General features: G+C 32.2%; 4 protein-coding genes across 5 annotated transcripts in view; 1 reads left to right on the top strand and 3 right to left on the bottom strand.

Annotated features, from left to right (window-relative positions):
* Positions 1 to 993: 993 nt before the first annotated feature.
* Positions 994 to 13,234, top strand: LOC128182571 (carbohydrate sulfotransferase 13-like). The gene is made up of 3 exons (XM_052851287.1): positions 994 to 1,458; positions 11,407 to 11,474; positions 11,884 to 13,234. Exons 1-3 carry the CDS (start codon positions 1,317 to 1,319, stop codon positions 13,015 to 13,017), a joined length of 1,344 nt encoding a protein of 447 aa, XP_052707247.1. The 5' UTR covers positions 994 to 1,316; the 3' UTR covers positions 13,018 to 13,234.
* A 2,245-nt stretch (positions 13,235 to 15,479) lies between these two features.
* LOC128181650 (cyclic AMP receptor-like protein A) lies at positions 15,480 to 23,354 on the bottom strand. 2 transcript variants are annotated; one of them, XM_052850123.1, is made up of 14 exons: positions 23,171 to 23,354; positions 22,651 to 22,703; positions 21,950 to 22,004; positions 21,638 to 21,694; positions 21,488 to 21,548; positions 21,179 to 21,266; positions 20,915 to 21,004; positions 20,290 to 20,325; positions 20,029 to 20,107; positions 19,761 to 19,891; positions 19,310 to 19,386; positions 18,869 to 18,939; positions 17,802 to 17,983; positions 15,480 to 16,864 (listed from the first exon to the last, which is right to left on the bottom strand). In XM_052850123.1, exons 1-13 carry the CDS (start codon positions 23,225 to 23,227, stop codon positions 17,828 to 17,830), a joined length of 1,011 nt encoding a protein of 336 aa, XP_052706083.1. In that variant the 5' UTR covers positions 23,228 to 23,354; the 3' UTR covers positions 15,480 to 16,864; positions 17,802 to 17,827. The 2 variants fall into 2 exon arrangements, with proteins under 2 accessions (XP_052706083.1, XP_052706084.1); XM_052850124.1 differs by lacking the exon at positions 17,802 to 17,983 and having other exon boundaries at positions 23,171 to 23,352.
* Positions 23,355 to 32,305: 8,951 nt separating this feature from the next.
* Positions 32,306 to 53,478, bottom strand: LOC128179346 (uncharacterized). The gene is made up of 10 exons (XM_052846748.1): positions 53,350 to 53,478; positions 39,135 to 39,183; positions 38,955 to 39,046; positions 37,309 to 37,488; positions 35,111 to 35,242; positions 34,428 to 34,559; positions 33,718 to 33,759; positions 33,364 to 33,484; positions 33,157 to 33,256; positions 32,306 to 32,831 (listed from the first exon to the last, which is right to left on the bottom strand). Exons 1-10 carry the CDS (start codon positions 53,423 to 53,425, stop codon positions 32,610 to 32,612), a joined length of 1,146 nt encoding a protein of 381 aa, XP_052702708.1. The 5' UTR covers positions 53,426 to 53,478; the 3' UTR covers positions 32,306 to 32,609.
* Positions 53,479 to 60,284: 6,806 nt separating this feature from the next.
* LOC128179344 (uncharacterized) overlaps positions 60,285 to 61,660 on the bottom strand; it is a 20,295-nt gene continuing 18,919 nt past the window's right edge. The window contains exons 8-10 of the mRNA XM_052846745.1: positions 61,604 to 61,660; positions 61,419 to 61,518; positions 60,285 to 60,458 (exon numbers count right to left, since the gene is read on the bottom strand). The exon at positions 61,604 to 61,660 is cut by the window's right edge and continues 64 nt beyond it. Of these exons, the coding sequence (XP_052702705.1) occupies positions 60,285 to 60,458; positions 61,419 to 61,518; positions 61,604 to 61,660 (331 nt within the window). The remainder of the gene's footprint in view (positions 60,459 to 61,418; positions 61,519 to 61,603) is intronic.

Genomic DNA, 61,660 nt, shown 5'->3' with positions numbered 1-61,660 from the left:
TTTCTTTCCCAGATTAGGGGTGTATTCTGATTATTCTGAATGTTAACATTAAAGGTCCGGCCGGACCAATTTACCTGGTACAGGCCGGACCTTAAATTATGCGACACGATCAGCTCCGAAGACCCAGCACTGTACAAAATGGAGCAGCAAAGGCGACAACACAAGGGCTCTCTGATTTGTTTGCCCATCCCAGCATCATCAACCATTGACTGCAGACTTGTGCTCTTTCCAAGAGCGTTGACACTAATAATCTAGAAAGAGCAATTGACATAGTATTTTATTCCCAAGAATGATGGGTCGTTTATAAACATACCTTTCTATGGAATACAAGCAAGATCACGATACTTTCAATAGGAGCAATTGCATTTACTAGTATTTAATTTTTGCTGCACATGGTATAAGCTAGGATAAAGGGTTAAACAGGCTTGCAAACTTGTTTATGTTTCGCGTACACACATCTATGCATGTCTATAATGATGACGAGACAACAATTTCATTGTTTCACATCTAATGAAACTTCCAATGCTTTTAAACCAATCTGCCCGCTCTTAATGTATTCTTAGCAGCTATACGCCACCATTTAACTCACATCTATGGTAGTTTTATTAAAAAAAAGAAACCCATATCGGTTCAGACGGTTGCTTTTTCCAAGGAAACGGTAAAACTGTCTTGAGGACAAACTCTCAGATCATAAAAATATCGCGAGGGATTGTCAAATGGTCGCAAACTATTAATACACCACTCTCCTACCACCAAGTATTTCAACCGACCGTAATGGTGCCATTACAAGACGCGTGCTTAATGCATGATTAGGTAACATCAATCGAAGATGAAATATGATCTATTCACAGCGTCTTACGTTATAAGAGTTACATGTTTCAAATGATCGCCTAGAGGACAATTAAGAGCAAATTGGAAAGTGCACACCTTTCTTCTCTAGCTCAACAAGTCACGGTGACTAATGGGCTACTGTCAAGAGGGGGCCATCAACACTGGTCAGTCGTCAATGTAAATGTCACACAGCCAGGGAGAGACGGACAGATATTCCTGTGGGCTCTACTGTGTTGTTGTTTTATTTTTATTTTCGTTAGAAAATATTTCAGCGTTCACTTGGAATAGATGATCGCCATCGCCTTATTTCCTTGTTTGATTGTTTAACTGGTAATCTTTTTCATATAAACGATTAAGGATATTTTGCGAGAGAGAAAAAAAAGAAGAGAAAACAACCCAAAAATGTGTTTGCAATTGGATAGAAGATTGTTCGATTTTTTTGTGAAGAATGAGAGGAAATCTATGCGCGAGTACTCGAGAAAGGAATGAGAAGATATATTAATCTGGTGACTGGATTAAGGATAATAACAATGAAGATAATTTACCTTAAAAGACGTCTTTCTCGGCGGCAGTTATTGTACGGGATAATCATATTGGCCTTGGTACCTTTTCTTGTTACCTATATGGGTGAGTCTTTTAAAATACTTCTTTTTAATTTAGGCATTATATTTTACATGTAAAACTTGTTTTAAATATAAAATTGTCTTTAAAAAAAACAAAACATTATAGCATAACCGGTTTCTGTCTTTCGAATTTGAAGCAAAATTGGTGTTAAGTCTAAGACAAAAAAATTAGATGGTGATTATTTGACATGTGAAGATGAAAATGGAAATTTTCTCTCAGTAAAAAACCCTCTCAGTCCACGTTTTGCCCTTCTTTTCACTCTTGTTATTGTCTCACTGGTCAGGTAAACGGTATTTACATGTAAGAGCCAAATGATTTATGACCATATCATAGTAGTTCCTATTTAAGTGACCAACCAAGGACGAAGACTTCAAGTGGCCTACAACATGTATAAGAGATCGGAATTAAACATTAAACAGCTTCATTTTCATTTGATGTGACAGTTGATAAAGAATTGTCGAAAAAAAAAAATGGGATCGGTAAAACTTTGTTTAATGAATTAATGACGTCTTGTGTGTTGCAAGGTCTCGGGGGGATGTGTAAATCTAGTAATATGTTTAATAACTTGTAGCCCGGAAGACAAAGGTTTTGATCCGTTATTAATTTTATTGTTTTTTGTTGTGAAGCTTCATTGTTGACTGAACATGTCCATCACTTAATTAGACGTTGTTTATTTGGACTTAAGAAAGGAACACAAATGAAATTTATGCTTGTTTCTCCGTTTTGAACATTTCCGGTATATGTTCAAATCTATAGGGTTTTTTTGTTATTTTTGGTGAGAGGAAATATTACGTATAATCATGTTTATAAATATTATTAAAAAAAAATTACAAACATATTTTTCGTTAATAATATAATAAAAAACAATTACTTTATTAACGAAAAATATAATTATATCATCGGAACAAGATTACACGTTCTATTTTTTCTCTTACAAAAATTTTTAACAACCGATTGATACTAGAAGTGAATATGAAAGCATTAAGGAAGGCGCATTTTTGCGGTAAAGCATTATATAACATGCTAGAATCTGGTTTTTCTGCTCTTTTCTTTGAAAGTATGGCCATTAATTACACAATCTTATTAAAACCCTGTTCAGATGTAAAGACAATTTTTCAGTTTTGACAGAAATGTCATCCATATCTCAGACCCCCGTTGCATTGTACATAAAACAATAAACACCTGTCATGTTCAAACAGGTAAAATGTGCAGCTCTTAAAAACCTTTTAAGTCATCATTGTTAATCAAGCCTTCCGCTACCAATGCATGTACAGGGGTTCATCCAAAAGGAGTGTCACACTATAATGCACACTGACGCTGTATTGTATAAAATGACATATCAAAAGCTTTCTTATCAAGATTCTAACTTGAAATAAAATTTTGATAAAATTCCGTTGAAGGCCTAACAAGATATTGATGTTTAATTAAATACATGTAATGAAATATGTATACGTGACATGAATTCACGTCATTTTTAAAGTTTGCATTTATGAATAAATTACATGCTTTAAAATTTGAAAAAGCACCAAACAACGCAATATTTTGAAACAGAATAATAATATCATAGACTTTTTTCTAACTGTATTAAATATTTAGGGAACGTTACCGTCCATTCCGTATATCTCCGCAATGCCCCTTGTCTCTAGATCAAGGAATAAAAAGACTGGACATGCGAATAGTGATACGAGGCATTTTTTGTTTCGATGGATAAAAATCACTAGAAAATGCACTGGAAATGATTTAACAGTTTTTGCATTAAGCCAAAAAACATTTTTTATTATAATAATAACGTTGTTGAAATTGTGAGTGAATTCAAATATTTGGCTACTGTATTTTCCAGAAGTGGATCTTTTTGTAAAGCAAAAAAAAACCCACTTAGTTGAGCAATCTATCTATGTATATGTATTATAAGAAAAAGAAGACTTTTTAATCTACCCATGGAACAACAGTTTGATTTGTTTGATAAAGCAGTAGTGCCGGTGTAACGAAGAATATTGACCCGGGTTGAAAATTGACCCGGGGGTCATTTTTCAACGTTGAATATTGACCCGGGGGGTCATTTTTCAACGTTGAAAACTGAGACCAAATTCGTGAAATTTATACCCGGGGTCATTTTTCAACGGTATGAGAAAGATTTTTCTAAATTCTGATGACCTCGACCCGTTGAAAATTGATCCTGTTGAGAATTGACCCAAACCTCAGAGTTTTGATCTGAACTGGAACTTACTCTACACGGTTTAAACGTACAATCATACACATATTTGAAAGTTTCAGTTTTAAAATGTACATACTGTCCGATACATATGCGGACGTGGCTAATTTCTTTATGCTGTTATGTCCAATTAATCATTTAGTTTTTAGATTGAAAATATGATATCCATTTATTATTACAATACTATGTATAAAAGCTAAGAAGATGACCGTTTGCTTCGGAATGGAGCAGGCGAGTAGGGCTAGAATACTTTTTGACATAGATGACATGGTTTTATTCCCTCACGTGACAGAATTTAAAGTTTAAACTTGTCACGATCTCTGATAAATATATCTAACAAACATATTGCCCGTAATCGTCACTTTTAAGGCAATTCAACAGAGCTCTATTCGACAGGCACCTGACGTTGTATATTTTTCTAATAATGAAAATATATAACCTCTATACTGCTTTATTGGGTAAAGGGTATATATATTTTTATCAAGACAAAAGGATGTAATGTCAGATACCTATGCTTAATTTGAAGAAGTCAGAATATTTCACTGACAAAATAATAAATGATTGGTTGTCATATTTTTATCCTTTTTCATATATACTGGGTTTTTTTTATACGTATATATACAGCATATACATTTTTACACATGTTTTCAATTTTTTACGACTTAAAAATAATTTTTCATAAACTTGACTGATTAACTTTATTGAAGCACCATCCAATTTTCTGCATATACAGTCATGGTTCTTCTTAAAAATGCAATTTATTTCTATTATTTTGAGTTTTCAATTCTATTATTTACCTGTAAATTAGAAACACAGGCAACTGACGTAATATATTTTCTCAAAATTAAAAACATATACCCTCTACAGCAAAAATGTTATCAATTTGAAAAAAAGTAGGTTTGCATCTAAATATACAGTCGGAGGATTGTTGATCTAATTATATTAATGGTATATACATGAAAATGTATGCGAAAAGTATACAACTGATAGATATGTTGGGGGGCTAGACTAATCCTCAGAAATATTGCGAAAAAAAACTATTTCCCAAAATCAGGGAAATCCTAATCCGGGGGGGGGGGGGGGGGGAGTATACCTATCCAAATTTTTTTTACCTACCAATATTTTATTTCCCCCACTGAAATCATGAAATTCCTAATCCGTGGGGGGGGGGGGGGGGGGGTAGTAGGGAGTAGGCCTCATCAATTTTTCAAGGTTAATTTAGGAACAACTATATTTGCGGCGATAAAAAGTGTGTGGGGGGGGGGGGTCTAAACCCTCTATGATGCTACAAATTGAAGCAACCAGGACAGTGACGGGGATCAGAGTTAATTCTTCTAAAATAATTTTATATAGTGAGCTTAATTTGGAAACCTTGCAATCTCGAAGGGATAACCATAAACTAATTGTATTCTACAAGAATATAAATGGTTTAGCACCACAAGATATGTAAGATTGAATTCAATCATATTTTCTTACTGAACATGCATATAATCATAGATCGAATTAGCTTTTTTACTATTTACCACTATATACTTATTACAATAGCTTTGCTCCGTCTACATGTAAATTATGGAATAATCTTCATGCAGAAAAGAAAATTTCATCAACTTTATCTTTCTTTTAAGTCAAAACTTAAAAAACAAAATATACTTAGAGCTTACAAACCTTTCAGTTAAGACAATATGAAATATTATTTTACGTCAATTACGGAATGAAGCTAGTAAAACTTACTTATTTAAGGATTTTTTTTCTGATGTGAGTCAATGTTTATACTGTGGGTCTGAATCTGAAGGAAATGTGATTTTTACCATGGATATTCAGATAATTATTTAATATTCAAGTACCTCATGTCTTATATACACATAATATACACATTTAACACGTTTAAATTAAATTAATAATGTAGGTGGCTGTGATAGGAAGGTCAATCATCTACTCCAACGCTGCTGTATGATCTTCTACTACTTACAATGTATTTCTATTCAAAAAATGCAATTTACCAATTTATTGACGAAAACAATTACTGTAAATTTTTGTGATCAAAGCAATTTAGAAACTTTAAAGCAAAATTCTATTGTCATCCTGTACAAAAATTAGGTTGCTAACTTGCTACAGATTCCATGAAGCAGAATTGTTAATGCCTAGAAAAATGAGCGATTTGGTGATATTTAGTTACATCAAAAGTTATTCTAACGGAACAAACAAAACACCAAAAGCCGGCTTTCAAGATATAGTTACTACAGCATTGTTCATGAAAGAGTACAATCATGTTAGCATATCATCATTTTGTAAACTGTTATTGGCTGGATGGGTGTGAATACAAAATTCAGATAGTCACAGTTTTAACAAACTGAGTGTGTGCAAACAGAAAAATCTCAATATGACATACTGTAATTTTATTTATTTACACCCACTCAGAAAATTTACAATGAACAATATCAAAGTTTCAATTTACTGGGTGAACGTAAAACCAAAATTAAAGCTGCTTGGTCCGATTTTATATCAAATTTTATGCACGCTTTTAAACGATGGCTATGCTTAGTAAATGTATAATCATAGACATTGCAGTAGTTTTACCCATCAATTATGCCAAATTTCAATGAAGAGAAATACGTACAAAATTTGCTAACAAAACAAACGACATTAAAAGGTACCGCGTTATTTCGCCTTATGTTGAATTTCACCCCTGACGACGAGACGGTTAATGTTGTATTACGACATTGACATCGCTTTAAATAAAGGTCGAAATGATCAGACAGATTACAAATAAACATGTGTACGTTTTGTTCGCTAATATTTCCAAAGTCTGCTTTCTTTACAATCGATGCATAGCATGCGGGTTGAATAACCCCAATCATTCGGGGGACGAAACCAAGCGGTTTCCTTTTCTAAACATTCCCGTGATGCATTTTGGTTTGTTTTTTCGTTTGCCCAAAGAGGAATTATTTTTATTTACTTTGAATATTTCTAACTTTGAAAGGAGACTGATTCTGCTGGTGTAAATAGGAGAAAGTCCATAACTTTCTAAGATAAATGATTTGTATGGAAAAAATTTTGATACTGTAATTACAAAAAAATCGGACCAAGCAGCTTTAAATAATATGACGTATTGTACACTTCTCCAGCAAATTAAAAAAGAGTTTTACTGAATTGAATATTTTAACTTGTAACCATGTATACTAATATTATTAAAAACATACATTTCTTTAAAAATATATAGATATCACACAGCAATTATACACGAAAAGTTTATTATGAATAAAATAGTTATAACATGTACATATTTAAAGGGATACTATGTAAATTCAAAAAAAATTATTTAAGTCTCATTTTAATCCCCCCCCCCCTGTTGAAACATGTGAACATGTAAATCTAAAGAATAAATATATAAAAACTGATAATTTTTAATGAAATAAACTCAAGTTATAATATTGATTCGCTAATTTGTGCTTCTTTGCTGTTGAATTTTGAACCGGATTCATGATCAAAATTCCACGATGTGGGTCAATTTTCAACGGAGTAGGGTCTTTATTCAACACCTTTGGTCTCAATATTCAACGTGAAAAAATGACCCCCGGGTCAATTTTCAACCCGGGTCAAAATTCTTCGTTACACCGGTTTTGCTCTATGCTTGTGAAATTTGGGGTTACGAGAATATAGATATTATTGAAAAAATCCATTTGAATTTTTTAAAATATGATGTTTAAAAAGTAGTACGCCATCGTATATGGTCTATGGTGAATCAGGTCGTTATCCTTTATACGTCACTGTATATTCTCGAATGATTTCAAATTGGACAAAAATGATCCAAGGTCAAGACAATAAGATTGTGTTTACTGTTTACAAATATTTAGCAAACCAATATATTTACTATAATGCCTGTGTAAATCCATGGACTGATTTTATACGACATATTTTAGACTCATGTGGTTTCTCTAATATCTGGACAGAACAATGTACTGCAATATTTAGTGATAAGTGGATTTCTGCCGCCATCAAACAAAGATTACAGGACCAATTTATTCAGAAATGGGCAAAAGATATAGATAATTCATCTAAAAGGTCAAATATATAAAATTTATAAACAAAAGTTTGGTTTTGAAAAATACTTAAGCATTCTAACACCAGAATGACTAAAAAAAAAATGGAAACCACTTATTAAATTCAGAACAGCAAATCATCGTTTACCGATTGAAACCGGTAGATGGTATGGAATTCCTGTAAATGACAGAAGCTACACACTCTGTAATAGTGGTAAATTAGCGGACGAATATCATTTTAATCTTGAGTGCAAAGTTTTCTTACCTTTACGTAAGCAATTTCTACGTACTAGGTATTTTCAAAAACCAAGTACATTAAAATTTAGTGAATTGCTGATGACAACGAACATCAAAACATTGAAAAAATTAAGCTCTTTTATATTGAATATCCAGGACCAAGTCTGCTGTCCAGCCTAAACTATATTAGCATTTATTATTATTATTACTCTCTGCGTACTGAACACCAATGAAACATTGTATTCAATTTATTTATGATGATCTATTTTTTCTTCCACTTTTTGTATTATTACTATTTTTTTCTCTTACTTACTTATGCTTACTAACACATGTAATACTATGTTGTATTATAATTTATATATCATCTATTAGACCTTTGACATCACAATTTAATGCAAATATGTTATTGTACCTCATGTACCATTGTATGATAATGGTTTGAGAGAATAAATTGAATTGAAATTAAAGAGACCTCGACAAACTGATCGCACAATAAATAATATCCAATGTACCCCTACGACCAATTGCTATTTGGGGTTGGGGTGTTTTTCAGGATGCTATTTTTTTTTTTTGGGGGGGGGGGGGGGTGTCCGCCGTGGTGCAGTATGTGCTGTACACCTTGTGTTAACATTTGAACCAGGGGATATCATAAATAGTGAAATTCATGCATTTTGAATAAAGCTGGCCTATAAAAAATTATGAAAATTATGATCACATGATAGGAGTGCTGATGTAAAGACAAGATGTCCAGTCTCTCCTTTTACCAATGGCTCTCAAGCGGGCAAACTAATTAGAAGTACGTGAGTTTGATAAACAAACAATATTGAAATTCGTGCCCCTGTCCCTTTGATATCATTATCCCCTTTTATAAACAGTACCAAATTTTCCGTTGTACAAAGTATAGCCAAAACATGATTTGACAAAACGAAGTATAAAATTGACAATAATATGATGTGATGTCCAACAGATGCTCTTATTACACTCTTATGATAATGGAAAAACAATGTTCAATTAACTCAGCTTTTCTGTTACAGATTGGATTTGTTGTTGTTCATCATTTGTAAATTAAATAAATATTTATTTGTTCCTATAATTCTATTGAATATCGTGTATTCCAGACATTACAGTTTACTGTCTTTAGTACAGTTAAAAAGTGCATTATAAATTTTGATTTCTAACTAAATATGATCACATAATTCAAATAAAGTTTTCCATTCAAATTGTCATGTTTAGCACAAAATTGGCAGTTAACAAAAAACACATTATACTGTAAACGTACTACATTTGGCTGTGTATTTTAGCGCTTTTGGCGGAACGATACTTCCGCTAAAGCAAGTACATCGCTAAATGCCATGCATAAATGTATAAGAATAGTCACATTCAGGAAAATGCTAATTCAAATCCTCGCCAACTTGTTCAAAAACTAATTTCCGCCAAATATCGTACACCCCAAATATAATACGTTTACAGTATACCGTATATCCCAGGTTTTTCGCGTGTCACAATTTTTTTTAAAAATCCAAGTACAGTGGTAATTGGCAGAATAGCGCTAAAGTAATTAAACTGGATACCCCCCCCCCCCCCCCAAGCTCTTTAAAAAAGACGGACAAATATATAAATCCTCTCCTATACAAACTTTCAAAAGATAGTGACTTTCTACTAATCCTGTTTTAGGATTAAAACAGACAGCGTTGTTTTCTTTTACATTACAGTAAAACACTGTTAAAAAATCTTTGGCGCTTCTGCATATTCAAATGAAGTCATGTGTTCCGAATAGGCCAGTGTGCTTGTAGAAAAGAAATCTAAGCCTGTATTTCATTTCGTATAGGTCTTAAAACCAGCACTACTATAAAATAATACTGAGAATTACCTATTTACGAGAAGAAAAATACCGTTTGTACGTAAAGTGCCTGTAGTAATAAGGTGCATAAGGTACAAAGGGTCATAAATCCAATGTCGTTCACAGGAATTCTTTATTTACACACAATTTTATCTAACATGGGAATATCATCGTTTATTCGCCTACAAAACAAGAAAGGATCTGTAAATATGTTTTATATCTTGAAGACACCATCTGGGTCCGCGCTCTTTAAACCTAATATTGATTCACGCTTCGTCCGTTAATGGGCGAGAAATCATGTTGACGTGGGAGAATGTAATAAGTTACGCTCCAATTGTCAATCGGGCAACAATAAACAAATGTACATGGTCAATATCAACAAAAGAAATGATCTTGGAGTGGGTTTTAATGAATATAAGGAGAATCTTATATCGTATAATATTCATAAAATAGTACTTCGTCTAGTATACTTTATATACATGTACGTACTGTATATAGTCCCAGCTCGGTGTGTATTCGTATTAAGTAAATAAATGCAGTTGGAGAGTAAAATTATACATGTAACTACATAATGAAGAATACTATTTGTTTGTTTTTTTCAACAATGAAAGTTTTAGAAAATCTACTGTTTTAAAGAAATGGTTTACCTATAATACTACTATTACATGTTTAATTTGATGTACATTGTAGTAGAACTTGCTTCTGTGGAAGTCCAAATTAAGGACACCTATTTTCAGTTCTTTAAAGCGGAATACTAGTATTTATTTTTATCAGAAAGCAATATATATATATATATATATATATATATATATATATATATATATATATATATATATATATATATATATATATATATATATATATATATATATATATATATTGTTTTTCCGGACCGAGATTTCCTTACGTGCACAGAGTAAATGTTAATTAGATGGTAACAACAAGAGCTTCTATCCAATACAGTAATGAATCGATAAATACACGTACATGTATGAATCCATTTTTATATCAATCACATTCGTGTCTGTCTATACTCCTTAACAATCAGCTGTTGGTCATTGAAATCAGCCAGCTGGCCCAGAAACTGGTCGTTTTTAACCACTAGTCGTTATTTTGGACTTCAGTGGCCTCAATAAATGCCCTGGGATAATTGTGGTTCTTTTCACCTTTTAGTGATATATAAAACAGGTCCTCTAAGTTGACGTCGAATGAACGACTTAATGTAGACACTTACTTAACAAAAATCGGCGCTTGGCGGAAGGGGCGGGGCTGTGTCACATGCATGTCATAAGTACATATTGGCGGCAACGTCTGTTTTATGTCCTACTTTTGAAACCAAGAACAAACTTTTTATTAATACATTTGATCATTGTGTTTAATAAGCCAATATTCCCTACACGCAAGAAAAAAATGTACAAAACTACAGCAATTTTTCTAAACACAGTATTAGGGTAGAAGTAAATCATCATAGTAAAAGTATCTACAATAGCAACCCAATCATCACTATCCGCTCCCTAAAAAACAACAAAAAGTTTAAAACAAATCAAAGTACTGAAAGTACTTTTTAATGGAAAAAGACATTTTTTGTACAGTACTACAATGTTTGTCTTCTTTTGTTCTAGGACAATTGACGGTCGACTCCGGGAAGGAGCAAGGCAGAGAGAAGAGTGTTCTGAGTAGACACATCTTTGTAAGTATATATCTACATCAAAGATCATCGTCATAAACCACGGTCCGGAGACCACATCGCTCTCTGCTAGATAGGAGAGGACCCTTCACGTTCATATTGTCCATTCTCTAAACAACACTATATGGTCTATAAACCAAGATAATTTAACTGATGATTTTTAATAATGGTATTTTGAAGTGGTGTATAAAGGTTAGTCATTCACACAATGTTACAGATGGTTCAACATTCAGCTAGTGTATACATTATGATATCATTCATTTACATCAATAATTAATCTTCCTTAAATTGTTCTCAAAACAAAGCAATCATCTTGAAACTAGCTTAAAACTGGTATCGCTTGTGTTAAAACTGTATGAAACACAACGTTCTTTAATCTCATTAAGACATCTTTTTCTTTTATTTTTTTCAGATGCTGAATGACCCGGTTCAAAAAAGATTCGATGAACGAAACAAACACTTGAAATATGAATGCTCACGACTGAAAAACTACTACGTCGCTCAAAATTCAGAGGCAGCAGTAAAGGAACACTTGGTCCTCAACAGAAAAAATAAAATTGTTTACTGTGCGATCGAAAAGATCGGATGTACTTTCTGGAAACGAATTTTTCAAATTTTGAGCGGGTGGCGGAATGTTACGAATCCGTTTAGCATTCGAGGAATTCAGGCTTATGAAGGATTCTCGACAGCAAAACGACTTCCGTTTGACAAAATCTATCAGTTACTGCGCATGTCCACCAAGTTCATGTTTGTACGAGAACCATTCGAACGATTGCTGTCAGGGTATGTGGATAAAATCTACTCACCCAACACAGCGTACTGGAACTTCATTGGGAAATACATTGTGAAGAGCTTTAGGGAAAACCCCACCAATGTAAGTCTCGAATGTGGACACGATGTGACATTTCCCGAATTTGTTGAGTACTTTGTATATTCTCAGAATTCTAATGAACGTCGCGATGCTCACTTTGTACCCAGTTTTGAACACTGCAGACCGTGTGAAATAGACTATGATTACATAGGAAAATTAGAAACATTTCAAGAGGACACTTTCCACATCTTGAAAAAACTGGACTTGGAGGACATGATAAAGTTCAGCGATTTTCAAAATGAAACCGAAACCGATGCCCTTGTTGATACGGTTGACTACGTCTTTTCAATGAAGCGTGCTATTGTCAACTGTATGCCTTTCACCAAAGGTTTATATAGAGCCTGGCGAAAACTTCAAATACGTGGAATTTTAAGTAAACATGTCAAATTTCCATATCCCACGGACAGGGATGTGGATGTGACGCCTGGTCAGTTTAAGGATGCTTTATTTGCCGCGCATGCGCAGTCGGGTGATAAGGAATCCCGAAAGAAAAACCGTGAAGAAGCCATGTTAGAAGCCTACAGCACAGTTAGCCCAATACTGATGGAGAGATTGAGAGACGCCCTCCTGATTGACTCTTCTCTGTTTGGATACGAAAAAATTCCCAAAAAGTTGTTGGAGCTGAAGTATACAGTTCCTGACAATGGAGGATTTCGTTACTTCGATATTAGTTGATTTGATACACAAGTGCATTACATTACCGGATTGTCGTTGGAAAATAGCCTTTTCTAAACACAGAAAAACGTCATTACCTATTTCATATATCACTGCATGGTAGCCTAGCAATCATTGAATCAAAGATGTCAAAGGAAATGTTGATTTGATCCATACCTTTCACCATCTTAACTCTTAGATGATGTTATTTTCAAGAATAAAAGTTCTATGTACCCAGGATTTATTATTGCTCGTTGTAGATTTCTTTAATTTCACTTGTCTCGCATTTACATCTTCATGAAGTTCGCATTTCTCTCCATTTATTTCTTTCTTTACGTGTAGTCACCCACATAAGAATTTCAAATTCATTAAATTACGTCACGAAACACGATTTACATAATTGCAAATGTTGAATCTTTATTATTTAGATTTAATTTAGATAATTGGTATATTAAACAAATCTTCATATTCAAGATCAATATGTGATCGATCAAAAGTATGTGTTTTTTTTAAGTTGTGAATAAAACACAATTATCTCCCCGGTTGTTTTTTGTTATAACTGTACAGCGTCAACGTCTGAATTAAATGTCCAAACAAAATTTCATTTTGTAGAGGCCCATATGAGTTTCTCGGTCACTTCCCAAATTGTATTTTGTACATCAAAGGTCAACTTTCAACAATTTATCTTTGATATAAATAAAGCGTATACAACTCCCTTTCTTCCAATTGCTAAAAATGTATCGGTTCTAACCCCATTTTTCCCTTTCAAAATGCGAGGCCAAGATTAAAAGTCTTGCATAGCTTCATCTTAGATAGAATGTTGTTAGTTCAAAGCATATAATTATAACGTCATAAGAAGTTCATAATGCAGCAGATTTACTGCTACTGATACACCGATACTTTTACTAATGGCAATATCAAACTATTTGTTAAAATCTGCCAATGTTTATGCTTATGACACAGGATTCACAACTACCGGCTGTTGATTGGTAGCTTAGATACAGTGCAGGAAGTGGGCTATGTGGACACATTTCTGTCGATAAGTAATCCACTCAGTAAATGACAAATATTCTACAAAAAAGGTAAAAAATTATTTTTCACATTTTTGTTTACCTATAACTTAACAAAATATGGTGTTTCAAATATTATCGAGGAGCAAGTTTGTAGCAAAACAAGATACGGGCGTAAGGCATCTGCATTTATCAATTTCAGTTGAAATTCTTCAAAGCAACTAACTTTCATCGAAAACTTGTGCAATAAACGGTTAATGTAAACATTGCATTTATAATAAGATAATAAAAGTTAAAACGTATACAGTGTACCGGTATATCATTTCAAAAATATAATATGTGGTTTTAAAAACTAAAAATTGTACAATTCTTATTTATAAATGCATTTTAAGAATTCTTGTAAAGGTAAAATATGTGAAACCCCCTACAGGTTTCGAACTCGTGACTTGCAGATCAGTAGCGGACGCTTTAAATCAACCGTGTATACTGGGCTAGGCTGTTGGGCATCACGATAGTGAAAGAAAAGGTGTATCAAAATACAGTTAGTTTTATTGTTTATTTCGAAAGATATTACGTCACACCATGAAGTGTCCATACTTCCTTAAACTATATCTAAAAGATACGCGAATCCTAAAGGTAAGACACGCGCATGTATAATTTCCAAATTCCCATTAAATGAAATTAATTTAGCCTGTTAAAGTTATCAATGAAGCATTTGAAGTAAAGTTCCTTCTAGATGAGTTTTCCCACGTAATCGCTGCGTTATAATAGCTTATAATACTAAGGAGGCTTGATGGTCATCAAATCATCCATCAGATCCTCCCTGAAATTTTAGAAATGGTAAATTCTGCCAGAAACTGTCATTCAGTATAGAAAGAATAAAAATATTTCAGCTTTATGATTTGAATGTTTTCCTTTATCTTTACATAGAGTTCTTCTTTTCAAGGAGATTAATAAATGGCCATGACCATTGCGCCTTCTTAAAGTGTTACCCGAAATACCTTCTCGTGAAAACTCTTTACCAAGTTGCTAATTGAAACATTAAATTTTGCTTGGAGTATATTGTTGGAGCCTTTTCAATAGTAATCATTGGGACACTTTAACACAATAAGTGTTACCCTAAACATGCACCACTGGCTTCAGGATCTTGAAACAATCGTATACTCAGTCAGAAATTTCCAGGTCTCCATGGTCTTATTTGAAAACTTGATGTAAAGTGTCCCATGGTACATTTAACAATACAAGATTAAGTTTTCTAAGAAACACTTGCTCACATAACCACTGGGAATTTTTTTTTCAATAAAAGATGCTTTTACATGTATTTTTATATGAATATTCTTTTTAATAACCCTAGAACACTATAGAAACTGTTATGCATTTAAAATTTTAAACATGTTGGTAAATGACTGGTCAAAAGCAACAATCACTTTATAATTGAAGCTCTCTCTCCCACCGAAAGATAAAAGCAAGAAAACAATTTCATAAAATTTTAATTTTTTAATAAATATAACAACAGCTGACGTAGAAATATAGAAATGCACATACATTGTATACTTAAAACATGAAGTTATAAATATGTTTACGTTACATTCTAGAGTTAATTCTCAAACCAGTATTCCCTGTTTGTATATTTTATGCATATGAATTTGTTCTTTTCTATACCAGTAAATCATGATCAATAAATGCAGACACATCATCTACACATTTACACAAAAGCTACCAAATCCTTCGCGTTAAACACAAAGTAAATAAATATATTAACAACATTCAACTGTTTGACACATATAACCATGTACATGCATATAATATTTTATTAAGAACAGCATCAACAGTCTATTGCACGCATCCTAATTTTATTTATATCTCTTGAGGAAAAATTTCCATTATTCTGATTTAAACATATGAAAAAATTATGTATTGTATAGTAATCATATTTTTGTCTTTGGAAGGAAAAAATATTTTATATTTGAGCCTTGTTTTGACTTTCAAATTTGTTCTTTTCAATTTTATATAGACAAATTTTTATGTATAAGGATCCTTGATACATATTACCACAGAACATGTAATTGCATTGTACTTTTGTGTACATTTTCTTGATAGAATAACATGTAGAAACTTATACGTGATCATAATGTATCACAAAAACGTTAATTTGTTCATGATGCGAGATGTTTGACAAAAGTAATTTAAAATAAAAAAAAAAAATAATTTGATTTTGATATGAAAATTAACACAGTAGGAGTTTGAGGGCAAACAGCACCTCTTTTTGAAAATGTTTTACAGTACATTATTCCTTTCAAAGGAAATATAACTCTCACTCTAAAAATAATTACTATTCCTTTTAAATATTGTAAAACTTTTTCAAAAGGGGTATTTTGTTATTTGAATTTTGTCTTTGCAAGGCATATACATATAACTGTGAATTTCAATTACCGGGTACAACTATATGTAATTTCAGATTTCTTTATAAGGAAGAAAATTTTCAAATAAATTTTCAAAGGGATGAATGCTGAACCACCTATAATTGAACTTTGAAAATTTGAACAATGATATCTTAAATACCATAGATATGTTGGAGGGTTGGAACTCCAAACTACTGTTTGGCTTGGTGAACATGAACTAAACTGCCTTACATGTATATCTTCTGATTCACATTTTCCTACTCAAGAATCTTGCACCACACATGAATTTATTCAACTCCTGATGATTGAATGCTGTCATCATTATATTTGACCTCAAATCCCAGCATTCCCAGTTGACCAGTCCTACTCTTGTTGACTCTCCTCTTCGTCTGTCCGTGACTGTGGATGAAACTCTTGAATTGATGCTGTTTTTGTCATTCTGGCCATAAATGCCACCTGGAAATATATACAATTTTTCAGCATTTTTTAAAGCAATTATTCTTTTTGTTTTTGTTTTAGAATCATGCATGTACATGTACTGGTAATTGAATATTAAGAGAATTTTATTTGCATGATTTTGGATATATCTATGAACATTCATTCATCACAATATTGATTACATGTCATTCACTTGAAAATGATAAAAAAAAAACACACACAAGCACAGTTTCACAACATTTAAAGGAAAACATACAACTAAACCAGAAACAAAAGCAGAATAACTTTATCAATCAAAAGAGCAATTACCGGTATAAATTTAGACAAAAAATGGAATACCATATATCCAAATGTTTTCAAGTCAGGTATTGTATGCTATACACATGTATTTAAAACTTAAAATGACCACACAAAAACCCTGGATATACTGTATCACTCTATCTAAGGGATCTTTAAATTTTTTTTACAAATGTGCATAGTAGTTAATGAATAAAATGAGCACATTTTCTGTGTAAAATACTAGATTTTTACTTTTTTCAACCAGATATGTTTTGTATTATTTCTTTAATTGGAATATCAAATCTTCAATTCAATGAACTTTTTTTTATTTAACCATATTAAATATTTTGATTGTAAAAAAGTACTGTTACAAATAAACGTAAATGTTAATGTACCAGGTTTTATCTTTTTCTACATCACAGACATTGTCTTGTATGTTGTAACCCAAAACTACAATATCAAACGTGTAGCTGAATGATCAGATAAATAAGATGTGCTTTAATATATGGACTTTGTGGCTTAAATTCAAAATCTGCACATTTGTAAACTACTAACAATAAGAATAAACGAACAAAACTGTTTACGGTAATTTTTACAAACAACTCACACAGGTAAATAACAAAAAAAAGACAAAAAAAACTCTGCATAGACACTTATGCCACGCCTGAACGGATACCTTGTTAATACATGTACTACAGTAACTCAGTGACTCCTGGACTGAGGCATGCTGGGAAACCTGCTAGATGTGGAATCTTCCATGAGGGGGGAGGAAGGACACTCCTCAGGGCAAGTAAAATATGAGGCTACTGGGTACTCCCGCACTTTTCCAGGGTTTACGCTGTGACTCAAAAACGCCATCTGTTGTCAAAAAAGAGCAGGTTTCAGCAGCAGATGACATTTTTGATACACTTGTGGTAAATGATGATTTTTGTCTTAGTTTTTTTTTCTTTTCCATATCTTCTTTGTCATACAATTTGTTTGGACATTTCCTTTCTTCCTTACATGCAGTTGTATATGTGACAAAACTTCCAACCCATTCCTAATACTCCAGTTACCGGTATACATGTACCTTATGGATTATGATTATTTTTATCATGCATCTGAGCAGATACAGATTATTGTTCAATCCGCCTGAAACAGTGACATGTTTGCCTTCATACAGCAAGACTTCATACATGCTAGGTTTGTACATGTGTATGTAACACCATTGACAAAGCATTAACAAAGCATTCCAACAAATGCACACACATGTATACCAGCTAGGTTACAATGTTTATGACAATAGTTACAATTTTAACACCCTCTTAACTTTGAATATTTACCTTAACACAAAATATTCAACATTTTAAGTGACTGCTGATCTGCACATATGGAGCACACAATATTCAGAATATCATTTCAATAAATCAGTCAGATTTTGGTGCAGTGAATCAAAAAAAATAAATTCAATATTTGTTGAGATTTTTATTGACAATTATATGTTGCATTTTTTCTTCAGAACATTTTTAATTGATTAATGTAAAATCTAATTTGGGTACATCTTCATTACATGAACTTTTGTTTATTTATTTGTCTTCTACTATTCCTTTTTAGTATTATAGTGATTGCCCCCCCCCCCCTTTTTTAATATTCATTTAAATTTTGAAAAATATTGCATTTAAATTTTGGTCAGTCAGTATGCAGAAAAGCAGTGATTGTGAGTGTATATTTCTGAGAAGTAAGATGAGACAACTGTACATGTACCTTGATCTGTGTAGGTGTCAGCTTCCTCAGGGTCTCTCTATCCATCCCAAACACTATTGCATTCATGGCACCTTAAAAACCAAACACATGTTTCACAGGTGTTTTACACTACCTTGTATATCAATCATGTAGAAACATAGATTTATATGAATTATGTAGTTCCAGTAAAAACTGAAACTTGATAAACATTTAACTAAATGTTAATAGTAACAATTAGGCAAGCGATTAAATTTAGCTGATTAAAGGTTGAATGGTTTAAAAGTTAATTGATATAAAAGATCATAGCAAAGAAAATACTAGTCAAAAGAACTGCACATGAACTCTCTGGGTATACATAAATGATGTAATTTTATGTAAAAGATTTGTTAATTATTTGAATTTTGTTTCTTGGAAATGAACATTATTCTGCAGCAGAGAGAATGGGGGGGGGGATTAAATTACCATGCAGAGGAGCAGTAAGGGCAGCCAAAATAACGAGAGCAAAGACTGGGTCGTCCGGTGCTGCCGCATTCTGAATTCTGTAATACATTATATATATATGTACATCACATTGAACAGGGAAACAGCAGTATTAAGAGGTGTATCAATATCATATACATGTAAGCTTTGATCTAAGAGGGAAAAAGGTTTCTTCAAACATTTGAAAAAGTTGTTTAAAGCATATCAAATACAGTCATTAATTCTCTAATAATAAAGTAAATAACTGAATGACAATAAATTTAAAGCATGTTCATGAATTGAAACTCTGTTAAACAAGTTAGTCTTTGATACATCAAAATTGTTCTTTAAAAAGAAGATTTTAATATAGACAGGTAGTTATAATTTTAAAGAACCCAATGGATAAAATATTGAAATGCTAGGAAAAAAGAGTAAAAAGGTAACGAGTGCAAACCTATTTATAAGAGGAAATATAGAGGCAGCCAAATAAATAAATGGGTAAGCTCTTAGAGATTTGATGTCCTCTTTCAACATGGCTGCCTGTCTCTCAGAGTCTGGATCATATGTTCCATGCCAAGTTGATAGCTATATAGTCGTGAAAAAAAAATTGGTGGTAACATTTAAAATAATTAAAGAGATCAAAAATCAAATCAAATGAAAATACATTTACAAATTGGTTTCTTACAAAGTTTATTTGAATATGAAGGAAAATTGACAATTACCCTTCTGTTCAAAGTGACAATAATATAGACATATGTTACGACCAACACAGCGATTGCAATAAACAAGGGGCCATACCAACTGAAAAGTCAAAAGTATTGGATTTTAATGATATAACATCAAATCATGCTAGAGGATTGTGTTTATTTATAATAGTTATCCTTTTAACAACTTTGGTAGAATATTTCGACAAAAATAAATAAATGTCAATCACGTAAAGAATCATACATATATTTCAAGAAATTAATGGACATTGTACTCACATTCCAAATCTCCACCCAAGATCATTTACAATCCAGCTGTAACCATAAAAAGAATGCTACAAAATCACTGCTTCAAAGGCAAGGCAAAAATAATACATGCTCATGTCGTGACTTTTTCTACAATTTTTCAGCAGTGTACAAAAATGATAGTACAAGTACTATCTTTCACTGTTGGTTGGAACAAACATGCAATTTTTAACAAAATCTTCTTTTGTTCTTTTTAGAGGGGGGTCTGGCATATCTTTAATTTTAAGAATAGTATCATATGGATACTATTTTATCAATATTGTATCTATATTCATGAAGAAAAATATTGTATACTGTAGAAGCAGAAATAATTGTAGAGATTTAATTTCGTTATTTTCAACAAAATTAAATCTGTGACAAATTCTTAACCCAAGTATTAATGAATACAAAGAGATTACGATATGACGAAATTAATTATTAAATGCCAAGGAAATCTTATCTCGTTTAAAAACCATGAAAATATATGCTCCTACAGTATGTCTTATTATATGATATACAAGTCGTTCATTATTTATGGAAAATATATACATACATGTATTAATCAACAGAAATCAATCAACCATTACACAGTATATATTTCTACAGTGTATTCACTTACCACCACGCTCCAGCTGGTCCATAGTGGTTCCCAGCAAATGGCAGGAAAGATATGATGGCTGGAACCACCCACCCTAACACATGTAGAGGTCTACAACAGAGTTCACAAAATAAATACACTGAAATTCTCTCTCTCTCTCTCTGTCTCTCTATTCAACACAACACATCCAAAGTTTCACATTTTAAGCAGCATGCAAATAAATTCACATAATTTTTTTTTTACATATCTAAACTAAAATACACATGAATATATGTGGAAACTTACATTTCAAATCTCTCTATATTCTTTGTCTTGACAACATTCATGAACAAATTGAAGGTGATAATACACACCCACATTAACACACACCAGTCTGAAACACAGTAAATACATATATAAATATAATATAATGTTTCATGAATCAAAAGTCAATTATTAAATTTTTTATTTGTCAAATTAATTTTTGTTTTATGAAGTTAAGGTCTTTTAGTACGAAAAAAAGCAATATATTTCCTTAGACAATTTAATGATTTACAACACACAAAATTCTCATTGACATATGAATTGATTGTATGTCTGATAAACCATACACACCAAAGAAGCTTAGCCACCATGCTTGAAAGTCACATGTCGGTCCATCAGGACGGATGTCACCCTTAAAGAGAGAAACAGGAAGGATCAGACTAAAGGAGAATTGATAATTTTTACGCGAACTGCAATTTCCTTAGCTTAAGTGGCACTTACCATTAAATATGCAATGCTGTCAAAGAAAGCAGCTATGCTAAGATACAATATCAGCCTCTACAAAATTAAAACCAGGCATGTCTGAAGATTACAGGAATGATCTATACAAATTATGATACTGTAGTTACCTCATAAATGAAAAATAAGTCATTGCAAATTTTTTCAACATCATTTATTTCAAGCAACTGATCTCTGAGTTAACAAATCAAATTCTTAATGAAGGAATTTATTTGTAAATCAATTGTCATTTACTGTAATAAATTGTTATTTCATGTTTCAATGTAACAAGCTTGATATATATAGACACTTTACCTGTGAAAATGCAACATGTTTTTTGAACAGCCATATCACAACAATCATGAATAAACTGAAACAAAAAATGTCAATGAAACATAAACTTCTCTGTAAAATACATTCACATTATATAAAATAATCACTCAGTATTAAATTATTTGAATTTGGAATTATTTGATTCTTGGAATTTGGGGCTTTTAAAAAAATTGCCCTTAGTTAGACTATCCATAGGGAAAATTCATTTTAGTTGACTATGTTAGTTAAAACTAACACATCAAACAATAAAAATTCATGTTACTTGTCTAAGTTAGTCTAACTAAGGGCAATTTTCTTAAAAGCCCTAAATTCCAAGAATCAAAATAATTCTAAATTCAAATAATACTCTGTATTATATATGTTAAACTGATAAGTGACAGACATTTCGTTGCCTCTTCTTGGGTTTGAACCCAGGTCCTTTGGCTTTTACAAAATTCAGCACTCCAACAAAAGGGCTGCACAGTTTAAATTATTGCATATATGCACTGTTACATGTAACTATTCATTTTGATTCATTTTCATCACTTTCATTATTTTGAATCTATTTCACTCATAATTCCTCACTCATTAAAATTGAGTTTTAAAACAAATAAAACAGTATACAATAAGCAATTGCACTTCTGTCAATCAGATAATATATATTTATTATAAAAAATATATAAACAACATAACAAATAGCTTACCATCCAATTAAAGATATTGAAGAGACTCCTCTTCTTACGTGTATAAGAGCATCCTGTAGACATAGTAAAGGGCAAGAATGTCAAATTATAAAATATAAATTTAAGATCCAATTTTTTATGTTTTTTTTTTAAATTTATTTTTAAAGTTTTCTAGTAGCATCTCTTATTCGTTGTAGAGTATTGAACATCCCCATGAAGACATTTTTATTTCCTGTTTACTTCATTCTTAACATAAACATGACTCATTATAATTACCAGGTTAAGACGTAAGACACATACCATTGCTACATTTATAATGTTTATTGAGCACTATAATTCGCAACTTAATCGTCTTATTTAATCAACAAATTATCAGTTCAGCACGATGAAGTATATTAATTCTATACTCAAACATCACAAAAAAAAAAAATGAAATCTGACTTGACAGAAAATGAACGTCGGCAATTGGGACAAGTATAAACAAGAAACGTTTCAAATTCTATTTTTATTATTTAAAAAAGAAAATTTAAATCGAACTCACACAGTGTCCCGGGTTGTCTGGAAACAGGGGACACTCCGCTGATTCATTGTAAACCATTGTCACGACAGAAGGCTGAGCTCTAACCGATTTGTTGACATTTAGCAATACAACTGGCGGATTCGATAGTTTACCTCCAATACACAAGAGCTCCGATTGTCTCGGCACAGTTCGGCTGTGTCCGTGAACCTCCGATTTGCTGAAGTGAAACTACTGATAGGAGTTGAATTGTATAGAACCTCTGGGAAAGTCTATTTAAGCGGTCATTGAAGCCAGATTTTGCTCTTATGTTAAAAAAACCCCCGTAAAATAAATGTCGAAAGGTACTAGAGTGATTAGATAAAAGATCTCTTTGAATGAATTTTGTCGCACAGACATATTGACCTTCAGAATTAGATAACCCCATTCCCTTCCGAGAAAAAAACGTTTAATGGTTAGAAACGATTCTATCCCATGCATACTGCGTAAATATTTTTAAAAGGGTTTAAATAAGTTTTTAAGTGCCGATTTTCCAAGCTTGTTAACTTAGAATGTTACAGGCTGTGAATATTTTATTTATTTTAGGTAACATTAATATTGTGAATTATATTTATAGTTTACTTACACATTATATACAAGTATCTGTTCGGTCAACAGCCAAAGTCATTACGTACGTCAAAAGTTATAATTAATCCGAGAGGGTTTTTTATTATCAAACCGGGGGGGGGGGGTGTATACATGTATACACGTTTATACACCCTATGCTGTTTGATTACATGTAGGAAGATGATACGTATTATACCCGGTATAGAAGATAGTTGTGGCAAGAGAAAGAACAAACTTTCTTATGTTGCCAAAGGTCAAAGTCACCATTGACCAGTGTTGACTATAGAGGCTATCCCATCTTCTACGCAATTATCAGAGGTTCGATCCTCTGATTTTGGGTAGCCATTTTGGGTCACCTCTAGTCTGGAAATTCTGTGTCATATATGAATTCTACTTATAAATTCCTTTTTTACAATGCCAAATAAACTATATTGAATAAAATAGTGAAGGAAAAATTCCATATTTAGAGAGTGTAGTAAGGGACTAAATTTTGTGGCGGAAGGTTTTTAAGAAGAAAATGAACATTTTTCATAACTCAGTTGTTTTAGAGTACCGTAATTTTAGCTTTATAATTTTCCGTGCAGACCAAATTTTCAGATAGTTTATGCATTGGGATGTCTTCGTGTTGTTTCAAAAACATATTTCAACAATATTTCAATATTTCTATCGACATATATTGGCATGTTTAAGTGATATTTCATAAAAGTAAAGAAAAAATCAACTCCAATTTCCCCCTTAAATTAGCTTATTTCATGCCATATCTCAAAATTTACATTATAGACACATACTTTTGGTTTTAGTTTCTGAATATTTAAGTTTCTTTTTACAAGTCTGTCATAATTTGAGAAAAAGTTTGAGACTTTTAAATTATTTAATTGCATGTTGAATCGTTTATGAATAAAAATGGTATTTTTTCAGTGCAAAAAGGTCAAAATATCAATAAGGTGAAGAAATTGCAAACTTTTTCATTATGATAATTTTAATTTTATTAATTCTAAATAATGAAAATTTGTATTTGATACCATGGTTCATTTCGATAAAAAATTATAGAGGGAAAAGCGATTTATGTGCAATTTGCACTTTTAGTGCAGAAAGGTCATATTAAATACACAGTAGAACCGAAAGGAGCATATAGACCCCAAAATTTTGTTTTGAATTTCGGTTTAGATATGTGTGTAGTTGTTAAAAAAATACTTTAGAAAAAAACTTAGAGACTTTTGATCGCAGGATCCAACGTCCTTAATACATACTACATGTAGACTTTATGATATACCATTGAAGCCCGGTGTAACGAAGAATTTCGACCCGGGTTGAAAATTGACCCGGGGGTCATTTTTCAACGTTGAATAATGAGACGAAAGGTATTGAATAAAGACCCTAATCCGTTGAAAATTGACCCGCATCGTGGAATTTTGATCATGAAACCGGTGTTGTATAGCAGTTTTTCCCCCATAGTAGCTTTTCCCCCCGGAAAACCTACTATATAGTAGCCTTTCCCCCCGGGGGGAAAAGCTACTATATAGTAGCTTTTCCCCCATAGTAGGGGTTCTCCCTCACGTTTTTGGTTCAGATTTTATAAAAAATATTTATGGAAATCCAGTAAGGATTAAAATCAATGTTTCTAAACTCCCAGGTTGCATACATGTATATCTGCATTCATCTGTACAGGTTAAGTTTCGTTTTGCCAATTTATTATTTTTATAGACAATGCTGAAAGTTGAACATGTGTGTAATGGAATTACACATAGAACTTAATTTAGATAATTTATTGAAAAAAGTTTTACAAGTTATACACTTATATGCATAATTCTGTGTTCTGAAATTGTATTAAGCGAGAATGTTTTAAGAATTTCTTGATAAATTTATCAGACTGTTTGTCTGTTTGTGAAAATTTCATCCAGGCTAAACTTCTGTTTGAGAGAAATTTTGTTGTTTCAAATTTTGTTGTTTTGATGTTTCAGAGCCCGATTTTTAAAATCCTATTATAATAATTATAGTGCATATTCTTTAGGGTCCAATGTCTCATAAACTAGAGATGACCATATCACCATATTTTTATAGTGGCAGTGGTTTACCACTTGAAGATGACTCTGAAAATTTCAGCTCTCGGGGTAGGGGCCCTTGATGTTTCAGGGCCCGATGATTAAAACCCCATTATAATGATTGAATGAAGTGTTCTATAAGTGGGGACCCGAATCTCAAATTCTAGAGATGACCAATTAACCATATTTTCACAGTGATAGTGGTATACCACATGTAGATGACAGCAAAAATTTAAACCCCCATGCAGGGTAGGAGCCTTTGTTGTTTTCGAGCCCGATGTTTGAAATCCAATTACATGTATAAAGAATATGTATTTTTTAGGGCCCCATATCTCAAAAACTATAGATGACCACATGAACATATTTTTACGGTCATTTAAAAGTAATAACATCATTTAAAAATACACAATCACTCATATATTTCTTTATTAAAATGATTGAAAATAACGTTTGATTTTGCTGCCTTTTTTTAAATTTTACGAACAAAATTTTTTAAAAAGGTACGCGGGTAAAATTCATTATTTTTCAAAACATTTAATCAATTCATAAGATGACTAATGATATGATAAATAATAAGATAAATAAATCAATGAACTTTTATTCATAAAAGGAGAAACCGAAAATCAAAAATAAATAACCAACCTAAGCGCATATACGACTTTTTTACTTGTTAGTTGATTAGAAGAACAAGCTTATATTTAAAAAAAAAAGTCAGCTCATCACAATATATGTGTTGGTTGTTTTTTGTTTTTTGTTTTGTTTTTTTAATTACCCTTGTTTAATTGTTCGAAGAAATAATATGGTACACAAGTAAATTTTTATTGCAAAAATATGAAACAATTTGTATAATTTTTTTTAGGTGATTGAATCGTATATCTTGATTTATATAGCATTGTTTTCAAAATCGTATATTTATAAATCACGTTGCAAACTTAAAAGTGAAAAAAATTAGCAAATAGTGAGTGACAATATAAACATAAAGTTAGTTCATTAAGTAAGCTCCATTTCACATTTTCCAAAGTAACCAGCAAAGATACCGACATTGTTCTGGTTGTGAAGACATTTCATTGTTTTTTTTAAATGTTAACATCATAATATCTCATGTTTCGTAGAAATGTGCTGAAAAATATGAATATGCGTAACTTAATAACGAAATGGTTAACACTAACTTTACACATGCTTTTAATACATAATTGAAATACCCCTTAACCATGATTTAGAACCCCATCAATCAAAGTAAAACTAAAACATTTCAGTTTCTCATCATATCATTGCATACTGTCTCCCGTTTGATATTTAGAAGAAGAAATATATAATTGTTTTTAAGATCGTCAATTCTAACGGTATTAATTTAAAATTGATAGCCTTTTGGACGAAGGGAGTATTTTTATACATTTCCACTTTTTATTCCATTCCTCTACAAAATTAAGTCAAGATTGGTCAGTTAGTTCCCTGGGAGAAGCTTATACATTGATGGTAATACATTGGAGAATTAAATTTCCGAACCGGCGTATTTTCACTCAAATGTGTTCTCACGTGTTCATAACGTCGAAGTCAAAACTGTAGATAAGCATCGATTAGATGAAAAAGATTCGAGGTATTCCGAAATCCGTGTAAAAGGTGTTCCAAAATGGGCTGAGAACAGGTGAAATAAACGATGATGACACATGCATGTTATGAAGGCGCATGCTTTAGTTCATATTTGGGGTTGAAAAACCATGTATTTTATTCTATGTATTAATAATTGCCATAATTATCCTTTTTGTGAGAAATTAATATCATATCAGTTATTGCAAATTATTGTCACGAATGGTCCGCTATAAACATGGCCGGAAAGTAAAAATGGGGGAAAATCCACTATATAGTAGGCTTTCCGTGGGGGTAATCTTGCTATAAAAAGGGGGAAAGCCCACTATATAGTCAGCTTTCCGTGGGGGAAAAACTGCTATATAGCCATTTTTCCGGGGGGATGAACTGCTATATAGCCATTTTTCCGGGGGGAAAGATGGCTAGGGGGAAAAGGCACTATATAACACCGGTTCAAAATTCAACAGCAAAGAAGCACAAAATAAGGAATCAATATTATAACTTGAGTTTATTTAATTAAGAATTATCAGTTTATACATATTTATTCTTTTATATTTATATGTTTCAACCGGGGCGGGGGGGGGGGGGGGGTTAAAAATGAAACTTTATAAATGAATATTTTTTTAATTTACATATTATCCCTTAAAATATGTAATAACTATTTTATTCATAATAAACTTTTCGCGTATAATTGCTGTTTTGTGTGATATCTATATATTTCTTAAAAAAATATATGTTTTTAAGAATATTTTTATATGTCACAGGATTAATTATTTTAGTTAATTAGTATTCATATTTGCGTTCACTTATTTCAACATTTCATGTTTTCATTTCCCATTGTTCATTTGTTTACATTCACACCGCTTCATTCATTCATACAATCATTCATAGTATGATAGTAGTACGAGAGGTCAGTGAATGAATGGGTGTGTTAGACTGGTTTTTCGGGTTTGAGTGAGTGCGCACGTCCGTTTGCATTATCGAATTTTTAGCACGAACTTTGATTTAATATCACGACGCCACCCAAGACAGACTGTTGAATTATTAAGCTTCATAGCTTGTCAACCCGACTATTATCTTAGTTCATATTGCTGTTATACTTGGTGAGTTATTTTAATCAAATATCTGTAATTTAAATATTATTGAACTAAAGATAAATTTAATGAGTGAATGTAGAGAATGAGAGTGTTTTAGTAATATTATAATTGTATATGATTATAGATCACCTAGCTGTACTTGAGGAAACCATTTATTCGATAATATACAAATACAACAATGAATATTCAGCGTCATTTCCACAAAAGGCCTTGGAGTTCTTAATATGTTCCCAAATGTAGCCCAGAATATTATATATCAGCTACCCCTTGACATATAAATAATTACACGTTAAAATATTCAATGCAGTTAAACTCCATTTTTTAAATTCGCTGGAGAAGTGTACAAATGTAAATATTTTAAAAATTACAATACATCATATTGTTTAATTTTGGTTTTACGTTCACCCAGTAAATTGAAACTTTGATATTGTTCATTGTAGATTTTCTGGGTGTGTGCAAATACAAAATTTAGAGTATGTCATATTGAGATTTTTGTGCTCGCACCCACTCAGTTTGTTAAAACTGTGATTATCTGAATTTTGTATTCACACCTATCCAGCCAATAACAGTGTACAAAATGATGATATGCTAACATGTACTCTTTCATGAACAATGCTGTAGTAATTATATCTTGAAAGCCATTTTTTTTTAATTTTATTTGTTACGTAGTTACTAGGGTAACTAAATATCATCAAATCGCTGATTTTTTTTAGGCATAAACAATTCTGCTTCATGGAATCTGTAGCAAGTTAGCAACCTAATTTTTGTACAGGATGACAATAAAATAATTTTGCTTTAATAGTTTCTAAATTGCTTTGATTACAAAAATTTATCATAAATACTAACAGTAATTGATTTCGTCAATAAATAGGTAAATTGCAATTTTTGAACAGAAATATGTAGAAGAATATCATACAGCAGCGTTGGAGTAGATGGTTGACCCTCCTATCACAGCCACCTACATTATTAATTCAATTAAAACGTGTTTTATTGCACGGAATGTTCAAATTATTGAATGGATTGGATAAGAGTCATTGCCTATGTAAACCCTTTCAAACATACAAAGTCAAGTAGAAATTATCTATAGTTATAAGAATATAGTATTACAAGTTTACAGAATATTATTGATATTATGTGCATATAAGACAGGGGATACTTGAATATTAAATAATTATCTGAATATTTATCATATATAATTGTATGACATATTGTTGGTAGACATGTTGACTCACACCTACATTAACAAACCTATCACCTTCATTTATACCTGCAGGGATACAAACATAAGAATGACATTTTCATGATCCAGCCCATTTGAAAAGAACAGTAAATAAAAGGGGACTATAATTATATTAAGTAAATATACATGTATAATACTTAAATAGGTTTAAACCGTGTAACCTAAGAGAATCAAAAACGCTTTGGAGCTCTAATATAAATATAAACATGGGAAACAATTTTACAATTTTATCTACATGAAAAATCAGAACTACCATAAAGTATATAGTTCATACAAACAGGTACAATAATGTCAATAAGTTGTTTAAAAAGTTCGTCTCTTTGTTGAGTATATCTTGGATATCCAGGGGGAAAAAATCACATTTCCTTCAGATGCAGACCTACACTATAACATCGACTCCCATCAGTTTAAAAAATCCTTAAAGTAAGCTTTACTAGCTTTATTCCGTAATTGACGTAAAATAATATTTCCTATTGCCTTAACTAAAATTTTTGTAAGCTTTAGGTATATTTTGTTTTTTAAGTTTTGACTTAAAGAAGGATAAAGTTAATGAAATTTTCTTTCCTGCATGAACATTATTCCACAATTTACATGTCGGCGGAGCAAAGCTATTGTAATAAGTATACAGTGGTAAATAGTAAAAAAGCTCATTCGACCTAAGATTATATGTATGTTCAGTTAGAAAATATGATTGAATTCAATCTAACATATCTTGTGGTGCTAAACCATTTGTAATCTTGGAGAATATAATTAGTTTATGTTTATCCCTTCGAGATTGTAAGGTTTCCAAAATTAAGCTCACAATATAAAATGATTTTAGAAGAAATAACTCTGATCCCTGTCACTGTCCTGGTTGCTTCAATTTGTACATGTTTAAGCAATTCGGATTTTCCTTGATACAGCTGCTCCAAACAACATCACCATATTCCAGTCTAGGTCTGATAAAAGCCGAATTTTAATAAGTGTTTATCTATAAATTGTATGCTTGAGTAATCTTAATATATTCAACTTTTTGCATGCTTTTTCATGTATACCATTAATATCATTAGATCAACCATCCTTTGACTGTATATTTAGATGCAAACCTACTTTTACAAAAAAAATTGATAACATTTTTGCTGTATGCTATATGTTTTTAATTTTGAGGAAATATATTACGCCAGTTGCCTGTGTTTCTAATTTACTGGTAATTAATGGAATTGAAAACTCAAAATGATAGTTCTAAATAAATTGCATTTTTTAAAATGAACTATAACTCTGCATATGCAGAAAATTGGATGGTGCTTCAATAAAGTTAATCCGACAAGATTATGAAAAATTATTGTTAAGTATATATGTATTATACAGTATACATAGAAAAGATAAAAATATGACAACCATTCATTTATTTTTTTGTCAGGGATGCTGACTTCTTCAAATTAAGCATAGGTATATGACATTATATCCTTTTTTCTTGATATAAATATATATACCCTTTACCCAATAAAACAGTATAGAGGTTATATTTTCAATTATTAGAAAATACAACGCCAGGTGCTTGTCGAATAGAGCTCTGTTGAATTGCCTTACAAGTGACAATAACGGGCAATACATTTGTTAGATATATTTATCAGAGATTATGACAAGTTGAAACTTAAAATTCTGTCACATGAGGGAATGAAAACCATGTCATCTATGTCAAAAAGTATTCTAGCCCTACTCGCCGGTTCCATTCCAAAGCAAACGGTCATTTTCTTAGCTTTATTTACATAGTATAGTAATAATAAATGGATATCATATTTTCAGTCTCAAAATTAAATGATTAATTGGACCTATCAACCTAAAAGAAATTAGCCCGTCCGCATATGTATCGGACAGTATGAACATTTTAAAACTAAAACTTTCAAATATGTGCATGATTGTACATTTAAACTGTGTAGAGTAAGTTTCAGTTCAGATCAAAACTCTGAGGTTGGGGTCAATTCTCAACAGGATCAATTTTCAACGTGTCGATGTCTTCAGAGTTTAGAAAAATCTTTCTCATACCGTTGAAAAATGACCCCGGGTATAAATTTCACGATTTTGGTCTCAATTTTCAACGTTGAAAAATGACCCCCAGGGTCAATATTCAACGTTGAAAAATGACCCCCGGGTCAATTTTCAACCCGGGTCAATATTCTTCGTTACACCGGCATGATTATAAAGTACTGAAGCGTTGTATTGGTTGCATACAGTTCACATCACATTCAAACATAGCTGGAGGTTTGATCAAGATTTAAACTTGTGTGTCTATAAATATAAATGTTTTCTTTGATTTTTCGTTTAGGTTTTAAGGTAGAAAAGATTGTAGAAAACCTAATCAATAATTGCGTAAACGGGTATGATTCATTGTATAAATTTAGAAGCGTAACGTCAAAACGTTCAATTTGTTTTTAGATGTCGACATGATGTAAATATAACAAATAAAAAAGTAAACATTCTTCATTATATGTGTGCAAAGTTCGAAATCTTGGTCCCTCAAAATAGATATATAATTGATATACCGTATTGTTGTGTAAAAATGGCCACAAAAAGAAAGAACAAAAAAGATTTCCATGTTTGGCTTTTATATTATGAAATATTATACATGAACACATTTTATATACATCAATTATCAATATCGTTAATTGTTAATATATAAGCTTGGACTATACATCAATATACAGTTTTATAAAGCTGCAAATAAAGTGTAAAATACTCAGACATATTTTCATAATAATAATTAGACAAGTTTTGGGATATTTTAAACATAAGTTTTAACATACCATGTATCAAAACATCATGTGAATGCAATATTTGACGGATCCTATTTAATGCACTAATTTGTGATATGATAAATCATATTGCTATATAAATAGTAAGTAATCACCACTCTATGCGGTAATATGACGGAGATGGCTATAATCACCTGTATCTCCAATGGGAGCAGAATCTGATGCAGCGCATGCGTGATCATAGTAATCGGCACCATCCTGTTTACCTTGTTCGTTTAAATGATTGTAAACGTCATTTTGTGTCTGTCCATTTCTTGGTTTACCATACACATTGTTGTAGTTTGATGTTTCTTCTGAGCAAGAGTATGGAGATACGTCTCGCTAAAATTAGGAATTTTTTTATTTTTTTGTTACTGTTCGTAGATTGTTTCAACGAACGTGTAGACATAATATGTTCTATTATTGTTTGGATCAAACCTTATCATCGAGGCTGTGAGGTTGTGGCTATGTATATAATATAATCTTACTATTTACAATCAAACAATTTTGTGCATTGGCATGAAATTCATAAATCAAACAGAGTATATTTTTAAAATGTCAATTTTGATAGTGAAGTACATGATAAAATTTCTGTATTGACTTTATTATAATTATTTACCGAACTGGTTGTTTATAATTCATCATATGTATAGTATTTAATTGTTACCTTTTTAGCTTTTGTCTGGATGTTTTGGAAAGAATTGGGGCTAGCAACTTTTGCAGAACTGCATGCATCATTATCAGAAAATGTGACGTTGAGTTCTTCTCTTTATTAAAAAATCCAAATGATTTTTAAATATATTAATTTTGATAATCATATGCATGAATAAGGAACAAAAGAAGTTTTAAAGTAAATTTAACTGAGACAACTGACCGTTTGTTGACATGTTTTTTGGATCGCCTGTAAATAATCGCCACAGTGGCTGTTGTAAGGATCACGCCCAAAAGTATTCCGCCAAATAATGCTCCGAGTGTAGTTCCTATTTTGGCTTCTTCTATGTATCATGCGATGATAATATAAACATAATATAAACATGAAAATAAAAGTTCCTATTTTGGCTTCTTCTAGTATCATGCGATGATAATATATATATGAAAATAAAAGTTTGTCAAGATATAACGTGTCTCAATAAAATCTGTGTGAAACTACTAATTTGTACATAAATGCAAGTATCATATAAAGTCACAGATACTGTGTAGTAGTAAAAGATTTATAAGGATTGATTACCTTGATGGTGTTGTAGAGAACTTGGAAGGGTAATTTCCTGACCTACACAGAAATAAAATGTTGCATATCGTACTAGAATGGACATGGCATTTTGTGTAAAATTTAATAAAACACACCATTGATTGTAAACAAATATGTTTTTCACAGGTTTTCGGATCTCTTGGATTAGATAAAAATATGAAAAACATTCTCTTTGGATATGTCGGTATGATCTAAACTTGTGATCTAATTTACGCCATCAAATGCGTTGAATATATAATTGGTACTATGTTCTAGCAATCGAAAAGGTTCAACTAACTTTTTTTATATAAATGTTTATTTGATAAATGGAGGGGGAATTGAATCATCTCATTTAGAAGTGAAATTTTGCATTTGCAAGGATTTTTCCTATTTTATGTATTAAAACAAATTAATGTAACTTAGCAAATGGATTTAGAATTACATTATAAACATGCACATCTTCTAATACTTTCAAGGTTTGCCAATCAAATTCAAGAAACTACCATTTCACAGGTAGTTTAAACATTTCGAGAGGAATTAAGATCAAAAGTAAGGACCGTGAAGAGACAGACGTAATCTCTAATGTAAAATTTACGCATTTTAGTGGAACATTAATCCTCTACCATAATTAGAATTATGAATGATTTATATAGTTGTATCATCATCAAAATCATAACAAAAAACACAAATACGTGTATATAGAGGCATACTTTGAACACAATTAGTGGAGTTCTTAGCAGTGTATCCTTCAATACAAGAACATATTCCCCCAAGACAGCTGGCGTACGGTGATCCTGCACATTGTTCACTGAGGAAGCACGTCTGGTTCAAAGTAAGGTTTCCTATCCAAACAGTTAACGACTTCTGTTATGTTTCAGTAAAATGTACTTTTGCAACGCAATAAACAAGTGTTATATTCTGATAATTTAGTCAAGGGATGTGATAAAAAAATAAGAGGGCTGGATAGTCGTGACCATATTAAGGCTAAATTTACCTCCTTTAGACGAAGAGTTCTGTTTAAAGATATAATAAAATATTCAAAATTTAAAGAAAGAATATTTGGACTTTTTCTTTACTAAAGATACTATAAAGTAGTTTATGGCCAAAAATATCATATCTAAAAGTAAATCTGGTAGATCTGAGGGGTAGCTTGTTGACCACCCAGCTTCTTCAACACTTATTTGGTTTGTTCTTAAGATCATTCAAAGTATGCTAACTGTTTTGTAATGATAGTCTGTTTTATTGAATATTTATATCTAAAGTTAAGTAAATGGATTTGTGAACAATTAAAATTTAAGAAATGAAAACTAAGAAATTTGCTCTTCTAGTCAATTTCCTCCTTTTAAACAATATTTTAGTTTGTATTTCTTGAACAGCATTTCAAGCTTAGTACCTTCATGACATTCAAGATTATATAACACATATCCATCTCTACACACACATTTCCCGAGTTGGCATACTCCCGAATTTTCACTTCCTTGACATTGTTCGTCTACCTTGCAGTATCCACCGACTGGAACCTTGACTAAAATGATAAATGGAATGATAATTTTAATAAGTTTTTTAAATAGCAAAACGTCCAGATGCATTTCATACAAAAGGGACAGCAGCTCTATAACTATATCGAGACGGGCCGAATGACTTTATTATAAAATGTCTTAAAAGGTCCCACTACATATAAAATTGCTATTCCACCATATACAGGCCAAGGTAGACCTTCCCATCCCTAGTAGTTTGATGTCTCTATGAGGTATGGTAAAAAAGTCTGTTAGTGTTATCAAAATTGTAGTAACTTTAAATTTCGGGGGCAATAACTGCTTGAAAAAAGGCCTCAAATCCTTTTTGTATGAATAGATTGTAGAATTCTTTCAGTGAACTAAAGACATTGTGAGGTTTCAAATCTGTATCTCTTTTGGCTTCAGAGGAGTATTAATAATATGCATAACCTACACAAAGCGCAAAATTCTGTACCCCTACAGATTTTCATTCAAATGCTTAATGATTTTTTATGTTATTATTTTAATTTTGTCTTGAACCCCCCCCCCCAAAAAAAAAAACCCCATGGCAGTAACGTAATAATAATAAGAAACGAAACAAACAATATAGATCTCTCCACAGGAATTTGCAATAGCACAAAGTGCCAGAAAAAATTATTCTCTTGAGATATAGATCTCCTTATGTAATTATTGCATCCTATACACAAAACTCATTTCAATCTTGAAGTGTGAACCTGGATATTGATGATCAAAGAGTTCACATAAAAATCTAGCTGCAGGGGCCTGTCTGTTGTCGCAGCTATTAAAAATCTAGCTGCAAGTCATTCTGCAAAATGAATTCATATAACTTCTTTTCCTTTGCTAGTTCATTACTATGACACATTTAATTCATATATTAATTCGGAGTGGTTTTTTTTACATCCATTGATCAACTCATTTGATTAAATTTATACTGAATTATTCTAAATGATACTAAATTATGGTAAAATTGTCCTTAAGAGCTACATGTTAAATATGTGTATCGCTTTGACAGCGATACCTACAACTGTACGATTCCGTATCTACACTGTGATCATAATAGCCAGATCTCTCGCCAATCAAGAACCACAGAACATGACCATGAGGAGCTTGTGTCTATAATTCTACTCATAATTCATAACATTTAGACCAACCCAGGCGGGATCAAAGACCAAAGGCCTGTAATGACTGCGACAGATGGTATTATTTTGACTATATGGGTATCCCAGTTTCCAATTTGATACCACAGATTAGCATCGGTTCAGGGTACTGCGTGTGGTCAGTCACATCATAACTCTACGGTTTACATTTTTATCAGTACAAATATTCAACACTCATCACCTACTTAGAACCATTTGTATGTCAATCTATAACTCTTTCAGTACAGAAAACAACAGCTTTGTAAGCCCAATAGCTATTTTCGCGTCTGAACAAGAGAGAACTAACAGCGTAGACATCAAGGCAGGAAAAATAAGAATGTCAGAGTATTGAGTGTACTGTAATCATTCAAAGTATTAAAAAATAAAGGCCCAGAACTTGCCCAGAACTTGTTGTTCTACTGGAATCAGTTAAACCAGATATCAACTTGAAATATAAAACCTGAGCCAATCTATCAATATTCACCTCCGCTCTCTCGCTGTTACACCAAATTATGAAATACACCGATAACCACGGAAGGATACTCAAAGTAACTAAGTCTTACCTTACAACATATATAGTACGTATCGGCAGAGTGGCAAGGCTTTTCACTATCAAAACTGAATAACCAAAACAAAAAAGCCACATCATTTCTTTAATATGCCGTCCTCCTTAAAGAACTGATGATAACTACACGGAAAAGGAAACCACTCAAGTCAAAAACCAACATGAGAACGCCTTTTTTATTCACAAATTAGACTTCAACTTACCTGACCTACAATGGCCTTAAAGAGCAATAGTTGATTACTCATTCCAAAGACATATTGACAAGCAGATAATCATCATTCTGACGGACATCTTATAATTAGTTTTAAAGAGTATTATGCCAGCAAAACAGAAGATATACAAGTAGGATAGAGCTGACACAAGCTGTACTTGCCTTTTTTCCATGTCGGGCAGATGATATTCATGGACAACGCATGGGGATAGTATGGCCATGTACATGGTTCATACGTGTAGGTATAATCGCTGAATATTACATCGACTTTCCTTAGCCTATTGCGATCGAAATCTATATCTTCTATTGTGATTTTGCATTTGGTTTGACATGTAATGTTATCTGTAACGATAGATTTGTTTAAATAAATATCAAATAAGGGTTTTAAGAAAAAAATTGAAAATAGAAAATAAACACTGAATACTCCAATTACTTAAAAAGATCTTGGTTTTATACCTAGCCCTCCTCTGAATAATACTTAGATCTATTCTTTACTGTGGTTTCATCAATATTCGTTGAATACCAATTTTCGTGGATTTCGTTTTTAAGTTAATGATCCTTAAAATTAAATGCTAATTGAGATGCAATTTCTATTAACATTTTGTATTGATGGGGTCATTGGCCACGAATTTACATATCCTTGAAACTGTGATTTTCACTTTATCCACGAAAATTGATATCCTTGAATATTAATGAAACCACAGTATTGTGATACCGGCTAAACTGTATAATACTGTATCAGTTACATCATGAGTTTTTAAGTTACGGTTTATTATAAATCAATAGAATTTCTTTAAAAAATAAGCAATGAAAAAAGGTGGCCACGGAGGTCGATTAAAGTTTCCGCATAACAAAATTAATTCATATTCTTCCGTTTGAAATAATCTTTTTAGATCGTAGTTACATGTATTTGTCCAATGTAGATAAATGTTAATGCATTTGCTATGCAATAAATGGATGTGGCGTTAAGAAACGAGTACTTTCGTTATCAGACATACTTCTAATTTTAAGCATTTCATGAAATTTTCATACAATCAACCAGATAGTATCAGTTTACTCAAAAAACTATATACATGTATGATATGAGTCGAATTTGGATCCCATATTTTTTAAGGTGTTTCAGATAAATTTATGTTGCTCTTTAATTTGATTTAAGATATGTTTTCACTTATTGATTTGATTTGTTTGCACTAAATGGCAGGATATGAGGTCAATAGTGACACTGCTTTTGTAATTCAATGAAAATAAGTCACAAATTGGCATTCTTAAAAATTTTCTTTCAATGGGAAATATCGAGCAACGCTTTGAACAAGAACAAACTTTTTGTCAGTTACAAGTCTTTCCTTTGTTCCAGCAATCGCGCAATGTTTTCTGAATGAAAAACTGTTTGAAAACAAGCGGTTTTGTGCTAAAATATACATACACATCAATAAATATATATAAACTGATTTCATATCATAAATTATAAAATTATCTCTGCTAAAAAGTATTGTTGTAGATATATTTTAATTCATGTTTTAAAAACAGCTTTTTTAAAAAGAAAAATCGAAAAAATCACTTTTTGAGTAATCATGAGTTTCCATGGCAACCTTTTTTAGATTTTAATTTTCCCATCAGTGCTTTTTTTATTATTAAATTTGAAAAATAACTGTAGTTTACCGATTACTAATATTGTAAGCATCGTTTTGATACTATCGTTCTGACCGAGTAACATTGCCATCCCTAGATTTAAGAATATGAAAAATCATTAAAATTATTTTCATAACAATTTTAAAAAGTCAATCTTCTTGGAGTTTCAAGTTACTTACAATCGTTTAATAGCTTCACTGCATATTCTCGATTAAAGTCACACTTGTTCTGGTCAAATATGAATTTGATAATTGTCTCTAAACAAAGATTTCTGAAAAGAAAATTATCTATTGCATTTATTTAGACAGTTTTCAAGCAATTTCTCTCCTCACTTTAGGTCGTTTTCCTATTTTTCATACCCCTCAATATTAAAGGCTGTTGATTCATCTAACACGATCAGCATGACGTCTGAAAAATAAAAAATAAAACCAAATCATTAATTCACTAACCTATCTGACCTATAAGCTCCTAACGTATGCTCATATGATATACGTACTGTCTTCCCAAGCCTTTTGTATCAAGACCCCTTTTGGAACACGTATTGCAAAGACAATTTCCCCCTTTTAAATCGTTATCATTTCAAATGCACGATACAATCCAAAGTTTTAATTAAGTACATGTATATGTTTACCCACAATTAATTATGTACAAATGCATAAGAATGCCTTGAATATTTTTAAAGGCATATTGCCTTGCCTAGGTTACTAATTGATAGAGTACTCAATTGACAAAGACAATGGTTGTTATCGCCTCCCTTTCACCCTAACCTGCACAATGTGGGCGATCTGAACAGCATCAGTCCCCTACATACTACAAAACTCAAACGCAGCGCCAACCCAAACAAAGTTGGTTTTGCTTCTCTTTGTTACAAATTTCAGAAAAAAATTATACATCCATACATTCCAATCTGAGAAATCTTAGTATAATTGAATGAAAATATTTTTGGTCGCTACAATTGTTGTATAATTTAAAGTCAATTTTGCAGGCAGTTGGCTGCTGTTATGTCTATTCCAGTTTAAATCAACTTGTGTTTGCATGAAATCATAACATATTTTATTATCTATAAGGTTTTCCGCTCCCAGCGGAAAACCTTACTATTTAATTATTCTGAAAATTTTTCTTCTAGACGCCAACTTTGATCCTTAATATCTCGCTCGTTTGTTCACCGATTGTTTTGAAATTTTCAGGACTGATAACATGCCGCGTTATGTTGCATATTTTAGTTGAGGAAAATCCCTATCCGGTTTTGAATTATTCCCCTTTTGGTAAAATTTAACGACTTCTTTTGTCCAGGGGGGTTTAGCTTTAACAATGACTGGCAGAGTCTCAAAGATGGGCTGTTTTGGAAGCTAATACATTGAATTTGTGCGAGATATATTTTATTTATTATTTAAATGCAAATAAAAGGGGTGGTATAGATGTTGAAACAAAGGTAAGAATTTTTTTTTTAAAAAATTCGCATATTTTCCGTGTTAGTTTTCTACCTGATAAAAATTTGTTATAACATGTATTTTAAAAGTTCTTGGTCTTACCCAGACCTTTCATTCGGTATACCGAAAAAGGGGCTGGCCCTTATAATTAGGGAGTTAGAGGCGTCCGAAGTTTCTTGTCAAAAACTTAAAAAGGAATAAAATTTTCTAATGCATTATTGAAGCAAAGTTGTAAAGAAATTAATTTTGAATCCTTCTATAGTATTCAATTTAATGTTTTCGTAATTCATAGTCAGTATTTGCAGAAACAATTGTTGTCAGTTCGGTGCATTTTTTGTGGGGGTGCGCACGTTTATGAGGTTATGAGAGGGCTTCGTGTAATGCACTAACTGATACATGTAGCGCGCAAAAATAATTCCACATAAAATTCCCAAAAGTTTTTATTCATATGTACATTTTCATTTCATATAGATGAACCTCTTTGACCTTATTTTTGTTGTTTGTTTCATAACTGTGCCCCTGTCTATATTTAGATGCATTACGAGACTCAGGTAACCGATCGATAGGAGAGTCGCTAGCTGTATTCAGGCCGTCGCTTAGACGACAGTGCATGTGCTTGTAGAGCTGGACGTACACGTTTAACGCCCCACTGTGTTACTGTAACAGATACATTTTGAATTGTTTCAGTAATGGGAGATGTGTTAATAAAATGGTTCCAATGCATGGTAATTAAGGTCTTCCGTTTCCAACGGAAGACCTTACTATTATTTTGCTTGTAAGATTATTCTTATTAAGGTCTTCCGTCTTCAGCGGAAGACCTTACTGTTTTTCTACGGGTTCTCATTCTTCTATATTATTATTTTTCTCCTTGGTAGACACTCTTAATTTCTCAGCCATTTCTCGATCGATTTTAATGATTTTTACAGGGATAATGTCTTGGGTGAATGTCTCTTTGCATCCCACTTCCTGTCTGAAAATTCACTTCCGCTTCTGAATTATCTCCTTTTTTCCTGTATTTTGGGGCATGGTGTCGTCCACGCATCTCCCCAGAAACCGTTATAGTTAGAGACTTGAAATTTAAATGCAAGACAGAGTGGTTATGGTAGATATGCTTGCTTGTTTTAGATTTGTCGAGAAGCCATTTTCCTTGAAGCTCGCCTGGACCCGAAAATTGGGAGTAAAAAACGTTGTAATTTGTTGTGGTTTTGTTTAATTATCTAATTTCTGAAAAATATTTTGTTAAGACATGTAATGTAAAAAATAGTTTCTATTTACAAGACCTTTCTTTTAAAATCACGAAAAAGGGGCTGGCTCCTTAAATAAGGGGACAAAACGGCTCTTAAGGGTGTTGTTTACTCAGGATTTGAGTTCTCAAATTCGGATTGTTATAAAGTTCAATGTAATGAGTAAAATTTGTTCTAAACAAAAAAAAAGTATTAATAAAATGAATTATTATTGACAAAACATTTGATATTTTTACTTTATTACGTAATTAGGCTCAAACAAAAATACACTTTTAGCCAAACAGAGGAAATTCGGACTAAATTTTGCAAATTTTGTTTTCCGCTAAAACATTTTTGGAAGTACTCTAATTTTGAAAGTTAAGATTTTATATTTTAGTCTATATAATTTTTCATATTTTCTGCTGGTTTTACCTCACTTATTCATTAAAATAATTGTATGGCACGAATTGCGAAAATATTATAAAATGCTTAAAAACGATAAAAGACACCATATCTCAAAATTTTGATCATTTACCTAATATAAATTTTATGCCAACAGAATAAGGACAATATAAGTAGTTCAATGCTATAAATGTTTTTGTATTATCATCATTCAATTTTTTGTAAACTTAGATCAAAAATGGGTAGGAATTTGAAAACTGATAGAGGAAATTCGGACTGGAATATTTTTTCAAATTGTAGCTGAAATCTTAATGTTTTGTACCTATTTAGTGCCACTGCCATCCATAAAATGTATTACATTTTTTAAAGTGCTTTATTATTTGAAATATATTTACAATTAAGAAAATGCCAATTGTAGTGTAAAATTTTATGGGATTTTTCTTGATTTTTCAAAAAATATTCAATGGCCATTTACTCAAAAAGTAGGTCATTGACCTACTTTTTTGAAAGTGAAAAATAACACTACAATCAAAGGTCTATAACATACAATAGATGGGGTTTCATTATCATCAGTGGAATTTTTTTTCATTCTGAGTAAACGTCATCCTTAAGTCTTTAATCTGTAGCCCTTTACTAAACGATATTTTGTGAAATGTTATAGAAGCAAATATGTTCATCTCACAGTTATGTATCCAGGCAATGTAATGATTTTTCCATGTGTTACGTAATTAAGGGTTTTTTGGGGCCAAAAGTCCAAAATTTTGATCACCCATATCTCAGAAAGGAAAAATATTTTGAAATGCAGTACAGAAGAAAAGTTGTTCAAAATGATGTTTTTAACAATATGCAACCTTCAAAACGTTAAACGGCCCCTATAAGGAGATAAGGGATCGGCCCCTAAAGCCTTCTTTCTCATTTATCTCCAGAACGGTAACGAACCAAAGGGCTCTAAAGTCTTATATCTATAGCCCTTTACTGAGGGATATTTTGTAAAATGTTATAGAAGCAAATATGTTTATCTCACAGTTATGTATCTAAGCGATGTAATGATTTTATCATGTGTTACGTAATTTGGGGATTTAAGGGGCCAAAAGTCCAAAATTCTGATCACCAATATCTCAAAAAGGAAAAATATTTTGAAATGCAGTACAGAAGAAAAGTTGTTCAAAATGATGTTATTAACAATATGCAACCTTCAAAATTTCGTTAAACGGCCCCCATAAGGAGATAAGAGATCGGCCCCTAAAACCTTCTTTCTCATATATCTCAAGAACAGTAACACATTTCTAAAAACTTGTTGGACAAAATGTGTTTAGAATTAAGTGACCTTTTATTTATTATCAAGAAAAAGGGACTGGCCCCTTAAATTAGGGGATCAAAGGGCTCTAAAGTCTTTTATCTATAGCCCTTTCCTGAGGGATATTTTGTAAAATGTTATAGAAGCAAATATTTTTATCTCACAGTTATGTATCTAAGCGATATAATTATTTTATCATGTGTTATGTAATTAGGGGTTTTTAGGGACCAACAGTCCAAAATTCTGATCACCCATATCTCAGAAAGGAAAAATATTTTGAAATGCAGTACATAAGAAAAGTTGTTCAAAATGATGTTCTTAACAATATGCAACCTTCAAAATTTCGTTAAACGGCCCCTACCTTGATATAAGGGATCGCCCCTATAACCTTCTTTCCCATATATCTCAAGAACGGTTACGAGTTTCTAAACATTTGTTGACAAAATGTGTTCAGAATTAAATGGCCTTCCATTTGATTTCAAGAAAAAGGGGCTGGACCCTTAAATTAGGGGATCAAAGGGCTCTAAAGTCTTTAATGTATAGCGTGTTACTAAGAGCTATTTTGTGAAAGGTTATTTAAGCTGAATTAGGTATAATACGTTTATATATCCTAACAATATAATGATTTTCTCTTGCGGTACCTAATAAGGGTTTTTTAGGAGCCAGAGGTACATTGTAAACAAGTTTAATCTTTTCTATCTTAATTTGAAGAAATGCAAGTATTTAAAAAAACAATATAAGAGAAGTTATAAAATGTGATACAAAAAAGCATTAGTTCTCCACTCTTTTTTCCATATCATGTTCTTTTTGTCGAAAATCAAAGTCGATGATGTTAAATTTCCTTCTAAAAATCGGACGAAAGACCTCCTCGTTTTTCGCAACGAGATCGTGTCTAGTTTTTTTTTTTTTTTTTTTTTTTTTTTTTTTTTTTTTTTCTTTCTAGACGCGAACTTTGAGGCTTCATATCTTGCTCATTTCTGAACAGTTTTTGCTCAAATTTTCAGGGCTTATAGACATTACAAAACACTATCTATAACATTTCATAAACTTCAAAATTCCTCTTCCGTTAACGAGTTATTTCCCTTTTAAAATTTGTTAGGGCCTTTGGTTTCCAGACAAAGGCTCCGAGACTATGGTAGCAGAGAATGGGAATCCAGCGAATTTGAATAACAGAGACATTGAAGTTGTGCACATCGATTTTTGTTTTTGGATTACGTTTTTTATTTAGAAAAAGGTAGGGGGTCAAAAAATAGGATTCCAAAAAGTGCGAAAATTTAGACATATTTTTCTTTGTATCTTTTAAACAAAAAATATATTGTTAAGACATGTAGAATAAAAGTTGTGCAGAATGATAAGGGCTTTCATTTGACACCAATAAAAAAGGGATGGTCCCTAAAATTAAGTGCTAATAGCGCTTGAAAGTTTTTGCTTAATAACTCAAAAACGGCTAGGATTTCGATATGGCTGTTGCTGGAAAAGTTGTTTGTTGGGATCTCATAAATGTCGGTACTATGTTATTTTGTTGGTGAATTGTGTTGTATGAGTGTAAAAAGCTTTACATGTTAACATGTACCTCGTTTAATTTGGCAAGTTAACGAAGGTCTATGTGCGTGCAACTGGCATAAAGTTACCACAGAAAGTATGCTGGTTTATACAGGAATTTTTTTTTTTATTAGATTTTTTATTTTAAGAGTTTATGTCAGTTTTGTTAAGTTCTTATAGTGCACAATCCCTAAAACGAGAATCGGAAAAAAAATCTTCTTCCTTGCTTTGTAGTAAAACACAAACTACGGATTTAAAATAAATCTATGTATTACATTTGAGTTTTCATAACATCTACCTTGAATCAGAGCCGTGTGTGTACCGTTACTTAAGCTATCCCTCACCCGCGGCCTAGAAAATCGGTCACCATGGTCGCGACGGGGCTAACTAGCGGTCAGCGGTTATCTAATACACGAGAGTTGCGTCTCTCATATATGCGTTTATTTAGCCGCGAACTCTAGAATTGTTTTAGTTTATATACCCGTAAATAAAATACAAGATCTGGTTTAATTTCTTCATTTTATAAGAGTTAATTTGTCTATCTTGTTTTTATTTAATTAAACATTAGAGTGTAAATTAAGAAGACGTTCTGGAAATTTATAAAGGCGATATTACTACAAATCGGAAACTTCGTCAGACTTAAATTAATGGTTGGTTTGTAGGTCTAAAATGTTTTTAAATCTGTACAAATATTGTTTTAAATCAACAAACAACCCACAAATATTAAAACTTTTAAATGATGATCATCCCTCGCACATGGCCGAGGAGATCTCGCGCGAGTGGACAGGTTTGTGTTTTTCTACATGTACCTTATCACGCGTGCATGTGTAGCCGGTGTTTTATTAAGGAAAACAAGTCTGGTTGTGGGTTATCTCACTTTATTGCCTGACCCCAGGACTATATTATATATGGGATCAGCCCTACAATAATCAACATAAATATTAATATACAATATGACAAACAATAATTTCATTTGCACGCTAACATGTATTTGTTATATAAGTAAAACACACAGTCCCACAGCCTCTAACATTGGTAATAAAATAATTACGTTTATGTTATTGAACTTGATAATTTAAAATGATATCAGCAACTTTATACTCAGTTACTTGCTATAATTGACTATAAAATAGTACTCTAGAATTACATATAATATAAATGTAATAATGTGCTTATCTAAGGATATCGTACCGATTTACGGAATCGAGCTGAATCTAATCTAACTATATCTGGGCAATGTAGCTGTCACATATACCTGGAACAGTGCCGTATTTCAATTAAAAAGTACATGAAATATTAGTGGATAGAATACAGCGTTACAAGTAAACTTCAACATTACGTTTTCATTATTTATAAAGTAAAATTATCAGAATACTAAATTAATATATACGTCTGGCAGACTATAAAAATATTCATTCATTCACTCATTCAAAAGAGGAAATATTAGTAGGAGATAAAAACTACTTACTGTGCGTTCTGTATGTAACTATTTATATGTACGTAAGTGGCTAGAATATGCTCTGCCTACGCCCTGAGTCGTAACTGGTCTGGTCACTCTCAGAACCTGTTAACTGGTTTTTTTTATAAAATGCACGACCCGCCAAAGTGGCTAGGCCAATCAAATGCGTTGATATTTTTACATACAACTGTCTCGTCGATCAGGTCGTTTTGTTATTAATAGTAACATGCAATAGAAGAAGATGGATATAGAATGAAATGATGATTTGATGAAAACAACATGAACATGAACACATATTTTATTTTATTTAAACACACATATTGATCTTTTTATTAAATATACAAACACACGCAAAATCAACACTACCACACATGTTTCAGACTTTTGTACGAACACAACTATTTTCTTTTATCATGATTTCAACTATGATATTGGTTTAAGATGAAAAGATAAATTTATTTTACATGTACAGTTGATTTAGCAATGATTAATACGATTGCGCACAAGGTAATTTATTATAATCAAAGTTCCATGTTTCATGTTTGCGGTAGGTGCTGGCACGATAAAAGGACGTCCGGAATTGAGGCATTAGGATTTTTTTTAATTGGCAAAAAGATAATCAGATTTGACGAAGATCATTTTATGGCGACTTCTTCTTATGTGTAACATTTTCACTTTCCCACCCGTTTGTTTATTCGGTCAGTCTGTGTTAATTCAATCGCAGCGTGCGACCGAAAATCTTGTGTCGCTTCAGCGCACACAGCTGAGAACATCTATATCCCAAGCCGGGTAATGTTTATGGCTGCAGATCATCAATTGTTATGTAATTGAGTAACAATGTATCGAAGGTTATCGAATATTATTGAGTATCCAAGTGTGCTTTCACTACAGTGGTCAATTGTTAAACAATAAGGCTATTATTCGAAGTCAATCATCTTCACATTATACATGTAGGTGCGAAATCGTAATCGGATAATGTTGCTAATAAATCAACCTGTTGAACACGCTAAACTTTTACAGATATGAACGGAATAATATATTTTACTTAAAAGTTTTAAGTCAAAGGAAAATTGTTCTCGGATTAAGAAGTTATGAAATACGAATACATTATGCAACGCAGTCGGTCGCCATAGAAATCATCAAAGTACTGCAAGTGTCAACAGATTTCTTGTTTCTGTGAAATACATGTACCATGATAGTTCACTACCAGAGTCAAGCTTGCCAGCACTAACTCTAACGCACTAACAAAAAATTAGTTAAAATTATCGACTATTTTTCAAGCATTTTCCGATCCCAATGTTAAACAACTAAATTATTAGGCCGCCTTACACCCAAACTAGGACTTATGCTCATAAGGTTAGCCCGGATTCCTCGGGGACGGGTGTACCCTCGAGGATTCCGGCGCCAAATTAGGCACTAGTGACAACGATTTCCGGTACCAGGGCGCGGAGTACACCTTAAGTAAACAAATTATTTCTGTAATGTAGCGTTCTAAACAAGGTGCCCTGCGCCCAAACTAGGACGTGCTCATTAGATGAACCCGGATTCCTTGGGGGACGGGTAATCCCTTGAGGATTCCGGCGCCAAATTAGGCACTAATGACACCGATTTCCGGCGTCAGGGCACGGAGTAGACCTTAAGTGAACAAACTATTTCTGTAATGGAGCGTTCTAAACAAGGCGCCCTCCAAACATTGAAAGTTCGTACTTCGCTCAAAGATTGCTTCTGACCTAAGTGTTGACTTGTGCTCATTAGGTGAGCCCGGATTCCTCGGGGACGGGTAATACTTTGAGGATTCCGGCGTCAAATTAAGCGCTAGTTACACCGATTTCCGTCGGCAGGGCGCGGAATAGACCTTAAGTGAACAAATCATTTCTGTAATGTAGCGTTCTAAACAAGGCGCCCTCCAAACATTGAAAGATCTTACTTTACACAAAGATTGCCTATGACCTAAGTGTGTGTTATGATTTTGTTTTAAGGCTATTTTGTGAAGTTCAAGGACATTGGAAGAAATTTCATAAGTTGCGTCTGCTTTATACTGTTTTTAAGGAGAAACATTGAATATTGCTTTTTCATTTTAAGATTGCTGATGACTTGAGGATGTGTCATGAACTTGACCCAGGGTCAGTTGTGCAATTTCAAGGTCGTTTGAAAAATAAATGCTTCTTTCTTGTCTGTCATATCTACATGTAATATACATGGAAATAATTAGAAGCTAAAATTTGACACAAAGATTGCTTCTGACATGTACTTAAATATGTCCCGACTTTAACTTTGATCATCTGTGCAAGTTCAGTGTCACTTTAAGAAAAGAAGCATCCATTACTTTCTAATAGATAAATACTTTAGTTATGATTTTGTTTTTCTTAGTGGGGAGGGGAGGAATTATTTGTGAGGTTGCTCACAGAACCGCAAGTTAGTCCACTGAGAGCACTCTCCCCCTTTCTGGCAACCAAAATTCATCTTAAATTAACTTAATAAATGAGATTGAATTTTGGGGCATTGTTCCCCCCTCCCCCAACACACATTTTAGTAGAAGGCAATATAAATATTTATGGCAAATTGAAAACAAATTATATTAAACAAAATAAGTTATAGCTGCCTCACAACTCCCCCCCCCCCTCCCCTACCACTACCACGGATTAGATTTTGAAGATTATTTTTTTCTTTTATTGGCTTGTTAATACATTTCGGATAAATTTGTTCCCCGAAGCAAAAACGATGCCGAGTGCTTGCATGGCCAAACGTTATACGGAGAGTTGTCCCTCCCACTGAGCACCTCTCGTACAGCGCACCCTCAGGTTGGAGAAGCCGACATCGTTTATTTTTGATTTTCTGAACTTACTTTATCATATTGACAATCCTGTCTGATTAAAATTACCACCCTTCTGCTTACACTCATCAGGGTCTGATAGGTATCAATAACAATTCATCTTCACATGACCTCTATATTTGCCCACAACCTAAATATATATCTCATTTACCAAATACATGTTTTTATCTGTTAATGAGAGGTGCAACTCTTCAATACTCAGTCTGGGGGTTACATAGAAAGCAGGATTAAAATAATTTGCCTCTCTCCATTTAAAAAATTCCAATACATTTTCTAACGCCCTGATTGGTCAAAATTTTAGGTCGGGTTAAGATGACCCCCTATCAATACCTGTCAGACCCTGTAAGGAGAAGAGGGTGCTTTTAATCATTGACAATCCTTTTCCGACAGGAAGCTGCAACGGAAGACCTATTCGTTGCTTTGCAACGAGCTCGTCTCTAGTTAAACTCAACTTTTCTACAATCCGTATACACGGCCGTCTTATAAAGCACAATGTGTATAACTGACATGACAAATGTACGCTGGCAATTTAAACGAACGCGGGATTGCTCCCGATAGAACAATTCTTTTAAAGCAAAAAAAAAAAAAAAATACTGATATGGATATAATATTATTATCATCGTGGAGATCAACAAACATTCAGACCCGCAATGTGTTTTTTTACAAGTTCTATAAAATGTAGACTCAGTGACTGAAGTCTTTACCGTTTTCCGTCTGGGTTATTTTGAATCACGTGTGTACGTTATGTGTACCCATATAGATGAACACTTTATGTGTTTAATTTTTAAACGAAATTGTGTACATGCAGAGCAATGCAATGCTAGGACAATTAAATTCCAACAATGTATATGGTGGCAGGCACGTAGCATCGTTTTTGAAAGTGGGGGGGGGGGGCAGACTCATCCAAAAAATCTTGACAAGCAAAAAAAAAAAAAAAAAAAAGGAAATTTCAACTACAACTTCAATTTCACTCTTCATTTCCTTATTTTTTACATACTCCCAAAAAGTGGGGGGGGGGGGGGGGCAAAATCCATGGTAATTCAAATTATATGTAAATTTTCAAAAATTTGTTGCTGCAAGAAAAAGTGCCCCCCCCCCCCTGATGCTACGTGCCTGGGTAAGGCCGGTCAGACTGATACTGGTTCGGCTTGTTCTACAAAAAGCGAATGTAAGACGAAGTATTTGGGTGTTATATTTTAAACAAATATAAGTATTGTTTCTTAAAAGCTTGCATTACTCAACAAAATATTTTATTGGAATCATTCTTAGTTACCTTAGCTGCATATATGTACCGCTCGGTCTGTATCCCGGAAAAATTGACTACCATCCGAAATTTTTCATACAAGGTCTACAGACTTGCAGCTGACCTTTAAAAATACATTTTAGAATTTGCCGCTGTTTTTAAATTCATTAAAAAGACGCGCAGAATCAAGTGGTAATATGTCGTTTGATATGGGATTTATGGCGTCTATTGATATTGTTTTCATTAAAATTATTTCATTATTTCAAGCTTGTGGGTGGAATGAAATCAGTTTCACATGTTATATGACATAAAGATGTCCTCTCCCCACTTTTTCTCGCAGCAACTATTTTTTTTAAAATTTACATAAAAAAATGAATTATCATGGAGTGCCCCCCCTTCCCCATTTTGGTAGCATGTAAAAAAAATGGTATGAAAATCATGAAATTATGAGTGAAATTTTGAAAATTTTGGAAAATTCAAAAAAAAAATTCTTGTTTTGCTGGATGAGTTTGCCCCCCCCCCCCCCACACACTTTCAAAAACGATGCTACGTGCTTGGAAATTACTCATTTCTTTATTCCCCTCTTTAATAAACAAAACAAACTAATAAACATAACCGATACAGATAAATATAATTACATGTATCAAAATAAACTTCAAAAACAAACTACACATTCATCCTTCACCCACAATATTGCCTTTTCGATATTTGTCATCGTTGTAGACCCGTGTAACAATCTGTTAAGTAGGTGCTTGCACGACAAAGAACCCCTTGCTGATCTACATTTTCATTAACGCATACAAAGAAAAATTATATTTTGATTTATTTTTAAATTTCTTTTGATGTAAAAAAGGAGAAGAAATTGGTTCTCGGTCTCTCTTTATGCTTGTTTGTTAGCGGTTAATCCAAGTTCATTTTGAATATCCTTTTGTAATTTAAAAAATGCAATGTAATTTTTTTTTTCATGCAATATTTCAGATAAAGCAATGAAGAGTTGTTTTTGAAATTTTATTAGACCATAAAATTGTAAAATGCTTACATTGAAAATTGTGCCCGATTTCTTTCTTTTTTTTAAGGTAAAACTTTATTGATTAAAAAAATGATTCTTTGAGACAAACAAATTGACACAATCAATAAGAGTTTGACAATCTCTAACTGCAGGTCTGTAGCTTTTAGTCAGAAAAAGAATCAGATGGACGACCTAGGACACAGATCGTCCATCCGAATTTCTTGAAAATTGCCATTATTTTCGTACGCGGACGCAATACTCACCGAGACTAAATGGTTCGTATCTTAAGTTTTAAGTTTTAACTGCTTTGAAAGGTAATATTGATTTTCTGATAATTATGAACATATATAATTCAATAAAAATGGTTAAAATTACAGTAAAATTACCGGCATCGGTCTTTTCCGTGCGCGGATCTAGAAGGGGAAGGGTTCCAGACCCCCCACCCCCAGCGAAATTTCTTTCAATTACGTGTACATCATAAACTTACCAAATATGCCTTGGACATTCCTTGGCAAACTCAAATAACCGTCTGACTTTTCAACCCCCACCCCGGAAAAATTTTCTGATCCGCGCATGTTACCCCTCCTCGAACTACAAAATTATTCTTCAAAACCCCTTGTAAAATTTCCAGGATCTCCATATATACACTAAAAGATTTATTGGCACTTGCGTTCGATAAAAATGCGTGTAAAACGTTTGTTAATGGTCTTTTTACCTTCGTACCGGGCATAACCACAGTCCCACGCTGTGAATAAAATGCGGCGGATCAAACCAGAAACAACGTGTTAAGATCTGTATTTGCTTATAAACATGTAGTATCGTCGTGCAAAATGCACTGTTCAATTATAAAATTTTTTTTTGACTTTACTTGTAAAATTCAACATCTGTTTCGTAATTTTTTCTCACAGTTTATTTCTTACAAAGTTACTTTTTTATTTAGTGATTGACACTTTTCAGACTTTATATGTGATTTCAAAGAGGCAGAGTGTCATGTCTCAAGAACTGTTAATCTCTTAAAACAACATTGTGCAATTATCAGATCATTTCTTGGACATCAAAGACTCATTGAGTTTATTTAATTATTTTATATCTGTGAATCTTTCACTCAGCTTACTTATATCATTACCTGTCAATTTATACTCATTGTTAAGATTCTTATAAATAGTTATGTACAATTGTCAATGCGCAGTCTGGAATACGGCGGCCAGCCCCGGCCACGTCCGACTCTCCCAGAGTCTTGAGTCCGGAGGCCACTACTGGCCATAACCGACTTGTTTGAACATGTCTGTCTGTTAAATTGTTATAATGTTGCCATCGTTGAGTCTCGTCCAATAATGTGGAATCCTGCATCAATTGCCTGTTTATTTCTCTGGAACTGTATACTGGTGGACCTTCGGGAATACGGCCAACCTACCCTTCGTTTTAGCTTACGGCCCACAGCGCGCCACAACCTTATACCTTATACACTTTACGCCAACATTCCCTCACCCGGTTCGTACTGCACACGACCGATGCAGATCCAGACGAATTCTCTATCACCGTAAAATCTACGCGGTCACAGAAATATAATACTTTGTTTATCAGTGTTTACATATCTAATATGATTGTACTATGGTCAGCTATCAAATTTTTGTAATGCGTCACAAGTATGACGCAGCTACGACGGAAAACCTAATCGTTGCTTGCAACGAGCTCGTCTCTAGTTATAAATACATTTCAATTTTAAGATATAAAGGTAATGTTAGCGGAAGCAAAAAGAAAAATTCTTTTTAGGTCAGACGAATCGGTATCTGATTTTAAATACCCAGTAAAGGAGATATATCAAGTTGAACAGAACAGCACCGATAATCGGTTTGATCAATCAGTGATAATGATGTTTTATTAATCCTACAATTAGTAAACAGTTTGGTAAAGTTTTACTAGGGATTTTCAACGACGATCAATTTCAGTTCATTTTAGTTGAATAGATAAAACGTAATTCATCTGGAGATGTTATAATCTATTTTTGTAGCACTTTTTATGTTTTAGTAGGATAAATTTTGTATGCGATATATTTTTGTAATCCTTTACATAGGAAAACGAATATAGAAACTGATCAGATATCAAAGAGTAAGAAATACAGGTAAGGTTACTTACACACAGTATGCAGAGATAGTGATACAATCCCCATGTTTGAATGATAACATTCCTTCGTCACTTCGTAGGCGAACATTTAAATCTCATATATTTTTTATTGACACACTACCTGACTCTAACATTTTAAACCTTGCATTTCAGACGTGTGTAATACAGATTTACGTCCGTCTTGTATACTGAAGTTTTATGTTTCTTTATTATCAAAAGGGTGTGCTTGTGTGTGTGTGCTAGTGTGTGTGTGTGTGTGTGGACCTTTTATTTTGTTTTGTGTGTATACCTTGTAGGCTCATATCTGCTAAATTTGTGTCCCGCCCCCAAAAAACGGATACACGGTAGATGGTTTTTCAATATCATCAGTGGAATTTTTTCTCATTTTAAGTAAACGTCATCCTTAACTTCGAGTTTTAATACAATTATCACTTTTGATACAACAATATATATCTTTTTTTCACAACAAATAGTACATGAATAAATTTACACAATTTGTTATTATTTTATGGAAAACCATTGTAAGTAATTGTAATAATAACCATTAAGCTTTTCAGGCATTTTTTTTATAGGTTTGATCCTTCTACTTAAACATGATAACCAACCTCAGAATATACAGTATGTTAATTTTACGTGCAGATTGACAGTCATCATTTTAACTGATAAACAAACTTTACAGGACTGTTGATGATGCTCAAAATAATTTCAGAGCCATGTAAAGTGGCGATATTTGCAGTAAAATGTCATAGAAGTCTTTTGAAATTTAATATTTGTCCAGAATGTACAAAATAAACAATATTGAGATTAATCAGTCCAAAACTAGCGCAATGTTTAGTGCGGAACTGTAGCCCACAGGCCGTCCATTCGATTTTTTATATACCGGGAGACACAGACTTGCAGTTAATCGGTCCAAAGAAAAAAAGAAAATATTGGAAGTAAAAATTAAGCGTGAAAAAAATTTTGAGATTAATTTCTATTTTTCATTCTGAAATTTGACATAAATGGTTAAATTTTAAACAGTTTTAAATTCTCTTAAACGTCAGGAGGTTCATTGCAAAATCTTTCCACATGGAGAAGTTTAATCATCGAATACAATTATTCAATTGTATTACAATAATACTTACAAGCCATCAAAGTTGAATTCTTTGATATAAATGAAAAAAAAGTTGTATATTTAAAAATTATGATAATGATATGATAATCCAAAGTGTTGAGGTGAAATTGATTGTAATAAACATGCGTCAAATATTCCAAATGTACTAATACTTAAATACATGTGCAGAACTGTTTGTACGAATTAAATATACGGATACGGACCATGTATTTTTCAGCATTGTCCTCAATTGCCAAAACACCATTTGTTACCAAATACTCATTTAATTATTACGCTTAAACACTAAAAGCATGCAAAAAAAAATAATCTAGAAATGCATTTAAAATTAAGTACATGTCTTTAACAAGCCAAATAAATATACAATGAACACAGAATCATTCATTGAAACTTCAATTGCCTATTGGGCTGCTATCAACATGAGTTTTTGTTGGGGAAAATAAAGTTTTATGCTTAACTGAAGAAGGACTTAAACATATCAAATAAGATATTTTTTCTATTTAGTTGCATGGCTAACAAAAAATATTGAATATTCAAGTATGTGTACGAATGATCTCTTGTGCTTATGTTATCTCAGAACTTTTGGAACACTTGTATCTAACAATAGACTTGACCTACGGCCGGTATTGGTTTCTGTCGTTACAAACAGCATATCGACTTTCGGTCCACTTATTGATTTTTGGCCATATACACAGTTAACTCCTAGGTTCTAGTTCTTATAGTGTATAGTGATTGAAAATAAGTTTCACAGTCGTAGTCAAAGCAGTATGAATTATGAACGTTTTTTAAAATTTTGTTTTTAGTTTACATTCTATAATAGAAAGATGTTCTTTATATGCGTTTATTTACAGCCAAGGACATATTAGCAACTATCGAAAGTCTCGCGTGACGCGATTTCAAAGGTCGCAAAGCCTTTGAATCTTTGCAACAAATAATGCACGTCACCTTAATTTTTCCATCAGAAATAAAAGCAAGAGTGGTGTTTGTAGATGTAGAATGATTTTTACGAGGCCATTGAACACTTTTATCATTCACTGCACATTCAACTGAACTCTTTTCCGTATTTACAGCTTGGGTAAAAAAAAGTGCATACAGATAAAATCAAACAAGGGCACATAAAACATCATGTGTGACAAAGCCAGAAAAAATCTGACCCCAGGGCCGGATTGTCCCTAGAAAATCTTAATTTATTCATAAGAACAAAACCTATCAAAATATCTAAGATTTTTTAAAGGGCAGGCCGATCCTGAAAATTATCTCGGCCAAAAACTATGCAGAAATACTGTGGAATCATTAGAATTCGTGGTGGCTCAATTTTCGTGGTATTCGTGGGTAACCCTCCCACGAATTAAAATCCTCAACGAAAACAATTTTAGAAAGAGTTATCTTTGTTGCTGAAACAGTAACCGACGCATCCACGAAATTACATGTACGTCCCCACAAATGAACAAAAAAGTCATAATCCACGAAAATTGACCCCCACGAATTTGAATGATTCCACAGTATGACATTTTACCTAGAAAATGTTGTTTTGAGCCAACTTTGAAGTTAATAAGAAAATTGCAAGAGCAAATTTGAAAAATTTAGAAATATGTAGAATAGAAAATAACAAAAAGAATTTGATTTTGAAAAGTGATTTTTTTTTTCGGGAAATGAGACAAAAAGGTGAACTAAAACGAACGACATTGATATGTAATCTAAACGCTTTCAGATGGTACTCCCACTAAAAAACAATTAAAAAGGGTGGTAAAATGCGTATAAAGTGGGACTTTTCGAACGAAATGAAAATGTAAGATTCATTATTTTAAGAACCCATTACAAACATTTCCGTCATTCATTTTTTCCCGAAAAATATTGCCTGAATTTTAAATCGCTACGAATATAACGTCAATATTTTAAGTTCAAAGTGTTCATACTTTGATTCATCATTTCTATGTTTAAAAAAAGTTTTACCCTCAGTTGTACGAAACAATGTAAAATATAAATGTAAAAATTTAGTCATTTATGGAAAGTAGTATAACTAAGTCCTTATTTTAAGAAAGATATAAAATAGGAACAGTAAACATTGGATGTTTTATTATCATAATAATGTAAGTGATCATTGGATTTAAAAAAGAAAACAATAAAACAAATCGAAGTATATCCATGTTAAGTCCACACACATCAATTATTAAAATTGTTTACTTGTATTGTTATGGAGGTGGTGTTCATTCAAAACACAGAAAAATTGTTGATAAAGTTACGTTCTCTTAATCATAAACAGATGTAAAGTTAACAAAAGATCAAAAGAATTAGTTAACTGGTATCAAAATATCGTATGCATGCAGTACTATTTAACAGAATTGATACTGCGTACAATATACAATTGAATGTTCCCTTAGTATAACATGTCACATTTGTAAGAAGGATGGTAACTTTTCAAGTAGTCATCATCTCATGAAGTGACGGAGATGAATATATTCACCTATATCTCCAATATGAGCTATTTTCTATTACTATCAAGTGATACAAAGAGAATACAAAGACAATAAATGATTTAGGTACGGAAAAGACGATATACCATGTTACCTGTCAAATTACAAAATTTATACAGAATATCAAAGTGTAAACATATTTCCAAACTAGAGTGATAATGAAATTAATCATTTTGAAAACAAACTTGCGGGTTTTTTTCTTCAAACAATTAACTATAGAAAATATGAAAAAATTCATTGCACAATGAATTCTTATCAATAAGTCGATCATTGTAACTCATTTCATTAAAAATTAAATATCTTAAGAAAAACAAATAATTCTCTTTACTTATTGTTATCGACGAATAATAAAACTTGATAACATATTATTTTGTATAAATAAGTAGCCCCTCATTTTTCATAAATAGTATTATACAATGCATTGAGTATTAAGGTTTTAGCGTTACTCAAATTTTCCAAAACGAAAAAGTTTCTAGGATGATCCCATCCCCCTAAAAACCAAAATTAATACATTCTCTTTAACAGAAAGGTGGAAGCAAAAATAGACTATTACAATAATAAATGGGCACACGGCTTTTGATAAATTATTAATTAAGTATGATAGTTTTCATATGTTAAGATGCTCCAATTGTCATTACTATTTTTCTCCATTTTGAAAAAATATTATAGTCACGGTTTATATATATATATTAGAGTCTGCACTTTCCTAGAATGCTTGCATAATAAAATAAAAATATTGCAGCATTGAAGTTTTTTTTAAAAAGATTTTTGAACATTTTTTCTATAATGTTCAATGTAAATTGTTGAACCATTCTTGGGGCCCAAGTATTAGTCCGGGCGTCACAGTTTTAACAATTTAGAATCTACACTATTTGAGGATCAATGCTTGTGTAGTGATCTCAAAATATGTAGCAATGTAGTTCTTAAGAAGATTTTTAAACATAATACTATATATTTCCTCTAAGGGATCCAGTACTAATCTGGAGGTCACGGTTTTATCGATACACAATCTACACTATTTGAGAATACTCGCAGAGTAATCTCAGAAATTATAACATTGTAGTTTTTATATATGAAGATTTTTTTAATAATTTTAAAGTCTCTAATATCTTTTCATATTGAAATATTTTTCGTATATATTTCTAATTTAAACTTTGAACCCCTCCTGAGGCCCCAGTATTAGTCTTTGGGTCACGGTTTTAACAAATTACTCAGTTTTAAGGTGTTTGCATAGTAATCTCACAAAATGTGGCATTGAAGCTGTTGAGAAGATTTATAAAGTTAACACTACCCCTATATATTTTTATGTTAAACTTTGGACCCCGCCTTAAGTCGTCCCAGAATAAGTCCGGAGGTAATGGTTTTAACAAATCAGAATCTTCACTTTATATACAAATGTTGTAAATATTGGCATTTTTTGTGCAGTAGTTCTTAAGAATATTTTTTAAGACGCACACCCTATTTTCACTGTTTAACAAATATCCCCATTTAAAGAGGGTTTCGAACTTTATCTTAAAGAGACAGTAGAGCTGAAAACACGTGTGAATAACTTCAGATTTACCTATGGTATCGTTAGGAAATAAAAAAATAACGTTGAAATACACGAAAATCCCTTTCACATACTTAATTAACGTAATTATGAGCTTCCGGAAATTCAAGGGTCGTACAAACCGGAATAACTTTATATCGTTCATTTGTACCACGTGGACTTTGATTGACAGTAATTGCCGCGTGCTGAAAACTACAAGATCTTTGTCCGAATACGGTCATCATGGTAAACGAGGTTAAAGCGACTCTCTAAATGGAACACATCCTTACTTACTCGATAATTTATAAATGGTTTACCAATTTAGGTTCATTTTAAAATGAACAGATATAAAAAAGTCAAATAACCCCTCAAGGGGCCTCATTTATAAAACTGAATTTAGGTTGTAGCAACTCCTATGATAAACACGATAAATACATGCTTACAAAATAATAATTGTGGGTATTTTAAAAACTTTGAACAGTTATTACCTATGAAAAGTAGAAAAGACATATGTTTTACCAACAAACCTGTCCAGGAGATTCTTCGCGAGCCCTGCATGTGTGTTGTTTACCAGTAAATACGCATGCGTAATAGTATAGAAGGCTGAACCCCGTAACACGTTGCAATGTAAATATGTGATAGGCTATACGTAATTATTAATTTTAATGAAATAATTAGATTTATTGCATGGAGAACTTTGTAATTTTCTGAAAGTTTATTCACTCATGAGTAGTACAAAAATATACCGAACCCGATCGGAAAATTTTTTCAAGTCGAGTTTTTGATAAGATGCGCTGTACTGTCTCTTTAACAATTTTGAACCCCCTTCCCATAATGGTAGATTATTTTGTTTTAAGTTTGGTTAAGGGGGATGTGCCGGCCATCTTGTACATTTGAGGATCAAATGTAAACATTTCTTGAACCGGCTTGTTTCAGCCTAAAACGGACCTAAGCTGTTGTCAAAAGATAAAAATGCAATATATATGAAGTATTACATGTTGTTTTATATGCATATTACGCATACAAGAAAGAACAATGCCTTTTGTATTCAGTTACAACAGTTGTAGAACTGCGCAGCTGCAGACTTATTTTGAAGATTAAAAAAACTTTAACATTTGAAAAGGTTCATTGGTGTCCTCTCTACATCCATTTATGTAATAAAAGGTTGAATCTTGCTAATTATCGTTGTAAATTTGGCTAAAATAGGGTACCTTATTTTTCTTTTTTGTAAATATAGTTCTTAGTGATTAAAAAAACCGCAGTGTTTTGTTCTTATAAGCGTAATTTGCATTCAAAACTACAGTTTTTGGCACTTTGGGACAGAAACAAGCCAGTTCAAGAAATTTTAACATTTTGCAATTGATCATGAAATGTACAATATTTCAGCACATCCCCATATGCCCGAAGAACATCGGGTGATCAAAAAATCTCATTAATAACTTCGGTTGAAGTTACCTAAAATTAAGTTTCATGTAAAGCTTATATATCTACAATATATTATATACACATGTTATATAAATCAGTTATAAATATTGTTATTTGTTATGAAAGCTAATGCTAAATCAAAATACAGGTTGGCAAAGGTACAAAAAGAGTAAACATTATATTAATCTTATAATATAAATCAGATATTTTAAACATCTCTTTTAATATAACATACATCCAAAACAGTATTTGTCGGATCTTATATGATGTACATGTATTCTCAAATCTTCAGTATAACATGTCCCACATTTGTGATGTGACAAATGATATTGCTATAAAGACTACTTACATGTAAGTTGTCACCACTCTATGACGTAGTATGTCGGAGATGGCTATAATCCCCCATATCTCAAATATGAGCAGATGCAGCGCATGCGTGATCATAGTAATCGCTGTCATCCTGTTTAATCTGCTCATGTAAATGGTTGTATACGGCTTCTTGTGTCTGTCCATTTCTTTGTTTACTGTTCACATTGTCGTATATCCATGTTTCGTCCGAGCAAGCGTATGGGGATACTTCCCGCTTAAAATAGGAAAAATGTATTTCTTTTGACTGTTTGTAGATTGTTTAAAATATTCAGATATAATGTATTTTGTTATTGTTTGGATAAGGTCTTATATTTACATTTACTTTCCTTTCCTCTAATAAATAGCATTGATTGATTTGAGTAATATTTACGCATAACACAGAAGACTTAATCACCAAATATGGTGCCTATGAATACATTCAGTCTTTCTTTAGTATTTCCTGAAAAACGTTACTGACTCTTTTCGCGACTTCAAACGGATCACGACCTGATATTATACTTACACTGATTGATATTTCATTGGTGTAAATATTTTTTAACAGTTTAATGAAATCAATTGATTAATTCTTAGTATAGTAATACCAAATGTAAATTCATAAAATTACATACTAAAAAGTTAAATTGTGTAACTATAAGTTAAAACGCTGTGAACTATTTTTGTCAGCATATTTCGGCTGTTCTAATGGCTCTTCTATTAGGTGCGCATTACGCATTGAATAAGACAGAGATTTAAAAAAAAATCATATATGCGAAAAGGAATGAAAATTAAAAAACGTATATATAAGCATTGAATCATTATTTTTAAAAAGATGTGGTCTCATAACTGTAATGGTGTGTTCAAACAAATTTTCATAACGCGCTAACGTGCGTTATTCAATTTGTATGCACACACCGTTGCAGTTATGAAACTACATCTTTAAAAAAAAAATATGATTCAATGCTTAAATAATAGAGACCGTAAGGTTGTTACTATACATATAATTTAACTTTTTACTATCAAACAAAAACTTCTTGCATTGGTATGAAATTCAAAAATCAATCAGACTATACTTTAGTAAATAATGTTAATTTTGATAGTGAAGTACAAAATAAAATTGTTGTATAGACATATTCTTTTCCGTACTGGTTGTTCTGAATTCATTCTTTATCTATATGTGCATTATATGTGTTATTACCTTTTTATCTTTTGTATTGAAGTTGTAGAATGTACCGTGGTCCACAATTTTCGCTAAACTGTATCTATTATTATCAGCAAATGTAACGTTGGGTTCTTCTCTTAAAAAACCCAAACAAATCTCAATCATAAACATTAGTAAGGAACAAACAGAGTTTAAGAATATATCTAATTGGGTTAACTGACCGTTTGTTGACATGTGTTTTTGCCCGTTTATAAATAATCACCACAGCGACGGTTGTA

The sequence above is a fragment of the Crassostrea angulata genome, chromosome 4 (genome assembly GCF_025612915.1).
Source record: "Crassostrea angulata isolate pt1a10 chromosome 4, ASM2561291v2, whole genome shotgun sequence".
Classification (NCBI taxonomy): Eukaryota; Metazoa; Mollusca; class Bivalvia; order Ostreida; family Ostreidae; genus Magallana; species Magallana angulata.
This window is presented reverse-complemented; position numbering and strand designations above follow the sequence as displayed.

Coding starts and splice junctions, on each gene's coding strand:
- LOC128182571 (XM_052851287.1), top strand. CDS start 1,317: ATGAGAAGATATATTAATCTGGTGACTGGATTAAGGATAATAACAATG. Junction 1,459..11,406: donor TTTTCTTGTTACCTATATGG/GTGAGTCTTTTA, acceptor CTTTTGTTCTAG/GACAATTGACGGTCGACTCC. Junction 11,475..11,883: donor TTCTGAGTAGACACATCTTT/GTAAGTATATAT, acceptor TATTTTTTTCAG/ATGCTGAATGACCCGGTTCA.
- LOC128179346 (XM_052846748.1), bottom strand. CDS start 53,425: ATGTTCGCCTACGAAGTGACGAAGGAATGTTATCATTCAAACATGGGG. Junction 33,485..33,717: donor TTCTCTACAACACCATCAAG/GTAATCAATCCT, acceptor CATGATACATAG/AAGAAGCCAAAATAGGAACT. Junction 32,832..33,156: donor TCCAGACAAAAGCTAAAAAG/GTAACAATTAAA, acceptor TCCTAATTTTAG/CGAGACGTATCTCCATACTC.
- LOC128181650 (XM_052850123.1), bottom strand. CDS start 23,227: ATGGTTTACAATGAATCAGCGGAGTGTCCCCTGTTTCCAGACAACCCG. Junction 22,005..22,650: donor TCAATATCTTTAATTGGATG/GTAAGCTATTTG, acceptor TTTTTGTTTCAG/TTTATTCATGATTGTTGTGA. Junction 20,108..20,289: donor CTTGGGTGGAGATTTGGAAT/GTGAGTACAATG, acceptor TTGACTTTTCAG/TTGGTATGGCCCCTTGTTTA.